At 36.3% G+C, this 71,161-nt stretch overlaps 7 protein-coding genes across 7 annotated transcripts in view; 1 reads left to right on the top strand and 6 right to left on the bottom strand.

The window, feature by feature from the left end:
- Positions 1-3,529, bottom strand: part of LOC133309336 (protein SIEVE ELEMENT OCCLUSION B-like) — a 3,654-nt gene extending 125 nt beyond the window's left edge. The window contains exons 1-7 of the mRNA XM_061510098.1: positions 3,314-3,529; positions 2,993-3,091; positions 2,204-2,652; positions 2,009-2,118; positions 1,522-1,664; positions 668-1,147; positions 1-567 (exon numbers count right to left, since the gene is read on the bottom strand). The exon at positions 1-567 is cut by the window's left edge and continues 125 nt beyond it. Coding sequence (XP_061366082.1) covers positions 1-567; positions 668-1,147; positions 1,522-1,664; positions 2,009-2,118; positions 2,204-2,652; positions 2,993-3,091; positions 3,314-3,529 — 2,064 coding nt within the window. The remainder of the gene's footprint in view (positions 568-667; positions 1,148-1,521; positions 1,665-2,008; positions 2,119-2,203; positions 2,653-2,992; positions 3,092-3,313) is intronic.
- Positions 3,530-15,660: 12,131 nt separating this feature from the next.
- Positions 15,661-18,479, top strand: LOC133309331 (protein-L-isoaspartate O-methyltransferase 1-like). The gene is made up of 4 exons (XM_061510093.1): positions 15,661-15,927; positions 16,053-16,323; positions 17,204-17,368; positions 17,962-18,479. Exons 1-4 carry the CDS (start codon positions 15,691-15,693, stop codon positions 18,210-18,212), a joined length of 924 nt encoding a protein of 307 aa, XP_061366077.1. The 5' UTR covers positions 15,661-15,690; the 3' UTR covers positions 18,213-18,479.
- Positions 18,480-20,834: 2,355 nt separating this feature from the next.
- LOC133309329 (28 kDa ribonucleoprotein, chloroplastic-like) lies at positions 20,835-23,844 on the bottom strand. Its single transcript, XM_061510091.1, has 4 exons — positions 23,271-23,844; positions 23,058-23,159; positions 21,720-22,019; positions 20,835-21,431 (listed from the first exon to the last, which is right to left on the bottom strand). The coding sequence occupies exons 1-4, from the start codon at positions 23,739-23,741 to the stop codon at positions 21,369-21,371; spliced, it is 936 nt and encodes a 311-aa protein (XP_061366075.1). The 5' UTR covers positions 23,742-23,844; the 3' UTR covers positions 20,835-21,368.
- A 3,937-nt stretch (positions 23,845-27,781) lies between these two features.
- On the bottom strand, positions 27,782-30,115 carry LOC133309335 (uncharacterized). The gene is made up of 5 exons (XM_061510097.1): positions 30,076-30,115; positions 29,001-29,974; positions 28,760-28,885; positions 28,292-28,641; positions 27,782-28,208 (listed from the first exon to the last, which is right to left on the bottom strand). Exons 1-5 carry the CDS (start codon positions 30,113-30,115, stop codon positions 27,782-27,784), a joined length of 1,917 nt encoding a protein of 638 aa, XP_061366081.1.
- Positions 30,116-31,994: 1,879 nt separating this feature from the next.
- LOC133309334 (probable galactinol--sucrose galactosyltransferase 2) lies at positions 31,995-35,857 on the bottom strand. The gene is made up of 14 exons (XM_061510096.1): positions 35,679-35,857; positions 35,223-35,482; positions 34,867-34,957; positions 34,684-34,732; positions 34,509-34,600; positions 34,306-34,413; positions 34,106-34,213; positions 33,609-34,019; positions 33,379-33,520; positions 33,179-33,246; positions 32,967-33,101; positions 32,628-32,854; positions 32,425-32,513; positions 31,995-32,333 (listed from the first exon to the last, which is right to left on the bottom strand). The coding sequence occupies exons 1-14, from the start codon at positions 35,855-35,857 to the stop codon at positions 31,995-31,997; spliced, it is 2,298 nt and encodes a 765-aa protein (XP_061366080.1).
- Positions 35,858-63,620: 27,763 nt separating this feature from the next.
- On the bottom strand, positions 63,621-64,274 carry LOC133309333 (3'-5' exonuclease-like). Its single transcript, XM_061510095.1, has one exon. The coding sequence runs from the start codon at positions 64,272-64,274 to the stop codon at positions 63,621-63,623; it is 654 nt and encodes a 217-aa protein (XP_061366079.1).
- Positions 64,275-64,280: 6 nt separating this feature from the next.
- Positions 64,281-67,077, bottom strand: LOC133309332 (probable galactinol--sucrose galactosyltransferase 2; the record flags this gene model as incomplete). Its single annotated transcript, XM_061510094.1, has 9 exons — positions 66,899-67,077; positions 66,034-66,299; positions 65,822-65,912; positions 65,586-65,726; positions 65,380-65,487; positions 65,126-65,332; positions 64,838-65,034; positions 64,643-64,731; positions 64,281-64,553 (listed from the first exon to the last, which is right to left on the bottom strand). Coding segments are annotated over exons 1-9 (1,551 nt in total), but the record flags the coding sequence as incomplete, so codon positions are not given.
- Between the last annotated feature and the right edge of the window lie 4,084 nt (positions 67,078-71,161).

Raw genomic sequence — 71,161 nt, 5'->3', positions numbered from 1 at the left:
TTCAGCACACACAACCTTTTGGGGTATGCCACCAGTGCTGCCAGGAAGGATGAGGCTATTACAATGATGTGTGGTGTGAAGTTGATCAAGGTAATCTTTAAGTGCTGGCACCAAACCAACTTCGTCAATCTTATGCTTCCACTTATCAAAGTCTTTCAAACTTGTTAGAGCAGTATCACCCTTGGCTCTAGCCATTTCAGATGGACCTCTACAGAATATTGCCCATCCTCGATCACTACCATCAAAGCTAAGCACAGTCATGACTTCACTCATAATCTGGTCATTTTCAACAGTCTTTCCATGCTGTAACTTTGAGTACAACATGCTCTCCAACCGTGCCCAAAAGAACCAAATGGGTGTCACATTAGACCAATAGTAACTAAACTTTCTTGTGGCGAATGTATTTATCATTCTCTGCATACGTTCTTTGGCATTGCTCTTTCCCACGTAAACCATCTCTAATTGGAACTTACCAGCTTTTGCAACATTCATTGCAGTGGTTGTGAATGTTTCAATCCATTCAAGATCTTCACCTCCATACAGGCATATGAATTTTCCTTCTGTTATCTATAACAAAAAACAAAGAGAAACTTTGTGTCAATATATAATAAAATTAATTGTAAAAGTGAGGTTAATTAAGTTGGAAACATAGAAATTATCTTATTACCCATTCCAAAACTGTAGGATCAATGCCATCAACAAGCAGCTCAAGGCTCCAAATCTCTTGCTTCCACAAAGATTCTTCTTTCTCACGTGTGAAAGGGAATGCCAAATTTCCCCAAATCCATATCATATGAAGAGCATTTGGAGAGGACAGTCTTCCTTGTGGATCAAGGGCTACAACAATAGCTCTCTTTGAGAAATTCCACACTTCTCTGATATACTTAATCACTGATGGTTCAATGATGAAAGGATCACGCACACTGTACCATGCCATCATTGATTGCAAATACTCAAACTTATGCTTATTCATATCATTCCAAGTTGCTTTGTCTACAACTGGCATCCACACCATCTCATAGTGCATCTCACCCCTCGATCGTGAATCTTTGTACAAATTGTCAAGTATCATTAATTCTTCTTGTGAAAGATCAAGATCTGATATGAGGAGTAGCACATGTTTCCTCCTTAGAACCTCGACACTAACCTGCTTGTCAATAAGAGTTAGTCTTTCAAACCATGGTTTGGAATAAGATATATTTACAAAGGACTATATATATATACAAAAAAAATATTTTTACAGCCACTTCAGATAAGGTTATCTACAGTTACCATTTATAACTATGTTCTCCCGGGAGAACATAGTTATAACATTAAAGTTACTTTTTTTTCTCTCTCCACGTCAGCAAACAAGTTCTGAAAAGTAATTGAGGAGAGAGAAAAAAAAAAAAACAACTTTAATGTTAGAACTATGTTCTCCCGAAAGAACATATTAAAAATGGTAGCTGTAGATAATCTTATCTAAAGTGGCTGTAGAAATGTTTACCCCTATATATATGTTACTTGAATATAAAAACAAACCTTTGATTTAGTAGTTCCATCCACAAGTGGAGGAAGATCATCCTTTGCATATATCAATGCCCTGAGAATTTTCATGTTGTCTACATGGACTGACTCGAAAAGACGAATCAGATTATGGAAGGCCTCTACATGCCTCTTGTCATCTGCACCAAGTTAAGGATGCAATTGTCAAAACACTTTTTGAAACTCTCAACCGAGACAAAACCCTTTAAATTAGTCCAATAAAAGGTCTTATATTTAGCATAAAATCCTGCAAGAAAAATCTTGAATTCAGGTTATAGATATCCTAAAAAAAAAATTATACTCCCCATCAAACTTCAACTAGGAAGGTCAGGCGTGGGGCAATCTTTGTACGCAATCTCACCGTTATATATTTGTAAAGAGACTTGCATCCCAGATTCGAACTCATGATATTTCAATTACAACGGATCGTACTCACCCTCTAGGTTACATATATTCTAATTATAATTGTCAATAGTGTGCTCACCTATATACTGGTAACAAAGAGCAAGTTGGTTCTTGAGGTGCTCATGTATACTACTGACTTTGTGTGCTAGACTAGATAATTCCCATGCCTCTGTGGCTGATGAAATTGACCTGCATTTATTTAAATAAGGGTCACTACTATTTCAAAAAATGATTGAGGTAATTCAAGTTATCCAAAAGGGAGCGATATGCTTACTCATTTCTCATGCCTATGAGACTGGCAATTTGTGAGGCACAAGCCACAATACTTCGGATGACCCAATAGGCAGCAATAGGAATATGAGCACTGGCAACGGACATAGGAGGTGTGTGCTCTGAAATATAATCGGATGGTAGCTCCTTGAATTCAACAATGCACATGGTTACATCTAGTGCTGCCTTTATAAGCTTGTTTAGTGCTTCAAATTGGGGTTTCAGATTTGTAGAATTCTCTACAATGTCAGGCAGTTGCTTAAGGAGTGCCACAGATTTTGCAAGTGTGTTTGCAGCACTCAACTGAGCAACAAGCCAAAACTCTCCAAAAATAACAGCAAAGGCTGCTAAGGTTAGCACAACTTTTGCATGCCATGCATAGCTAGATAGGTAATTCAGCAACACCATTGTTGATGCATGTGCATCTCCACCTCCCGAGCACTTGCATGATAGCTACCAATATATAGTCATGAACTACTCTTTAATAACTTTTCTAGATCGTTTTATTTTAGACTTTAGATACAGAAAAATTTGATCAAAATGAACAGGGAATACCTAACATGTATTTATATTTTGTGTATGATATAACACTGCCGTCAGCATCAAATATAAGTATATTCTATGCAAAAGTAAAATAATGAAAAGAATCACTCTTCTACTTTTTTTTTCTCTTTTTTTTTTTAACAGCCACATATTTGGTAATTAATTATATGTAGGCAACACTTTTTATCCTTGACAACAGCAATAAATAGTAACTTCCATAAAAGTTAAGAGATTTTCATATAAAAAGAACCTCGCACGAAATTTTGTTTATGATAAAAGCCAGCGTGTCAAGCGTGTCAAATTCAGCCAAAGCTGCAGCGATCTCCAATGTATCTTGTTCTTGTTTTACCTGCCAAATGGAACACATAGCGTAATAGTACACAATATATATATATATATATATATATATATATATATATATATATATTTAAATAACTAGCTAAACATGCAGCATCTGGCCACCTATATATACCTCGAGGCTTCACATGTCCAACACAAGATTAAATAAGCAAATGACATCATATATATGCATGTAAATTAGCAAAGCAAAAAGTACGTATAAATGTCTTACATGATGACCCTCAATACTTCGGGCAATGGCTTGAATCAAGATTTCGTCCACGATTTTGATAATGGGATTGACATCAATTTCACGACCATCAGGGGCATGAGTGGCCTGAACTTGCTTCATCATGGCACTGTCATCAGATGTGGAGAACATGCGTCGCTCCTTCCTTTGTTGCATCTTACTAGGGGTAGCTGATAGTGGGCGAGGGTTAGTTGCCATGTTACTCATCAAATGGCTTAAGATATCGAAATGGAACACACAACACAATGTTTGGTTTGAGTTATACGTGATTGTACTCGTAACTCAAGTAGAACTTATATAATGAGAGGAAGAGGAATAAAGCTTTATTGAATAAGTACCTTGCTTGTAGGAGGGTATAAAAAAAGCTAAAGCAATTATCCAGTGACCAAAATGTGACTGTTCATCGAATTTTTTATCCAAATGTCAGGTGAACATTGTTATTTTCCAATATACCACGCAGACAAGTTTGCTACAATGCTCAGCGAACTCGGTTTGCTGAAGTGGCACATTTCTGGTGGACAACATGTTGACCACTCCAGGTAGCGAACTTCGTTGCAATTAATGCACCTGCACGCTTCACCTGCCACACCACATGGCAGACATGCAACGAAGTTCGCTGCAGTGGGCAGCGAACTATGTGTATCGACTAGGAGGCCACGTGGCAGACATGCACCAAGTTCGCTGGGTGGCAGCGAATTTCGTGCAACGACTCCAATTCCCCAGCCTATATAAATGTAACACCCGACCGCTTCAAGAATCAATGACTATCCCCACATACTAACACGAGACTTTTCAGTGTGCTTTTTCCTCACTCGCACACTTCTTGGGAAAACTTCCTTGAACACCTCGTGTATACCCGGTTTGTTAACATGCCATCGTATTAAGCCACGCTTAATTAAAAATGCGGAATATCTTTTTCTTTTTAATTATGACGTCATTATCATTACCAAGTTGAATTACTTAATTCATTTTCAAAACATTGTCTGTATGTAAATTGCAAATAGACATCTAACTGGAATACCTCAATATATAAGTTAACAGTGAGTATCTAAAAATCACAGGACTACAACACGCAGCCCAGATAATTGTTGGGATAAATTTTAAATGTCCGTTTTTTAGCAGTTTTGGTTTTTTAGTTTCTTGTGTCAGTTAGAATATTAATGAGTCAGTTATATCAGTTAGAATATTAATGAGTCAGTTATGTCAGTTATAAAGTAATGAGGGTGTTATGTGTGGAGTTATGTTGGTCAGTTTTATAGCTTATAAATAGCCTTTGATAGTTTGTATGAAATGTAGATCAAGAGAAAAAGAAAAAGAGCAAGAAAGCAAGAATAGAAAAGAAAAGTTTTTTTTGTAGATACACAAGTATGGTTGTCTCTTGCATCTGTGTGGATATTCAATTCTAACAAATTGGTATCAGAGCTTGGGCTATGGAGGAAAAGAACGAGATGGAAGTGCCACTCTTTTATGGAGATAAAGATGAAGCATTGGTCTTCTTACTTTGTCTAAAAGAATATTTTCGGAGAGAAAAAACATTTGAAGAGGACAAATGGCATGAAGCTTTAAGTAGATTCAGAGGAAGCGCAATCAAATGGTTCCGTACATGGGACTGCCGCGATTTTAATAACATGTGAAGAATTTTCAAATAGCCTTTATAGCGAAATATCTACCTGGACGGTTTGATCTGATTGATGAAGAAGAAGATGAAATCATCAATGATGATGATGAAGATGAGGAGAATCATGCGGATGAAGAAGAGACCGAGATGGCGGAGTCCGAGGTTGCCAACGGCAACGTATCCGCGGTGGAGATTGACGTGTCAGAACGCGTAAGAGACGACTCGGAGAAGAAGATGATGGAGATGACTACAGCCGAAGGAGCCGAGATAGAAGAGGAGGAGAACGAAGGAGCTGAGATAGAAGATGAGGAGAACGAAGGAGCCAAGATCGAAGCAGAGAAGGACGAGAATGACGAGTCCATTGTCGAGGTAGAAGACTTCGTGGAACCTGAGTGTCTGGAGACAGAGTCGAAAATTGGAAAGGAGATTGAGAAGCCGAGGTGCTTGATGGAGACCGGCATGGAGGAGACCGCAAATCCGAGTTATGTGTTGATAACTGGGATGGGGGAGATCCCGGCTAAATCACCGAGTTCATGTTTTGGAGAAGAGCTCGACCTCGGCGTGATGAGGTTGATGTCGGAGACCGGCATAGGCGCGGTTCGGGTTGGAAGTCAGAAGTCGGAGACTGCATTGAATTTATGGTGGGAGTGGAAGATGTCGACACCACCGAAAAGAGACCATTTCCCTGGAGGACGGTGGTCTGAGATTCCATTGATGAGGCGCATGGAAGCTGTTCTCGATGAAGAAGAACCCGGCGATGAAGAAACTGAGAGTGAAAAAATGGAAGGTGCATTTGAAGAAAAAGATGTGGTCTTTAAGAGAAAAAGAGGTTTTATTGACAATACCAATGATGCAGAAATTGGGATTGGACGAGGAAATAAAATTGTGAAAGCAACTGATGAAGTGGCGAATGAAACTGAGAAGAATTTGGGTGACGAGAAACTTGCAGTTGAAGAAGATATAGCGAATGGAAACAAGGAAAGTCCTGCTAATGAAACTGAAAATATCAAATTGAAGAAGCCACCTGTTAAAATAAAATATGTTCAGAAAAATAATTGCAGGGGAGATATTTTTTTTGAGTTAATTAAGTTGGAAGGTGTTAGATGTTTTTTGTCAGTGATCAAGATTGAAGAAAACAGGCGCGATCAGAAAGTTGAAGAAAAGCATAAGCAACGCGAAGAAAGAAAGAAGAATTTAAAATTTATGGGGGAGTTTTGTTGGGATAAATTTTAAATGTCCGTTTTTTAGCAGTTTTAGTTTCTTGTGTCAGTTAGAATATTAATGAGTCAGTTATGTCAGTTAGAATATTAATGAGTCAGTTATGTCAGTTAGAATATTAATGAGTCAGTTATGTCAGTTATAAAGTAATGAGAGTGTTATGTGTGGAGTTATGTTGGTCAGTTTTATAGCTTATAAATAGCCTTTGATAGTTTGTATGAAATGTAGATCAAGAGAAAAAGAAAAAGAGCAAGAAAGCAAGAATAGAAAAGAAAAGTTTTTTTTGTAGATACACAAGTATGGTTGTCTCTTGCATCTGTGTGGATATTCAATTCTAACAACAATATCCTGATACATTATTACAACTCGCATTTAAACTAAGATAAAGTTTAACAATGTAGCATGGACAATCCTCATGCTCACCAAATAAGGCAACAAAGCCCACAAAGAGTCTCATCTCAATAATCATATAATGACAGAAAACATAAACAACATCCAATATTCAGTCATGTCAGCATACAACATATATAAATCAACTAAGCTCCGGCCTCCTGCCGCCAGAGGCATCAGCCCCCAAGTTACCTGAACCTGAAATAAGCGCCCCAAACGTGGGGTGAGATCTCTAAACAGAAATCTCATTAAGACAATGGGTCCTCAAGGATCTTCCACCCCAAGCTCACTTACATGTGCAATATAAGTTCTAAAAGCAGTAATTCAATATCAGTTCCAAAACCAGTGCAATGCAACAGATAATCATGTCATGTGTGTCATAACTATTCTACTGATCAGAGAAGTGCAGAAATACGTCTATTACCCACACAGTACACGCTCATGCTGTACCCGCCCACAGGACGACCCTATGGCTTCCTGTCTAGGCGAAACACCACATACATATCATAAGCATTTTGCACTTAACAGCTCAATAGCATTTCAATAAACAATACATGAAAACACATCATGCATATAAACCATCCCCCCATGGGACATGATGGAACAAACAATTGCTAAATCGAGGACACGAAAGCTTACCTTGCAAGCTAACTATCCAAGCCAAGAGTTCACACAAGCTCAAGGCCCACAAACAGCACAATCACAATCTGTTTATACAGGAAATAATCATCAATAACCATTTACCAAGGTTACATTAAGTGATTAAGGCTTTCCATCTCATTTTAAGTCATTACATGTTGTTTCTGCAGGAGGTATTCGAATACTCCTTGATGAGTATTCGAATACTCCAGCTCTCCAGAAAGTATTCGATTACTTTCACTAAAATATTTGAATACCACAAGGTATGCGAATACCAACACCCCAAGTATCTGAATACCACAGTATCCGAATACCAAAACTCACTGTATTCGAATACTCTCCAGTATTCGAATACTTCTTCAAATGTATCCGAATACTTTTCTTCCCAGAAAAGTATCCCAATACTCCAACAAGGAGTATTCGATTACCAGAGGACAAGTATTCGAATACTACACGAAAAGTATTCGAATACTTTTCCATCAGAATGCATAAATTCGAACAGACTTCTGCATAATCCCACTTTTAAGGGTCAAAACGTGATTTGGAGTCCAATGACTCCATAAACAGATATTCATAAGCATGTTAAGAACTCAGAAACACACTTCTTTACTTAAATGATCCAAGTTTTACTTTTTAACTGATTAAACAAGCTTAAATCATCAAAATGACAAAGAGGTTATCATGGTATACCTCCAAGCTCCAAAACTCCGAAAATGAGACACACTAGGGGTCATCTACACAGCACCAAGGTTCTGCTTCACAAGAACCACAAAAATACAACAAAAGCTTGGACCTTTCACTCCAAAGGTGGCTCCTTGAAGCTTCCCAAAGACAAGGAAACGACTCTCACCAAAGAGGACCACCAACTCAGCCCACAAACAGTGAGCTCAACCTTCCCACACACAAGCTAGAGGCTGCAATTACTCAGAATAAGGTGGCTCTCAACTTCCCAAGGTTTACTCTCAATATCTATAGTGATTCAATGAAGAAACAAGGAAGAGAAGGCCATTTGGCTCACAAGGTGAAGGGAGACCAGCAATGGAACAGTGTCAAAGGATGATCAGCCTCCGAAGGTCACGTAGGAATAGAAAATGCCTAGGGTTTTGAGCCTAAAAGTTGTATTTATAACCAGCTTAAGCGCACAGTATTAGAACTAATAGCTATGCTTAGTATTTTAATCCCAAACTTGAGATTCAGAATCTACTCATTTTTCTAAGATTTTTCATATTTTTATTTTATTTTTCGCAGCACCTTTCCGATACGCGCTTTTACATAGCCAGTATCAGTTCTGGCACCAGTTCTCATTATTTTGACTTAAAACTTGAAATCACAGTCCTACATATTATTCTAGGAATATTCATACACTTATTATAATTTTCTGAGATACTTCGCCAGTACACATTTATACCGAGTAGCAGAACCAGTATCTGTACTTTTCGTCAGAAAAACGACTTTCAACATTATTATTCACTTACCAATATTATTTAAGCCTTCTTATAATTATTAGGGTCAATTATGGAATTATTTCCTAATTTCACATAATTAATTAATTTCATTAATTAATGGTACGGGTTCTTACACTTCCTAGGAGGTCATCCATCCTAGAATTGCTCCAAGTCAAGCACGCTTAATTGTGAAGTTCTTCCATTTCGGATTATCAAAAAGTAGATGCATCTTGTTAGTATAGGTAGTACCAATTAATTCTTATAAGCTATCCCAAAATGTGCAGTCTCATACCTACACAGTCTTTGGAATCCCTCTCTTTCGGGTGTCAATTCAATTCATTCATGCATATAACCCCCCGCTGGAAGCCTGTCAGGAGCCACTCCTTGTCCCTGCCTCTTTGCACCGGCGATCACTCACCGCCCTCGTCAGCGCTCGAGATGTTAAAACAAACCCCCTCCCTCCCCCCATTTTCCCCATCCCAACGGTACAGTATCCTCCCCTGCATAAACCCAATGCATGTCATTACCAATACCATTTGAAATAAAATAAAAACCAGCGTAAATAACCTAACCTGCTACAAGTGGTGGGTCATGTGTTCCGACAATGCCCGGTAATGGAATCGGTTGACACAATGCACAAGACAACTCCCTTTCGAAATCACCATCAATGTCTGTATCCGATGAGTCACTATTACGAACAAGACCTTCGTCAACATCTTCCTCGGAACTATCAGTTTGCCACGCGGGATCATACATGTCATGAGCAGGAATCACATCTGAAGGCATTGTTAGTGGGGGTGATGGTGGTGGAGGTGACACATGCATATCTTCCGGTTTGACTAGCGGCTTTCTGTTAATATCTATGGAGTAACTGCAAGGGACGGAATGTTGAGTGCTTGCCTCTCCATCAGTGTTTAGTTCCGCATGCAATTCGATGTATGAGGACTCTCCATGCTATTGAAATGTGTCAACTACTAATGCTATATCTTCATCCTTCACAACCTCCACAGGAACCCACTGCACCGGTTTACCGGAGGTGCATTTAGCAATCAGTCGATAGAGGGATTGGCCCTGTTGTAATCTCTACTTCTTGTATATTATTTTCTTCAGGTCATTATATTTGCAATGGGGGCTCATGCGGAACATTTTCGTATCTCCTTCAAACACTTGACCATTCGGTCCAAAATATCTCCTCCCATTGTAATATAAAATGGCGATTAAATCATTGCTACTCTCACTCATTATATCGTGAAATATGAAGTACAAATTACAAAGAACAAACTGAAAAAAAATTGGGGTTCTTTGAAAAAAAACGCACTAGAATAACAAATTAAAGGTGGGAGGGGCTATAAATAGCACTAAGTTCGCTATATAGGCCATCGAACTGTAACTATCGGCAGGTAGTTCGCTGTCGTATGAAACGAACTAGCAGGGAGCTGCCACGTGGCACCAAGTTCCTGTAGGGTAGAGCGAACTTGGTCAGATGTTGTCACTTGGCACCTAGTTCGCTAGGTACTGAAGCGAACTTGCTCGTGTGGCATATGGGAAAATAACACTGTTCGTGTGACATTTGGATAAAAAAACTTAGTGAACAGTGACATTTTTGTCACTGTTCCGCGATTATCCTGTTTAGGATAAGGATTCACATGGCTTAGCTATGATGGCCCCTCCATGTAATAATCTACTTCACCCCGTAGAGCTATATAGACACACAAAGTGAAAAGTTTATTTATTTTGTAATCCATAATGACGTTAGCATAAACATAGGATTAAGCTATAAAAAAGTGAGATCTGGCGCTTTCTACATCAGCTTAACTCACTAGACTTACCTCATATGTTGTGAATACTAAGGTAAAATTGAATACTCAAAATTAACTCATCTCACCTTTTTTTATTTTTAAGTTATTCATGGTTTTATTGTTTATCTAATTAATCCGATTCAATCACAGCATGACCACAAAGGTGATATAACTCTTTTTAACAAATTTTCAACATAATTATATACCCATGACTTGAATTACAAATTACCGATTAAGTTGGAATAACCCCTATTTAATTTACTATGCATGGAGGTCATATTTAGCGCTATTTCTTGATACACATTCCCCTCCCTCCACATATACATATATATTAGTATTTTAATATGGTGATACAAAAAATATATTTTAAATATCTCTACTATCAAACTAAAATTGAAAATATTACTAATTCCTAAATTTTTTTAAGAAGATTTTAATTATAGGACTGAAAATCATAAAAGAAAAGTATAAGTTGGCTGGAAATCAGATTTTGGTTGATATATTGGATCCATATATTGAAAGTATCTAAGGAATAAATTGAGATTTAATACGTAATAATTAAATTTTGATTATTTCTTTTTTATGAAATTAAAAGCATGAGGAGAGGTTCCAATCAGATGGTACCTACCTACCAAGGATAAGTTCTATTTTCCAAATTACAGTTGAGTTAAATCAAAAGGAAAAAGAGAAGTTGAGGGGTTTAAACTTTAAAGGATTTTGATCCCATGTGAAGCATGCCAGCGAAATAGCATGCAGATAGTAAGTGGACAGAACATCTGTCCCTTTCAAAGGTTTTACTAAATGGACAGAACATCCTAAAAAGAATCACACAAAAAAACTAACATTCAAAATTTGTAACTCTTAAATAAAGGGATTTGTTTTTTTACGAGTCAATGTCTCTTATGTTATATGAAATAAATTTTATCTCCTATACACACATAAAAATATACGAGGCATATGTTTTCTTTTTCACTCTCTTCTCTTCATATGGCCCCACATTTCACACATTTTTATGTATATGTAAGAAATAATTTTATCTTCTACAATATAAGAAAGATCAAATCCTTCTTTAATTGATCCTGAACCAATCTCTCATTGTTTGGCAAGCAACTACTGTTTTATTCAATTTTTGTTATTATAACAATATTATTTACATGTTACTTATATTTTTTTTAATTTTATACCATATTTTTAGGTTATATATATATATATACATATAGGAGATAGATCATTTGACTCCAGAGTAAGATTTATAAGTCTTACTCCTCATCCTAGCCGTTGATTTTCGTCCATCCAACGGTTATAGTTTAGGAAGTTATATTTATTAATTAATTATTAATTACACTATAAATGACAACCATTGATTTCTGTCCATCAACGACTGAGATGGGGAGTAAGACTTAAAAGTCTTACTCTGGAGTCAAAAGAACTCTCCCCCCATATATATATAGAAAAAAGTTTTTCTCCGGTCACTGGAGATAAAGTTATCTCCAGTGAGCTCAAAACGACGTCGTTTTGGGGTTATAAGATTAAAATATTATAATGATAAAGACTAATATAACCCTACAATATATTATAATTACAAAAACACTTTGATTTCCATCCCAAAGCGACGTCGTTTTGAATTCACTGGAGATAATTTTATCTCCGGTGACTGGAGAAATTCTTTACCTATATATATATATATATATATATATATATATATATATATATATATATAAGTATTTCTACATCTACCCCTTTTTAACTAAATTTGATCAGTAAGAAATAGTTATAACAATAAAATTGTTTTTTTCTCTCTCCTTAGACATTGTCGGCTAATGTGGCAAAGAGATAATACAATTTTTATGTCTTACTGGTCAGACTTAGTTAAAAAGGGATAGCTATAGACAACCTTATCTAAAGTGGTAATTGTAACTATGTCTTACTAGTCAGACTTAGTTAAAAAGAGGTAGTTGTAGATAATGTTATATAAAGTGGCTATAGAAATACTTTTTTCATATATCTCTCAACATTTTTTTCTATTTTTGAATATAAAAAAATATAAAAAATCATATAAAAAATATGATGTATAGAGATCGTTTATCAAAATATAAAATTAATATTGAATTGTATAGATAAGAGCAGAAAGATAAAAAAAAGGTCTTAATTTTCATATTGATATTGGGGCCAATGCTTTATAACTGTTTTTTTTTTTTTGGTTAGTTAATGTAGTTTTCTCAATTTTGTCACATCTAGCTATAAATTGCGTACTGTGAAATTTTTTCAGTCCCCCTTCCAACAACTATTATTCTATCACATATTACATGTTGTATTTTCTAGTTATAATCGAGTAGACTTTGTCACCATTTTTATTTTGAGGTTCAGATTTAATTTTTGATAAACAAAACTACAAACATAAAATAAGGGTAGTATTGACAAATTAGTTTTATTACTAACAATGTTAAAAGTGGACTTGGATGGAAAAAAATTACAGAAGGTAATTGATAAGAAAATAATATAGGGATATAAGTGATAAAAAATAAATTACAGGTGAATTTATGAATTTTTCAGTAATTTTTTTATCATAATGATCACTTATTCACCTCCTTTCCCCCCCCAAAAAAATCATATTAGTATTTAATTGTGAGTATGTATTATTTTCGTCTATTTGAAATTTATAATAAAAATATATTTATTATTTCGCGCACTCTTAAAATTTTTTTTGCCTCTGTCAATGGAAGTCCAAGTTGAAGTGGAAGTGGAACATCATCCAAAAGTCACCATGCATCCACTTCAAGAAGAATGAAGGTAACTAGTTCTTCATCACTCAATCAACACACTTATCAAATCTGGCGCAAGCTGAACTCACCAGACTTGATTTGGCTGTCTTTAACTTGTTTACAATATCTATGTGTTGATCATCAAAATAAATTCGCCTAGAATGTAAGATGCAACGAGTATCCTATTCATAATTAATTAAATTAATTTATAAAATTATTAAATAATAATGTAATAAAGAAAAAATTATAAAATATAATTACCTCTTGATATGCAACTGATCACATTCTCAACAATTATCAATTTATCTGGTAAACTACTAGGGACCCATGTAGCCCATGCCGGATTAATAGTATTCTGGACTGGGGCAATGAACCTATTTGAAGTGGCTCCACATTCTCAACAATTATATGAAGCCATTCAAAACGAAGGAAGGCAAGAAAACTTTAGTTGAAGGCTTTGTGAGAATGAATAAAAAGCGATGGAGCAATACAAAATTTGTAGCAGCATGCACTACGTACATTCAGTCACAAAATGATTTTTTGCACCAATGCAAGGTGACATGCCGTTGTTGTTCACGAACACACAAAGACAATCTATATAATGCAGAGCTAAATACTGCTCAAGAATATATGTGCTTAAGGTGACAATTTTCAACACAATATGAAAAATATGTATTCGGCTCAACTCATTTTCAAATTCGTGAAATGTTTGTGTTAGTAAAAATTGACATGAAAAAATTTGTGTCATGTTGTGTGTCAATTCGCTAACACAATACTGATCCGCATTAATTTTCTTATAAGTTATTCATGTTATATCATGTTGTCTCGTATCGTGCCAACCCACATAATAATCTCACATATTCAGGTTGACAAATTATTCATTCGTGTCGAGTCGTATGTGTGATTTAGGGGGGAGATGCCAACTCGAGGAAATCGACCATGGGTTATCTAATGACTTTTGCAGGAGGTGCAGTCTCCTGACAATCAAAACTACAAACATATGTGGCACTTTCGACGACCGAGGCCGATCGTACATAGTCGCCACTAAATCTTGCAAGGAAATGATGTGGATGAAGAAGTTTCTTCACGAACTCGGCCATACACAAGACAAATACAAGCTGAAGTGTGATAACCAAAGCGCTATTCATCTAGCAAAGAACTCGACCTATCATTCCCGCACTAATCATATTGATGTGAGATATCGCTGGATCCAGGATGTGGTAGAGGATTGACAGCTTGAACTCGTCAAAGTGCATACTGACCTGAACTGGTCCAACATGATGACTGAGCCAATACTAGCAAGAAAATTTGAAGACTGCTATGATGGTGCCAGGCTACTGAACTCAACGCATTAAAGTCGAAAGGGGAAGATTTGTTGGGATGTGTGTGTTTCTTGTGTTAATGTTGGTGGCTGAGCATGCACCTCATTTATGGGTGCATGGCTCAACGTGTGCACGCTTAATCATTGATAAATATTCTAGAGGAAGGTGTAGGGTTTCTTCTAACCTTATATAAACACATAAAAACCTTTGTACTAGGTTAACTAAGATTTTGGGAGTTTATCCTCTAAAGAAAAGTTTGTGTGTGAAACCTCTTTAGAGAATAGGCTTGTAACCACCATTATTGGTGAAGCTTGAGTGTATCTTTAGTGCGACTAGGAAAGTTTGATCTCTTGTAATCCTAATATCATATAGTGGAAGATTTTTTGAACTAGTGTCTCGTGGTTTATACTCGTTTGTTTTAAGAGAAGTTTTTCAAGTTAAAATTTGTTATGTTTCTCTCCGTCTCTCTTTTTTGCATTTTTCTTGTTATTGTAATTTTGTCAACTTGGTGACTTCAAGCCGACCTCAAAGTGTCGACCTCTTCGAATTGCTTTCATGTTGATTGAGGGACCCTATCCCAACACATGCAAGTTTCGAATTTTTTTTTAGTGTGATTGGCTGGTTTGATTTTCAAAAGATGGAAGAAAGGAATATGGTAATAATGAATATTCCTATTTTTGCTTTAAAGAATGTCTCCTGGTATTATTAATTATTTATATACAAAATATTAGAATAAAAATTTCATAAGCCTTCTAAATTAAAATTATGTACAAGAACTTTTTCTTATAAATTCGCTTGTCTAAATCATTATGATCTGTCATCTTTGGGACCACCACTTTTGCATTATTTCTGACTTTATTCCATGTTTGTCACACTTGGCTAGCTAGTTAAAAAAAAAATTCTTTTTTGTTTTTTTTTGTTTCAGTTTTCTTTCTTCTTAAGTTTCCTGTAAAAGATACTGATTCTTTTTGTTTGACATTAGGAAGCAGGCTTCATCTTCAGTGGTGGGTTACAACTAAGCCCAATCCATGCAAACGAGAAGCCCATGTAGGGCCCGGGCCTGAACGACGAGTTGACACGTGTGGGCTGTATATGACGAGTGTGCATGAGAGCGTGTGAATGGAAAAGTGTGGAAAGAAAGAAAGAAAGATCGAGAAAAAGTAGAAATGAGTACGTGCAACTACAGCAACAACTACTACTACCCTCCTTACCCTGCTTTGGCGTATGATTACCGCTACTGTTGTGCATATGCAACACGCACACATTCTGTGTCTCTAAGCTTTTTGCATCACCGTCCTCTTTCTCTTTCATCACCTCACTCTTCCGTATCCATCATCACCAACCTCTCCCTTTTCCAAAACCCTAATTTCCTCACGGGAAACACTCTCTTCCTTAGGATGCAGGTAATTAATTAATTAAGTAATCAATCATGTCCTCTGTATTATTTTCTTTATTTCAAAAAACAAAAAAAAAATTATTTATTTATTGAATCGAAAATGAATTTAATTTTTACGAAAATAAAATACAGAGATTTTGCTCTGGGAGTGCGATGAGTAAGAACAGAGCAATGGTGGAAAGATTGCAGCGTTATGGAGTAATCAAATCAAGTAAGGTAGCGGAAGTAATGGAGAGTGTTGATAGGGCTTTGTTTGTACCCAATGGAGCGGAACCTTATGATGACACCCCCATGGCTATAGGGTACAATGCTACTATATCCGCACCGCATATGCATGCCACGTGCCTTCAGTTGCTGGAGGATCATTTGCAGCCTGGGATGCATGCTCTTGACATTGGCTCTGGTATATACTCTCCTTAAACCTGTTTCGTAATTAATTCTTGTTTTTCTAATTTATTCAAACACATTCAAGAGGAATGGAAGTTGCTTGCTAGTTAGAGAATAAAAGGGTTTTTTTTTTAGGTATTCCATTACTATTTGTGTGAATTTGATTTGTTGTTGTTAGAGATAATGAGATATACTGAAAAAGCATTGATGTATCTTCACCTAATAGCTTAAGGGAGCGTGGGATGCACATGGCACTATCTTGTGCTGAAAATTAACTTTTTCATAGGACATAGTATTACCAAGTGGTTTAGACTCGAGAGTTCCATCCTTGCAGTTTCCATTCTTCTACTAAAAAGTTGAATTCCAGGGCGTGTTAGGGATAAAATATAAAATCATTCATGTATCTTTACCCTAACTGCTTTAGCTTTTTCAGTTGTTCATGAGGCATAGATATGCTTGGTAAAATTATGAAGTTACTGTCCTAAGTTGATGAGACTGACTGATTATTGAGATAGATGGTAAAACTTGTACAAGTTGATGGCAGCAATAAGGGTGAGTAGAAAAGACTAGATATTATTGCGTGAACACCATATTGAATAGAATGTGGATGAAGAGTAGCCTCTAGCACAACCTTCTTCCTTGGAGGAGTTATATAGGCATAGCTATGTAATTTGAAGATGCTATGATGTAAAACCGTGACTGTGTTTGTTGAAATGCAATTTGGTTTCTACTGTTGATTTGCATAATCCCAGTTCAAGGTGGAGGTTTTGTTTGTTTTAAGATCTGCTATATGGAATGACTGATGTTCTATTTGGCAGCAGTTTTTTTTTCCGCTATTTCTCATTATTCTCTTACAGTCGGTGTTCACAATTTCCATATTTTGGGACTCTTTTCAGGAACAGGGTATCTAACTGCGTGCTTTGCCTTGATGGTTGGACCCCAAGGCCGTGCTGTTGGTGTGGAACATATTCCTGAATTGGTTTCTTTTTCAATAGAGAATATTCAGAAAAGTGCTGCAGCTACACTATTGAAAGATGGTTCCCTTTCTGTTCATGCTGGTGGTATGGTTTCTGAAATCTCTGTGAATCTGAAAGATTGAAGATTTTCATTTTAGCATGGCGGTTAAATCTAGTCCTTGTTTTGGGTATAGGGGATGAAGACATAATGCAAAGGGTTTAATAATTATAAATTATATTGATTCCATGGAATAAACAGAGAAAAAATATAACCTAATTGTCAGGGTTTGTGAATTTTTTGAGGTCATCGAGTCCACTAAAACTGAAATTAGAGTTGCTCCAAAAAATTTGTTCTTGTTAAGGTTTTCCGTGATTTGAGTGTAAAATTATATACATGAGAATTGAAACATCTACTAGATCCCCTATAGCTGTATGATTATGTTAAATTTTCTTCTATTTGAAATTTTGAATTAGTGGATTGATAATTTCAAATAGGACTAAGTTATTTTACCTATTTTTTTTCATGCTTACCTTATTTATCACTATCCAACACGGTTAGATCAGAATTTCAAGAGGAGAGAGAAATAATAAAGGTTAATTGAAATTCTGATCTAATGATATTGAAAAGTGGTAGGCATGAAAAAAAAGTAAGTAAAATAACCTATCTCAGTATTTGACTATTGGTTGTGTTGACATAGATGGAAGGCAAGGTTGGCCAGAATTCGCTCCTTATGATGCCATTCACGTTGGAGCAGCAGCACCAGAAATTCCCAAACCACTTATTGACCAGTTGAAGCCTGGAGGTAGAATGGTGATTCCTGTTGGAAACATATTTCAAGATTTAAAGGTGGTGGATAAGAATTCTGATGGTTCTATCAGTGTACGGACTGAGACCTCCGTTCGTTATGTTCCCCTTACTAGTCGAGAAGCTCAACTGCGAGGATACTAAAGTGAAGCCGAAATCCTGATTTTTGGTGGGCTAATGCTTCAGATGTCAGCGGTTGGAACTTGGATGTATTATGTATACATATGCCGTTAGAATTTGTATAGTTGAATTTACCTGAATTTTGGAAGGTTAACGCTACAGATATCACTGGTTTGAACTTGGATGTACTCCCATGCTATTAGAATTTGTATAGTAAAAGGTTCATGTTCTTGTAACAGGATGGATTCATAATAATTTTGATATTAAATGTCTGCGACTGTTTTCTGTTTTTGTGTTTTGTTTTTTTTTAGTAAAGATTTTTTATAAAATATTAACATTAATTTAGTTTCAGATATATGGAAAATTTTACTTTAGTCTTTTCACCATATCTTGTTTAGCAGTCTTACATGGGACGTTAAATATTTCAGTGATTTCGGTTATTGTCACGACGGCTTGCCCTTTTTCTAAACTCTCGTAGTAACAACAGCCACACAGCTCCTCTGAAAAATGAAACCCTTGTATGTCAAAATCTACGCCATCTATAAAGAAACCAAAATCTACAGTCATTGCTTAAATTAACAATAATCGCACATATTACACATACATCGAGTCACTGCCTAAATCCCACTTGCTTATATAGTCACCCCCAGTAAGGCAGTAACCACAATCCCTAACCTCGATCAATGCCACTGTCTAATCGCTAAAGCCACCTTCAATAACTAGGCCCGACACCTAAATGCCCCGTTCATTATTGCCAAAGCCCAAAACCAAAGGGAACACAGTCTCGTTCGTCACCTACAACCCAGAATCCTCTCCTAGAGTCCTCAAAGCTGCAATAACACACCCATCTACTTGCAACATCACAAGCTCACTCAACTCAGAACCAACTTTTTCAACTAAGTAAAAATCATCTCAACCCAAAATTTTAAGATGATGGGAGAAGACCTTTTTAATGATTTATAGTATCTAACACATCTCCTCACATAAAAGCTGTTTGAGCTTGAAACATGAATATTGTATAGGTAACCTTAAGGTTTTGAGAGAGCATTTTTAATGATTTATATTATTTTCTAACAAATAAAAAAAAGCACATGATTCAGACACCCGAGTCAAAAGTTATGATCTTCTGAATTTTTATTGTAAAATTTCCAGAGTTTTCTTTTACATGCCGACTTGATCCTACATATCGACCTATATCATATTATTTATTTTAAATAACATAAATAAATTATTATTTTAATGATTTTGAATAATAAAATAATATTATTATTTAATTATTATTTTTAATTATCGAAGGGCTAATAGGCTTAAATAGGCTAACAAACCTGAGCCAAACCTTTTATTTTTTAAAATATAGGTCAGACCAAATTTATAATTTAGACCTACATAGGCTAACAGATCAATTATATAAAAAAAACACCTATAAATTTATAGGCCCGACATGTAAAAGAAAATTTTAGAAATTTTACAATAAAACTTCGAAATGTCATACTTTTGATCTAGGTATCCAAATCAGGTGTGTTTTTTTTATTCTACATAACATTTCGAGAACAATGCGTTGGCAAATACTTTTAGGGGATTTGGTCACCATATACTCGAGTACAGTACCAAATATTAAAAAAGGGTAGATTGATGTTATGTTTGCAGAAAATGTCATGACACTTGATTTATTTTAGTATATTGGTCACGTACTCAAGTATGAAGGCCAGTCAATTATTAAAGAAGGGTAGAAAGTAACAAAAGATGTAAAAAAAAAAAAAGTAACAAAAGGATCAACGTGGTGTCATTTTCTATGTTTTAGGGATTAAATTGATTTCTATCTTTCATAGACCAAATTGACATCAAAAATTTTAGAGACTAAAATAATAATTTTCTCGTCTTATTAAACGACTAATGACGAAAACTACTTTAATTTTTTTTTTTTATAAAAAAAGAAAAATCAATGTTTTAAAAGGAATAATAAAATTACCTTTTCTAAAATTCTCTGACTCAAACTCATAAATAGAACCTAATCCAAAAGATTAACTCATAGATAGAAGAACTCGATAGGCTTTGGGGCAGCTTAGTAACCCTCAAAACTAGTTTATAAATATAAGATTAATTAGTAACATCAGTTTAGTATAGTTTATATTTAGTTTTAATTTTTTAACTTTATTAAAAAAATCTCATTTAAAATCAAATATTGCTCAATGATTTTTTTTATATACGTAACCAAATAAAAAATTAATTAGGGTTAGAAACAAAACATGAAAAGAAAAATTTTAATTTAAATATTAAGAGAAAGCGAAGGGATAATTTAAAAATACATTTTTTTTGTACAAATTTAAAAATATTTTTCATATAAGAACCAAATAAGGATGAGCAATATGCAAGGATAAAAAATTCAATTTAAAATTCTTTCCCCTAAAACTACTCTCTTTTTTTTAACAGTGAAAACTACTCTTTCTAACAATTCAGAATAACATTGAAATAGTTTTTAGGGGCTTACTATTTTTTTTGAAAAATAAAAACAATTATTTTGAAATATGTCACTTTTTTTAATTTGTTAAAAAAACCCTATAAAAAACAATAACCTACCATAGATACAACCATGTGATGAGATTACTCACTCAAAAAAAAAAAAAAAAAAAAATACACAAAAATCGATGGGTCTAGAGAAAGAAAAATTACTCTCCAATAACATAAAAGTAGTTTTTTCCAACAATATATCACTGGCTGTTTTCCCTCAAATAAAATATCAATAACTAACATCTAAAAAAAGGAAAAAAATACCAATAACTAACCGAATCATATGCCGGGGTACGGTGGAAATAATATGCAATTTATCCAATTGAATTTTAAGTACCACAAAACAAGCCAGAAATTTTAAATGCAGTATTTTACTACTCAACCTCTACAATAGTTGCAAGAGAAACACCCCCCTCCTTTTCATTTCATAAATAGCAACAAATAGCAAAAAGAAAAATCAGCAAAGAAGACTTTCTTCAAAATCTCGGGAGTCGGAATTACAACTTACTTTTCATCTTGACATCAAATTAACAGTAAAATACGTAAATCTAATCTGAAACTGGCAGCCCAAGAAGGAAATTTTTCACGAAAAATTGACACTATATCCTCAGCAATTAACAAAAGAAAGAACTCCAGCTGCTGACATGGGGGATTACTTGAGGTTGGTACCACTCAAAAGGTACGCCTGGGCCTGTCCTCGGCAACATTCACTCTGATTGCCCTTCCGTCCAAACTCTGCAATAGCAGAACCACCATATCAGATAATCATCCAAAAAAATAAACCACACACAATTATACAAGTAGTCGTTGCCATAATTCAATTTTGGTATATTGTTTTCACCGAGCCCCCACCGCGCACGCACACACTAACAGGAAATTTCAAAAGCAGTACTTTTCAAGCTCAACATTTCCCTCATGAACATGGGGCTCATGACAATCCTATTCCATTCACCTTTCGGCAACTTTAACTATTAATGGATGTACATATACCCATTGGTAGTTTAATAAGTACTTGAGTAATACCTGACCATCAAGAGCAGCAATGGCATCATTCATCTCCGTCTCATCGGACATTGTGACAAAGCCAAAGCCACGGGATCGACCAGTTTCTCTGTCATAGACTACCCGAGCCTTCACAACCTTACCATGTTCACTGAAAATTTGCTCCAGCCGTGCATTATCAACATCCCATGGCAAGTTACCAACATAGACTCTTAAGCCAGTCTCAAAGCTACGAGGTGAACTGAAGTTACGAGGTGGGCGTTCAGGCTGAGACCCTCTTGGGGAAGCCTTATTAACAGTCAAAAGTCTTCCATCTAAATCCTGTCAAATACAAAATGGATAAGATCCAAAAGATCGAAAAAAACACAAATAAAAGCAATTAGTAGAATATATTAATGACAACGCAGATGTGCTTTTGCATGCAAATGACATGGAAGACACATTTGAACTTGTATAAAAGGAAAACAAAGTGTCATACTCAAAAACCCTTTGCACATGCAAAAAAGTTTACACACTAATAAGAAATCTAGGAAGAGCAAACCACCGCATCTCTATAGTATTAGTTCTGCAGTCTGCACTGCTAACAAAAGTGGCAATTACCCAAGCTGGTTAACTGTAGTGTACGAGAAAGCAAGGAAAAAAAAGACTTATCAATATGTCAAGCTTCCTCTTTATCTGTTCAGGACGGAAATTTCTATTTATCCTTTCTGTTGTGGCATGGAGTAAAGGTAGGATTAGAACTAAGAAGCAAGAACACTTCCAAATGGTGACCGTACTGGTGTTGGGCATGTATCCATGTCAAACACTTCTTGGACACTCATTCACCAAGCTTACATCTTACACTTTTTACTTTTATTCTTTATTTTTTTTTTAATTTTGTTGGAATATGGATGAAATACCACAATAATTGTACAAATAATATAATGAGGATAAATGACTAGTTTTGGCTTTTGCTTTTGGAACATTGATGTGTCTATTTTAATTCAGAATTTATGTTATGATGTCAATATTTATTACATATTTGTTCACACCATGTTTCGAGCATTGAGTTTAGGAAGACATCAACTGGTAACACCAAGTTATTAACCATTTTTCTTTTCTCAATTTTCTACAAGACGCTTTCAAGTGCAACATTTTATCATACTTTTATCCCATCTCAATAAAGCCACACAAATAACACAGTACAACAAAATTAAACACACAAAAAAAAGGACTCAACTGTGTAAGTTCCTGTCATCATCAGTTAATTGGCAACCATATAGAACACGCTTCAAACACACACATGGAACTCAACCTTACGTAGTTTTATATGAAAATTCAAATGCAAAACCTAGTACCAAACTAATCATATAAACTTACATAACGGTTGAACTTCTCCACAGCAGTCTCAGCTTCTTCAACGGTACTCATGGTTACAAATCCGAACCCACGACTCTGGTCACTTTCCCTATTATAAATAACCTAACAAAATAACAAGCACCAGCACGCTTTCATTTTAGTTCTAACACAACAACAAAAACACCAATTAAAAATCGAAAGGTTAAAAACAAAAAACAAAAGACATTCATTCACCTCAGCAATCTCAACGGTTCCAGCTTGCTCGAAAAGCATGGCCAGTTTCTGACTATCAACATCGTAAGGCAAGTTCCCAACAAAGAGTTTCGCATCTTCAGGTGGTTCAACAAAACCACCTTCTACTTCTTCACCGGTTTCAGCGTCTTCGCCGCTGGGTTCCCATTCCGAAAGAGCCGCTTCGGTTTCGTTGAAACCTTCTTCTTCTTCTTCTTCGTCTTCGACGGTGACGGTGTTGTCTTCTTCTTGCTGAGCCCAATCAGAGGTCTGGGCCACGAACGTGAGAAGGGGATAACGATGGGTTCTTGAGGTTAGAGAGAGAGAAGGTGAAGCTGAAGGAGTGAGGCACGAAAATTGGAGTTTAAAGGGTTTGGAGGGAGCAGAGAAAAAGAGGTTTTTGGTTTTGGTGTAGAAGAGTGAGGAGTGTGAAGAGAGAAGGCACGATTCGGCCATGGAAGCAGTGATAGACATGTAAGAAAACGAGAGGCGAAGGAGTGAAGTGAAGGGTTTAGAACAAACGTCGAAGACGAAGAATAAAGGATAAGGGATTGAAATGAAAGGAAAGGCCGAAGGGTTTTTCTGCCAAAAATATCACAAACGAAATAAATAAAACAAAAACTTATAAATGGTAGATGATAGTGACCGCAATGTTAATAGAGATGTGGGCTTTTGCTAATGCCTTTTTTTTTTTTTTTCATCTCTGTTTGTTATGTGGGCTTTTAGATTCTCTTTCAACATTCTCCACAAAAATGGTCCTCACTAAGTTGGCCTCCAATTGAGTTACCCTTTTATAATGATTCTATAATGGAAGCAATACAGGATTAAGGGTTTTAGAAGAAGAAGAAGGAAGGGTTGAGAGAAAGCAATTTTCTGAATCTATATCTTCATATTAGGCCCTTGGGCTACTGATATCATCCTCTATTACATCATACGGTTCTTGCTAGCTATGGAAATTAAAATGCAAATTGAAAATATTGGTAATTATTCTAACGGACTGTACTGTAGGTGCTCTAGCCCACAACATAGTCCTTAAGATAGGTTGGGCAGTCCCTCCTTCTCATGGCCCGTATCTCTTGCTAACCAGATCAGATTGGATAAGTGGGCTTGCTACATCACTCCCGCCTCCAAAAATGGGCTTGTCCTCAAGCCCAGCTGAATTGGAACCATGTGCTGTAGCAATTGAGGGATTCGTGTTGGAAATTGGAATAGACGAAGGTTGAAGCACGTGAGGGACAACTGGGTGGAGTTAGTGCGTGCCAACTGGGATCCAACTGAGGATGTGGATGGTGAGGATTTTGCCGACATGTGAGAGGTCATCGTAGCCATTGGATCTGAGTGGGGCTGAGCTTGTTGAGGAAGCTTCGTGACTTTTAAGGGATTTGGGAAGTTCAAAGCTGCCAGACTCTTAGTGGTGTCATTAACTCCCTTTCCATCTCTCTCTACCCTCGTACTCTGGTCTGCTCCCATTACTCTCGTATTCTTCTTTTTGCTTTTCAGTTGTCCTACGAACTCCGGTGAAGAGTCCAACTCGTGCCTTTGCCTAGTCTGTTGTGGGGAAACCACTGTAGATCTGAGAACCTCGTCTGATACGTCCCCCTTTTCTTGTGGAAAAATGGTGTCTTTATCCTCCCAGGGGAGTCTTCCAGCGCTAGTCCCTCCCATTGCACCAAAACTTGCGGAACCAACTGACTTTTCCTCCAGATCTGACGTGACCCGACTATAGCACAAGGGTGTGTTGGACAAGTGGCTTCAATACTCAAGAGGGGGTGAATTGAGTTTTACAAAATCTTTTCGCAAAGTACCTCCTTTGATATTTTAAAGACTATTTCTTCAATAAAATGATTTAATAAGAAAAAATCTAAGTGTAAGAGCAAGTGTAGTAAACAACAAAGTAAGCAAGCGAGTATGTAAAGACAATCTAAAATGCAATTTCAATACTTAAATAAAGAGATTAAGGTTAGAGAAATTGCAAACTAGATGTATCCTGGTTCGATCACCACCACCGTGACCTACATCCAGACTGAAGCCACTCGATCAATTCTTTTCACTAACTATCAAGCTTGAGGGTGCTTGACAAACCACTACAACTTTTCAAGACGTTGGGCTCTTGATGCCTTACAATTTTTCACTCCAAATTTTCTTAGGAATTTGGTGACCTTTCAAATGTATAGGGTTCACTCCCCTAACTATTCAAGAATTCAAAGGAAGGTGTTTAATAATGGCTAAGTACTCTCAAAGTACAAATAACACAAGTTGAAGAACAATGGTATATGACACTCTTCACAAGAATAAAGCTCAAATAGAGTTTATGATCAACAAGACAAGAATAATGCAAATAGGATGAGAATTAATGAGTAATAATGATCAAGAAGTGTGTCTCATCAATGGGAACATTAGTCTCTATTTATAGAGGGGCCCCATGGCCTTTTTCCTACTCATTTTCGCAAACTAGCCGTTTTATAGCCGTTATTTTTGTCTTCTGTACAGTAGGTAATGGATTACCAGTGAGTGGGTAATCGATTACCAACCTGTTGAAGGTTGGTTTTCGCCCTAAAATGGTTTTATCTTGATTCACATTATTTTCAAATATTGTTTAAACATTTTATGAACATTGAAAACTATGTTTTCATGTTAAGAATGTATTTGAATGTCAAACGATGATTTTATGCATGTATTTGAAAAATACTTTGAGCTTCGTTCTTGTAACGAATCAATTTACAAATAATCCTAAGTCCTACAGTATATTACTTTGAGTTTAGACTTAGAGACTTCTCTTGAAGCTTGAGTCTTGATCTTGTTTAGACTTCTTTTTGATGGTTGCACCTTGAAGCTTTCTTTCCATGCTTGTTTGTTATCATCGAAATCGTTGGACCTTTATATTCTTTTCGTAAAGGCATTGGTTCCGTAGGGTGGTGAACCGGAAGTGTGTCCTTGGTGTCAGCGGGTAAAGTCCATGACGAAACGGCCGTAACAATGAAACGTGGAAGACTGGGTGAGTCCGAGTGATTTCTGGAAGTTTCAAACGGTAGGCCACTGGTTCTATGCGTTCCTCAACCTTAAAGGGGCCATAAAAGCGCAAGGCGAGCTTCTGTGAGGACCGATGAGCAACTGAGATCTATCGGTAGGGTTGGAGACGCACCTGAACCATATCACCCACGGTAAACTCCCAATCTTTTCTTTTTTGTGTCTGCTTGAGCTTTCATCGTTTGTTGAGCCCTGAATAACTTTGATTTTAATGTACTCATGAGGGTTGTCTGCGTTGAAAGAGTGTTGTCCACTGCTTCATTGAAAGAGCCTCCCAAACAGTAGGCCAATAGATTTGGTGGTTTTCTCCCAAACATCGCTTGATAAGGTGTTATCCCTGTCGACGAGTGGAATGAGGTGTTGTAATGATACTCTGCGAAACTCAGAAATTTGGACCAAGTCTTTGGGTGTTCATGAGCAAAAGCTCGAAGGTAATTTTCGAAGCATCTATTAACGTGCTCGGTCTGTCCATCTGACTGTGGATGATAGCTGGAACTAAAGTTAAGCTTTGTGCCTTGCAGTTTAAAAATTGATCGCCAGAAATCACTCAGAAAAATTGGGTCACGATCTGAGACAATCGATTCAAGAATACCATGGAGCTTGCCAACAAAGTCCCAGAAGAGTTGGGCAACCTGCGTCGCCGAGTAGCTTGTTGGTAATGGAACAAAATGGGCAGCTTTAGAAAAACGGTCAACAACCACCAACACTGCAGAACACCCAGACGACTGTGGCAAATGGGTGATGAAGTCCATAGTAATGTGTGCCCACAGGGTCGTTGGGATTTGTAAGGGCTGTAATAAGCCAAAAGGTAGGTGATTTGGTGCCTTCAGTTTTTGGCATATTTCACATTTCTGTATATAATCTTTGACATCTGATCGTAACCCTTTCCAGGTAAAATTCCTTTGAATGCGATGAACGGTGGCTTGGACGCCAGAATGACCCCCTTGAACAGATGTATGAGCATCGTGTAGAATATGGGCTCGTAGTGAAGAACCCTCAGGGACGAAGATGCGATCTCAACACATTAGGATTCCATTGCGCAACCTCCATTCATTTACATTACTGGGTTTATTTCTGAGCTCTTGTATTATTTGTTTAGAATAGGAGTCTAACATGTACTCAGACTGTAATAACTTGGTATAATGGAACTCTGGCCCAGAGATGGCCATTATTTGGGGGGTAGGGGTGTGGTTACCTGCATCAGGTAGCTAGCCGCGAGAGGCTGTCGACCACAATATTGGTTTTTCCTGTTTAGTATGTGATCGTGTAGTTAAAACCCAATAATTTGGATAGGAATTGCTGTTGCTCAGGAGTTTGGACAACTTGGTTCATCATGTTGTGTAAACTCTTGTGATCAGTCCGAATAAGGAAAGAGGCACCTAAAAGATACTAGCGCCATTTGGCAACAACAGATGTGATGGCAAACATCTCACGGACATACACGGACTGGCGCTGCATTGCCGGAGATAACTTCCGACTGTAAAACGCTAAGGGTCATTCCCTCTGCAATAAAACCGCCCAATTCCTACTCCTGAGGCATCCGTCTCCACCACGAAGGATTCTGAGAAATTTGGCAAAGCTAAAATGGGAGCTGTCATCAGAAGTTGTTTAAGATGCTCAAAGGCCTTGGAAGCTTCAGTAGTCCACACAAATCCAGATTGTGATAAAAGATCCGTTAATGGGGCTGCCAGGGAGGCATACCGCTCAATAAATTTACAGTAATAGCCTGAGATGCCTAGGAAAGATCGTACTTGAGTCACATTACTTGGGACAGGCCATTCACTAATCGCCTTAAGTTTTTCAGGATCTGGTGAGACCCCATAGCCAGTGATGACATTACCCAAATAAGGGATCTCGCTTTGAACAAAAGAGCATTTTTCACGCTTGGCGAACAAGGTGTGAGCTCGCAGCATGCTTAACATAGCTTCCAAATGTGTGAAATGTTGCTCAATTGAAGGACTATACACTAAAATATCATAAAAAAAATGACCACAAACCTTCGTAAAAAGGCTAAGAAAATAGTATTCATAGTAGCCTGGAAGGTAGAAAGGGCGTTGGAGAGGCCGAAAGGCATAACCACAAACTCAAAGTGCTCATGGTGAGTGCGAAAAGCGGTCTTGGCAATATCATCAGTATGCATCTTAATTTGATGGTACCCAGATCGCAAGTCCAATTTAGAAAAGATAATGGCACCATGTAGTTCATCAAGTAATTCATCGATTGTTGGAATTAGAAATTTATCTTGGACTGTGATCGCATTAAGGGCACGGTAGTCCACACAGAAGCGCCAAGTGCCATCTTTCTTTTTAACCAATAAAACGGGTGAGCTAAAGGATGAATGACTAGGCTGTATAATTCCATCACGTAACATATCTGACACTAAACGTTCAATTTCATTTTTTGGTAGTGGGGGTAACGATAAGGTCTCACTTGGACAGGTGTGGAGTTGGGAAAAAGGTGTGAACGGTGGTTATAGGCTCTGTCTGGGGTAAGGATGAAGGTCCAGTGAATACATTTGAGAAACTATCCAATAATTTCTCCAATTCTGGGATAGCACGCGGAAGATGAGGTGTTTGGTCAGAGGTAGGTGACTAAGATGTAAAAACACATCAAGCAAGAAGAAATCGAATCATCCAGCATGAATTTGTGTAACTGAGAACAGCTGATGTGGCTGGGATTAACAGTTGCATCCCCATGTAAAAGGACCTGCCAATCATTAATAACAAAAGACATGGTTAGTGCAGAATAATCTGTTTCAACAGGTCCCAATGTAGACAGCCATTGCACTCCAAGAACAATATTTGCACCCTGTAATTCCAGCACATATAAATCAATGGAAAAGTGATGAGTTTGGATGTCCACAATTACGGCTTTGCATGATCCAGAACACAAGAGGGCATCACCATTGCCCACCCTCACTTTGAAAGGAGTAATAGCATGTAAAGTCAGGTGTAAGTGTGAGGCCATCCTTAGAGTAATAAAGTTGTGGGTGCTACCACCATCCACAAAAATCTGTACTGATTGGCCCACAATTTTACCTACCATTCTAAAAGAATTAGCAGAATGGTGACCAAATAAAGCATTGAAACTAATCTCATGAGCAGGTGTAGTAGATAATGCATCTGTTTCCTGTGGGTCAGGATCAGGAGGTGGTTCTACATCACAATCGGGTGGTTCTTCCTCAGTTCCATCTAAATATAAAAGTGTAGCACGACCCTTACAATGGTGGCCTGGTACAAACCGCTCATCACAGTTGTAGCATAAGTTCTTTTCCCTTCTAACTAGCATTTCAGCTGGGGACAATCGTTTGATCAGTATACTTGGGAGTGGAAGTGGGGTTCTCGGTTGGGGTGTGGAAGGGATTGTGGTTAATGGGGTAGCTGCTATAGGTTGTGGTGTGGTGTTGTTGGGGCGAGGGTTCCAAGTTTTGGTACTACGAGATTCAATGAACTGTTCCTCATAGATTTTGGCATAAGCAAAGGCAGAAAAGACATCTAATGGACGATGTACCAAAACTGCACGTCGGATATGGGATTTTAGGCCAGATATGAACAAACTTTTGCGCATGAGTGGTGTGAGGTCTGGGATTCTGCGGGCCAAGAGCTCAAACGCAGATTGGAATTCCACTACAGAATGCAATTGCTGAAGTTTAGCTAATGAACCCAGTGGATCTTCAAATTCTGAAGGGGCATATTCAAATTAAAAGACACCAGATCTAATCTATCCTGATCAGGAACTTTGTGATAACGGAAATACCTCTCTATAGCGAATAACCAGGAACTTGGATCTCCAGATCCAAATCGTGGAAAGTCAATCTTCATAGAGCGATTCATTGGAGGCGTGCGAGTCGGTCCCGCTCCTAGATACCGGATTGAGGCGCTGTACCCAAATTTGTGATCTGAGTTTGTAATGTCTGTAACAGAGCGTACATGTCATGGATATAATGGTTCATCCCTTCAAAGCGTTGATTCTGGTCATCAATGCGTTGGTTCTGCGCCAGTTCAAAGGATTCCAAACGCAGATCTATTGTGCACTCAAGTGTACTCAACTGTTGGTCATGGATTGTACCTGGTTGGTAATGTCACGGAGTCTGGTATTTTCTGCCATGACTCAATGAAAGCACCAATGTAATGGAAGCAATACAGAATTAAGGGTTTTAGAAGAAGAATAAGGAAGGGTTGAGAGAAAAAGAAGAGAGAAAGTAATTTTCTGAATCTATATCTTCATATTAGGCCCTTGGGCTACTTATATGATCCTCTGTTACATCATACGGTTTTTGCTAGCTATGGAAATTAAAATGCAAATTGAAAATATTGATAACTATTCTAATGGGTTGTAGGTGCTCTAGCCCACAACATAGTCCTTAAGATAGGTTGGGCAATCCCTCCTTCTCATGGCCCGTATCTCCTTGCTAACCAGATCAGATTGGATAAGTGGGCCTGCTACAGATTCAATGGAGCTAATGTTACAAGGTTTTCTTGCTTTTTTGAAAAAATAGAAGTTACAAAAAAAAATCCAAATTCTTCTTTTTCTTTTTCTTTTTCTTTTTTGGTTTTTTAAAAAAATTGTTTGTTGTCTAGTTTTCAGCCTTGTTGCTTACCTGAAATTTATGTCTCAACAATCAACATAGAATGTTATACAATCAGTTTTTACCCAAAAACAAACTAATCCCTTCTCAAAATCTTGTGACGGCGTTAACCTCTTCTTTTTCTTTACAACTCTTTTTTTTTTGTGTGTGGTTATTTTTTGTTCCCTTGGACGAGATGAGAATTACAATACCCATAATTTATGCTTGAGTATGGATACCTCTCACATATTGATAAACGAAAGGCACGAAAGAAAGAAAGAAAATATAGTAATCATAATTTGATTTATGTGAGTGGTGTGTTTGGTAAAGGAAATTTTCTGCCTGAGAATCATGATTATTAACAATATGTTGGAAAGGTGAATTTTCAAGAAATATGACCAAAATACTATTTGGTAAGCAAAAATATTACTGAGAATATTGACTTAAGTTTAATGATTATATATTTAGTTGATTATTAAATATTATTAGGAATGTCAAATTTTTCCAACATTCGGATTCTAAGAATACCAGTGGTATTCTTAGATGTCATTTTGATATACAATTTATTTATAAATCAGAATTCTGCGAAAATCAAATCCTCAAAAAAAAATTTCAAATGAATAAATAGAATTCTCAATATTAATTTTTCGGAATCCAAAAATAATATGTAACAAACGCCACCGAAGTTACTTTTTTAGTGCAACTAACCTAAGATTTGTTTGGTAGGAAATAGTTATATCAAGTTAACTAGAAAATTAGTTGTGTCATGTTATATACACAACTAATATGGACCCCACCATTTTCTTTTTTCTTTTTTCCTTTTTTTAAAAGTGATAGAGTCTATATTGATTGTGTCTATAATATCACACAATCAAAAGATACAACTATTTTCCATCTGCTTAATCATAAGAAATAGTACCTTTTTCTTATTTTTTTAATAAAATTATAAAAATAATGGTTTTTTAAAATAGGTGAACGTTTTTTTTATTCTTGTAGACAGCTTTTTATAACATCGGAGATCGAAAGTAAAGTAATTAGATATTCGATTTAGACACAAATCACGGTGTACTGTATTCCTATTACAGATTACTGTAGTTTCACCGCAATCGCGCACTGCTTGCGCAGGACATGATTCAAAGACGAATAGCGGAGAGCACGCTAAGGCCCTCGGAGGATGTAACATCAAAATCTTGATAAAAAACTTCTACTCCCCTCAATTTGCAATCACCTTGAAGCTCAAGCGTCAGAAGCCCATTGCTAGCATGGTATGTGAAGTCCACCTCTGCTTTTTCCACTAGACAATAGCTCGGTTTTGTGTTGGAATACGCTCCAAAACGACCACATCCTCGTACTTGGATCTTTACCACACATCCACTTTGGTTTCGATAGCTCCCAAGAGCTTCAGTTGCTCCTCCTGAGTTGAACATATCAACCAATCCAATTGGAGCAAATTCTAGTCTTGGACCAAAAACCTTAACAAGCAGCACAACATACGAAACTACTTAGTAAAATGATGTCACCAAAATCTTAAAAGGAACAACTCACTGCACAACTTCAACTTACCCTAATGGGAGAAATAGTGAAGACCTCACATTTTAGAACTCCTAAGGAAACTTCAATTGTTCTTCCCTTGGGAAGTTTAGAAAGCTTCCCTGCAAATGTCAAATTTCTATAAATATTATACTTGACAACTTGGTTGTACAGAGAAATTAATTGAGCCACCACAGAATGGAATTGCTGTCAAGACTTAAAAAGAGTTGATTCACCTGAATTGAAGGCATAAACTGCAGAGTCTCCATTCCAATCCTCATCAGCAACTTCCTGAAGTGAATCAACATCTGCTGCACTAATTGAACCTGTAATGGTTAAACATTCCAACGTTGGGTCTAAAAGGGATATAGCACCTGGTGTGGGAGGCCATTTTCCTGCTTTTTGGCAATTGAATATACCAACTATCCCAGATAGCTTGTTCAAGTTCCAAATTTTGAGTAAACTACAAGAGCCAAATCAGAACACGTACACAATGAGTGCAATATGTGTATTATATAACATTGTTTATGCAGTGGCACAAGTTGTATAACATAATAATATATTAATATACATACCTCTTCCCATCCATAACTGGGTCATCGAATAAACAGTCACGAGTAGGACGACCAGCATGTTTTGCTCTCAGAATGGACCCATCAGGCAGTACAAGCTTTCTGATGATATTAACATCACACTGGCCAGGCTCGTCACTGCAAATCAAACGGGTAAATAGGTTTTTGCTATTATCCATTTATGTTCGATTTTGATCAATAGTAACGTTGCTGACCTAACATATACTGGACAACCACCCAATGCTCTTGCTGCTGCATGAAACTCTGCTGTGTAATGTGTGCTCTGTAATGAAGAAAAATGACTACTTATTGGGAGGGAAAAAAGAACTTGAAAAATGAATCAGTATTCATGGATGAAAACCTTGAGCTATGTATATACACATGTTATAAGAGAAAGAGAGAATAATCTTATTACGTGAAACATGTCCCAATCAGGAATGACTATCTCCCCTAGCAAAAGACTGTTGAATGCTACAGCAGCTACATGAAGAGTCTGAAATGTTGGTTCATTTGGCATAAAATCCTCAGAAGCTCTAGCAGAAGCACTTCTCTTCGAACTGAAAGCACCATATATACTCAATCAGTAAGATGTTGGGTTTACTCATTCTTTCCCTCTAATTGAATAAGAGCTTTCATATGACAAACCAGAATATGTAATCGTTGTTCGTACTCATTGAGCAAATAATGTTATTGCCTCCAAAGTTCTTCATAACAGATTCTTCAAGAGCTTCTTGAATACATTTAGTCAGTATAACCCTCCCTCCATAACCAGAACCAAGGGTATCTAGTAAGCACTGAACATCTACCTTCACTCCATCAACACCACAACGTGCAAGGTACCCATGAAGATCATTATAAAACTCGTCGATTTTCAAGGGATCAATTAATCCCACTCCCACTTTTTCCAACATTTGAACAACGCCACAAACAACATGGCTTAGGTTGCCAGGGGTGTAAACTATGGGTTCAATCTTGGGGTTGTATTTTCTCATTTCATCAGATAAAGGATCTAGTCCTCCCCAGTAGCCAAGTAAAGCATGCCAAGCATATACATATCTGCATTGTGACAGTAACTAGCATAAACCAATCTTACAATTCACAATAATAATTGGTTAAAATGAGTGCTTGCTATAAAACTTCACTTTAGCCCATATTTCTGTTTGATGGTTCTGATAAACTGATGCAGATCACCACATCCCTTTCCCTTGAACTTAGCATTTTCCTTTAGATTTTGTAGTCTGGCTCCGAGTCTACACATTAGCAAGTGGGATGAAAAGTGATTGTGTGCAGACCTTTGTATCATTAGAAACAAAGTATTACAAGACAAAAATTTAATACTCACTCTACTTTTTCAATTGGTAGTTCACCGTTTTCTAGTGTTGCCTGTGTTGTGTTTTGCCATCCATCGTCAATGCATACCCATTTTGGGAGGCATCCTTCTTCTGAGAACCTGTATTACAAACAAAAAATGAATGAGGTATCTATAACAGGTTTCAACGGATCAAATTATGGTAAACTTGAGTTTTCCCTTTATGTCTGCTGCACCTTTTAAGACCTTCATCAATTCCTTGTGCACTGACATTGGTGTAAAATGCATCCCAGGTGTTCCATCCAAACCAGTCTATATGTGCTGGCAACTGTAATTAATGCAGATTTGAAATCATTACACTATTTAGATGACATTAATATATCATATATGGAATAAGATCTACTGCCTTACCTCCTTGTTATCTATGTGCCTAAATGTTCCTTTATGCTTCTCCAATATCCTATATGGATGAATGGTTTAACAGGTAAGTTCTCTAGCTATGTACGTTTAATCAAAAGAATACCAAAATATTTGTTTCGAATGCCTAATTAAGAATATGTTCTACCAAACTTTTATGTAGCTTTTCTGACTTACTTCATGGAATTTCTTATGAGCTTAAATGGGTTGTCCCCTGAATTTACATAAACTGCTTCCATTACCTTCGTGGTTTCAACATTGGGATCACCTGAGGCAATTAAAAGGTCATAATATATAGCTAGAATTAAACAAAACTTGAAGTAGTAAAACATGCGGGAAATAAGAGAAAAGAAAGAGCAATATAGTACGGGACAAGATCCGTTTACAAACCTTTTTTTGCAATTAAAAAAAGGTAGGACTGGTCGTACACTGTGTGATTAATGTAGGACCAGTCCTACATAGTGTAGTTTGTAAACAAAAAAGTTTGTAAATATAAACTGCCTCATGTACTACCTATTCTATTTCTAACTAACCACTTTCAGCACAGAACTCAAGCTCATCTACTATTGTCCCTTGCAAACTAGTCCTGAACGGTCCATCCAAGCCGGGCAACAAGAGAATATAGAAAGTTCCCTCAGTTGTTGGCTCACTGAAATTTTCATTGATGATGGTCCCATCCTTTGCCTCAAGGAGAAGCATTTGAGTTTCCGTTGGTACGTCACGGCCTGATTCTCCATAACCTGGTATCATCCACCATATTTTGAATCTGAACAAACATGTTAACCTGAACCCCCTGCAGCAGAGTTTCCATTTCAAAAGCGTTTAGCACTGAAATCTAGCATTATCTTGGTCTAACTAGTACAAAATCAGCCACTAGCTTAGTTTTTAATCTCATCTCATGCATGTTACCATGTAACTAGTTGAATGAATATTAATCATATTCATACTTGTCAAAATAGAATAATTAATGAACATAAAGGGGTACCCACTTGAGAATTCCAAGGCAGAAGGTATGAAGACTACTTGAAGTTTGTGAACATGCACCAAGAAAAGCTCCTTCACTGCTTATGGGTGTGATGGTAACGTTACTCGGTACGCTAGTCAAAACAGCCTTGCCACGCACCGTGATGCAACCATCTCTGATGCTAGGGACAGAACTAATGGTCATTTTTAGGCTAATTCACTTACAATCAATGAAGTTTAAGTGTATGCCAACCGATGAACGATGAGCCTATATATAGATTCTGGGTACGTACTTAAAAGAAAAAACGTACTTGAGTTTAAATATAATAGCAATGATATTTTGTATAAATTAATTTTACAAAGTTGAGTACAAAAAGAATGCATACATATATATTAGCGGTAAAAAAGAATAATTTTGAAAGTAATTACATATACTTATTACGTGGAACCAAATTATTTGCGAGTTATATATTTTTTTGTTTATCAAACTATCTTCATCTAAGGTGTGAGAGAGGTACGCTATGCACTAAGATAGAAGATTCTTTTAAAAAAAAAAAGAACTAATTGCAGAGAATCGTTATCCATTATTAGATACATTCGACCGCTCATATGCAAAATAGCATTTTCCTTAAAAATAAAGTGCAATTTAACCGCACCGAACCGGTGTATCATATTGAGTAGGGGTGTAAATGAACTAGGTTAGTTTAGGCTTTGACTTAAATAGGTCAAGCCTGTATAAAAAAATATTGGGTATGGTCTGGCCTATTAGTCTGTATAAGCTTCATATTACAAGTCTGGCCTGACTTATATTCAAAAAATAAAAAAGCCTTGACTTAGGCCTGTTAATCTGTTTAAGCCTATTAAACATTCAACAATTAAATGAATAACTAAAATAATATTATTTTATTATTCAAAATTATCAAATATTAATTTTATTTATTATATTTTAAATAAATAATATGATATAGGTCGCCTTGTAAGCTTTTAGGCTCGACATGTACAAAAAAAAGTCTATAACCTGTTTTCTAAATAGATATTTTTAAAAGTCTAGGTCTATTCTATTTTACTACTTATAATAGGCCCAAGCCTAACTTATTATATGCTAAACCATAGACTCATGTAGACCGACATAACCCATTTACCGCCGTGATATGCTTATTATGCCATGCTCCGGGCTTTAAGAAGCCTAGGTAACGACGATGGTTAACATGAAGTGTCAGAATTTGGCAAAGTATGACATTTATTAACATGTGCCACCATGCATCGTGCCTTAAAATACACGTGTTAACAGGAACCGCAAAGGATTCATGAAGACAAAATATCCTAAACTCGACCGATCCCATTGAAAAGAGGGAACAAAAAGATATGAAAAGAAAAGAAAGAAGAGGATATGAAACAGATAATGGCAGGTCCCGATGCAATTTAAAAAGATATTGTGCTTCTGGATTCAACGACGAGGAGAACGCATTCACTCGGTGGGTTATAAGTCTATGTGGCCAACCCGGATAGAACAATGATATTGTGAAAAACCTATTCTCAAACCGCTTGGGTTTCTTAATACTACTGTAGACTCTAGTGTGTATTTAAGCAACCATATTTTTCAGCTGTTAAATTTTGTGCAACATGTTGAATGTTTTTTTGTTAAGTCCAAGAAGACGGTCGTATGGTATACGTTCAGAAATACTTTAAATATAAGTATTTAGATTGACTTATAATCAACACTCTAATCATTGTGCAAGCAATAAGTTTATAGCCAAGACGTGAGTGTGTGTATAGTGTTGACAGCAATAGTAAATAGGTCAAAAAGTGTATACTTGAGGTTTTTAACCTCTTATTTATAAGGGTTACGTCTTGGGCTTGTGTAGATCTCCTAATTGTATTATGATTCAACTTTCTTTCTGTTGGAATAATGACTCTATCTTGCTTTGTTGTTTAATATTGTTAGGATAATTGGATATTTATCCTTTAGTAGATTCTTAGGTAGCTAGTTAGGATACGATATATATCCCTAATATTGTTAAGATAATTGGATATTCATCGTTCATCAATTATTGTTAAACTGGAATAATAACTCACTAATTAAACTGAATAATCCCATTCTAGTTTATTCGTGTTTGGTGGTCAACATGTTAAACTTATATATTGAGAGATTCAATAGCAGACTCAGGAATTTAGATGACAGGATGAAAATTTATATTACTATTATGGAAAGATAATGCCAATTTTGATGGAATGATCACGTTAAGGATGCAAAAATGCTTGCTAGGAAGAACATAATAAAATTACAAAATTATTCTAGATATAAAAAAACTAAGACATGTTGGTATGTTTTCATTTCCAAAACTATGTATAACTAGAAAACTAAGACATGAAATCATTCAAATTAATATTTATGACAAATTATTTGTTACTACGCACAAGTCACAAGAAACAATCATTTTCTTTCCGTTTCATTATACTGATGGACAACCACATATTAATAGCACTAATAATTTTTTTTCCAGATTTTAAGGAGGATGGGAGCCCACCCTAACCCAACATGTAGGAACGATTAAAAGGAACGATTATTTGATATTTGATCACAATCCCTGTGGAGACGATACTTTTCTTATCACTGTATTAGTTGTGCGATCGGTATACTTGCTGGGTAGCATCACGTTTTTGGCGCCGTTGCCAGGGATTGGCGTTTCGTATATCATATAATCTTGATCTTTAAGATTGAATTTTGTGAATATTTTTATTTTTATTTTTATTTTATTTTATTATTTTGGTGTTATTTGAAAAGTACTACTAATCTCTTTCCTGAGTTGTATGCGAGGTAAAACTGAAGAATTTCTGTTTGATTCTGAGATTGCAAAAACTGAAAGAAGAAATAGAAAACTTGCTCGGAAAAAGCTTCAGTTCAAAGAAATTGATACTCTGTCTGAAGAGACTCAGGAGACATCAGTTGAATCATCAATCATGGCAGCAAATAATGATGAAGAAAATCCAGTGATGGATACTATTCTTACTCCAGCTTTTAATAGGCTTAACTCAAGCATTGTTCATCCAGTAATTGGTAACAATAATTGGGAGCTTAAGTCTTCCACTATTCAATTGGTGGAGCGAGCCCAGTTTGGAGGAGGAGAGAATGAAGATCCTCACAGATTCATAAACAGATTCCTTATGATATGTGACTCAGCCAAACATCTTCAGGTATCCAATGATGCAATCTGGTTGAGGTTGTTCCCTTTTGTTGTTAAGGGAAAGGTTCTTATTGGTTGGAAAGGCAGCCTGCACATAGCATTCTTACATGGGATGATTTGTCCCAAAAGTTCTTTGCTGAGTTCTTTTCTATGGAGAGGTATAATCAGATGGTGAATGGTATTACCAATTTCACTCAGTTAGAGGGTGAGACTATGTGTGCAGCTTGGAACAGATTCAAGGATTTAATGAGGAGGTGTCCTCATTATAACTTGACTGCTGGAAATCAAGTGAGAATCTTTTTCAACGGTTGTACACCTGACATTCGGATAGTGCTAAATGGTGCAGCAGGTGGTACTATTAAGTCCTTGAGAGCAAATGAGACTCTTGAGCTGATTGAGAGAATGGTCGCCAATGGAAATGAAGGTTTGACATCTAAACCTAAGAGAGGTATTCTTCAGCTGGAAGGAAATGATGTTGTGCTGGCTGAAAATAAGTTATTATCTCAGTAAATGGCAAATTTGACTTCAAGGCTTGATAAGATGCAGATTTCTGGTGTTCAGGCTAAAGTTGCTGCTGTTGTGTGTGAATATTGCCAGGACAATCATGAGTCTAATGAATGTCCTTCTCTGATGTCTTCTGATCGTCCTCAACAAATGCTGGTGAATGGCATTTGGTATGATCAAAGATCTCCGCCGCAAAATGTTCCAAGAAATCAGAATTTTTCTGATGGAGGTAGTAATTTTCAAAGGAGGACTCAGGGAACTGGTCTTGACTTCAAATCTAACAATTATTTGCAGCCTCCACTATAATAACCCTTACTAGTAATAGTGGATTTAATATCGAAGAATAATTAGAAGTAAAAGAAATAAAGTCACCTTTGGTGAAAAATGAGTTAAAATGACAGTTAAAGAGTAAAAATGCGGGTAAATAAAGTTACCCGAAAGTAAAAGTAAAATTATAAATATGAGCAAAAAAATATTCTAGTCCATTAGGTAAAGTTTGGTAATGAATGGAGGTGTGTAGATAGATAAATCTTTACCCAGTTAAAATAAGTTAACTTTAAAAAAAAAACCGTAACCCCTTTAAATTTCTCTTTCCTACGCGTTTTCCTTCGTTCTTTTCCGTCGTCCAGTGGCCGCTCTCACTTGGAAAGGGGCTTAGGGTTTTGCTTTGGTTTTCTTTGATTTCTCTTGCAATATCCAACCAAATCTCATAACCCACTACATGAAATCTATGGTAAACTACCCAATGAAGCTATTCCAACCATCAATGTGAGCTATTGTTGAGTGTGTGAAGAGTTATTCTCTTTTCCCTAATTCGTACACTATTCATCAAGGAGGCAAAAGGAAGCTTTTGAAGGAGATTCTCTTGATGGAAGTCTTCTAGGTCTTGAATAAGTGATTAGAGGTAATTAAACTCTAATCCTATGATTATTTTATTGTGAAAATGGTGTTAAAAAGCATGGGTATGGTTGGGTAGAAAATAAAGTAGTATAAACTTGAAGGTGATTATGGCTTGGTTGTGTATAGGAAGTGTAGTAAAAAAAAAGCAAGCATGTTGCATGTGTAAATAAAAGAAAAAAAAAATCCCCTTGTGTTTGGTCCCTTGTTGTTCGGCAATGAGAGGGTTTATAGAGGATGATGTGCAAAATTGTTAGTTATGTATTTGGAAGGTGAGGTGTTGTAAAGAGTAGAAAAAATGATGAATTAGCAAAGATGTAAGTTGGAAAAAAAATCCTACAAATACTTGCTCTATGCTTCGAACTATAGGATGTTTAGGGGTATATATTTGTTACATTTTAATATACCAATGGATGAGTTAAGAAGTGAAATGCTTTGACAAATGGTTGAAAAATACCTTGAGTCCCTAAGGGTATGCCCGCGACTTTTAAAGAAAAATAGCATGATTTATATGGAAAATTCTTAAGTAAATGCTCGATTAAATTAAAGAACGCCAACGGGTGTATAGAGGTCTAGACTTGTGTATTGGCATAGAATTGGCAAAAATATAAAGAAAGGAAAATAAGCGATAAAATGTATGCTTATGAAATAATCATGGTATACAATCATTTTATTGATGCATTGTAAATTATTCTCTAGGTGTGCCTAGGGATTGAGAAGGATCGGAAATATCTTGAAGCGATAAAAGTAACTTGTTCCACAAGTAAGCGTATTGGTAAAGCTTCAAGAGGTAAACTCTATGTTTAAGGAGTCTTTTCCTACTTGAGTGCTCCACCATAGTTAGTGGACTACGGTTAGACTCTATGATTGTATTGATACTCTGTATAGGTGCATTCATATAGAGTTATTTGATGATATGATATGAAATGATATGATATGATATGAAATGATCTGATATGACATGATATGATATGACTGGTTCTGATATAAATTATGTATTGACTTCTGGTACACTGATGTCTTCTTAGGACTTTCCTGAGATTGACTATGTACACCTCTGAGATACTCTGGTTCCGCTTGGGGTCATCCCTTGGGAACACGTGCGTTGAATTCCGCTTGGGGTCATCCCTTGGGAATTACAGCGCACACCTCTGTTATGATATGGTTATATGTTCTGTTCTGTTATGATATCTGTTATATGTTGTACTGGTATACTCTGTATCTGACTTTCATGCAGGAGTGAGCCAGGGGTATGGAGAATTCTCTATAAACCTGGAGCTTACTGAGATTTGAAATCTTACCCCTTGTTGGGGCAACATTTTCAGGTGCACAGACTTCCGGTGAGCCTTCGTTAGGCAGGGACACGGCACAGGGCTGAGACGTTTGACGGATCAGTATTTTGAGTAGCTGTAGGCTACTAATCTTTTTGGAGTGTACCTATGTATTTCGTATTTCCGTAGTGATGGATCATTATGTTAGATCCTGTATTTTGTATATGGCCTGTATATGTCTTGTACATGTCATTCAGTTGATGCATGTACCTTTTGTATTCAGGAATGTTGATATGACTATGTAGTATTCAGTTATGTTTCTGTATTGGACTGCATGCTGTTAGATTAGTGGCACGGAGCCAAATTCTGCATGCGCCCATGGATGGGTATCTGATTATATTGCATGACTGGTACTTCTGAATATGAATATTATTGAAACTGTCTATCAGGAACTCTTGGGAGTGGGATTGGAAAATCTCCAGTTGTCCGATTTACAGAGGTTACTCTGTCCGATTTTTGGTTATACTTTGTATGAAGCTAAGAAGAAAAAGAAAAAGTTAGCCCGTATTTCCGTAAGATAAGTCTTCCGCTGTATCTGTTTATATCATATGTATGTTAATTGAACCGGCTCGAGACAGGGATGTTACATTTATGGTATCAGAGCAGTTTCTCTAGGAGAGCCTGTGAAATATTGCTAGAACTGTTCGGGTTGATATATTCTTGAGTTTCTTGGAGTACTATGATATGCATGTCTGATCACCGAGTGTGAGCGTAGCTAACTCATTCCTTTGTGTGAAATATGCAGAATTATGGTTCGCCCAAGAAGGACTTCTGATCCTCCTATTGACCCGACCGATCCAATATTAGCAGATTTGGCTAGACCCCGAATAAACCAGCGGGGAAATACTTCACAGCCAGATCCAATGATAACGGCCTTAACTGAGATGCAACAAAATATGGCTGCAGCTAGGCAGCGAGAGCTAGAAGTGATGATGAAAGCAAATCAAGATCTGTTAGAGACTAATAGGTTGGCCAATCAAGAAATGATGGCAGCAAGCAGAATGGCGAATATTGAAATAATGAGATTACTCTTGGTTGAGGTGAGGGCGGGTGGGCAAGGTCCACAGCCACAACCTTTGCAACAGCCACAACCACAGCCACAGCCTGAGCCACAACCACAACAGCTTGTTCCTCCTCCTCATAATTCCATTGTTGTGGAGGGTGAAGGAAATAATGATATGAATGAAGAATCTAGTCACAGGGGTGGTGTGGCACAACCAGCCACTAATAGAGAGCAAAGAGAAAGAATGCTTAATGCCTTCCGAAAACATGCACCACCAAATTATAAAGGAGGCATTGATCCTATTGCTGCAATTAAGTGGTTAGAAGAATTGGATCGCATTTTTACTGTCATGGAGTGTGATGATCAACAGAAATTGTTGTATGCTTCTTATATGTTGCAGAATGATGCAGCTGATTGGTGGAGAAATACCCGTCAGCCCTTGGAATGTCAGGGTTATGCTATTACCTGGCCTTTATTTGAAAGGCAATTCTTGCTGAAATACTTTCCGGCTGAAGCCCGGATAAGGAAGAAGGGTGAATTTGAAGAACTAAAGCAGGGTTAGATGTCTATTGATGAATACTTGAATAAGTTCAATAAGCTGGCCAAATACTCTCATTTCCAGAGAGCTCCACCTACAGAGGATGACTTGATTTTTAAATTTCATAGAGGATTACATGATAACATCTCTGAAAAACTTGCAGGTGACTCATTTGATACTTTTGCTGCACTTGTTAAAAAGTGTAAGAATATTCAAGAATATTACAGAAGGAAGCACAAGGACCAATCAGCTTCTAATTCTGGTCCTAAAAGTAATACAGGAAATTCTAAGGGAAAAGGTTTGCAGGTGAAGCAGTCTGATGGTAAGTTCAAGAAAATAGGGAATTCAAAGCAGGGGAATTTTAAATCTGTTCCTCAATGTGCTATCTGTGGAAGAGCCCATGCAGGGGTCTGCAGGAAAGAAAAGGGCTTTGTTATAAGTGTGGTCAACCCGGGCATTTTATTAAAGACTGCCCCTTTAGTGGGGGACATGTTTCTGCAATTCAGGCTACCCCGACCCCTATGATGATTGAGGAGCCATCTCTACCTCTCCCACCTCCTACTGCCCGAGTGTATGCAGTGACTCAGCCAGAGGCTGAGAAATCCTCTACTTTGGTGCGAGGTATGATTTCTATTAAAGATGAACTGTTTAGTGTATTATTTGATTCTGGTGCCACACATTCTTTTATTGCTGATTATGTAGCCGACACATTTGGTCTGCCTTTGACAATAATGAAAACTCCTATGCGTATTGTTACGGCTGTGGGGAATATTTTTAATGAAAAGTATATTTGTGAAGATGTGAAATTCAAGTATGAAGGCAAGGAGTATTCTGCCGATTTTATTGTTTTGCATCTTGCATCTGTAAATCTGATTTTGGGAATGGACTGGTTGTCTAAATACTGTGTGAAGATTGACTGCTACAGTAAAACCATTTCTGCTTCATCTCATGATGAAGAAGGGAAGTCTCCTTACTTATCTGTACTTCGGGTTATAAAAGCCTTAAAGGAAGGAGATTCTGGGTTTATTATGTTAGGAGGTCTGGTAGGCGCCATTAAGGAGCCCATTTCTGGTATTCCGATTGTTTCTGAATTTGAGGATGTCTTTCCGGATGAAATTCCGCACTTTCCTCCAGAGAGGGAAATTGAATTTGCAGTTGACTTATTGCCTGGTGTGGGACCTATCTCTCTTGCCCCATACCGGATGTCACCTCTGGAATTATCTGAATTGAAGAAGCAGATTGAAGACTTATCCAGAAAAAATTTTATTAGGCCGAGTGTGTCTCCTTGGGGAGCCCCGGTGATCTTTGTTAAGAAGAAGGATGGGTCTATGAGATTATGTACAGACTACCGGCAGTTGAACAAGGTTACTGTTAAGAATAAGTATCCTTTGCCGCGGATAGATGATTTGTTGGATCAGTTGCGGGGTGCGACTGTATTTTCTAAGATTGATTTCCGGTCCGGGTATCATCAGATCCGGGTAAAGCCGGATGACGTTCCGAAGACAGCTTTCAGGTCCCGATATGGGCACTATGAGTATCTGGTTATTCCATTTGGGCTTTAAATGCACCAGCCGTTTTCATGGGTTATATGAATCGGATCTTTAAAGACTATCTGGATCAGTTTGTGGTGGTCTTTATAGATGACATACTGATATATTCAAAGAGTAAAGAAGAGCATTCTGAGCATCTAAAGGTTGTTTTGCAGATTCTGAGAGAGCATCAGTTGTATGCTAAACCGTCAAAATGTGAATTCTGGCTTTCTGAGATACAATTTCTGGGCCATGTCATCTCATATGAAGGAGTGGCAGTGGACCCAAGCAAGATTGAAGTAGTGGTAGAATGGGAACGTCCTAAAAATGTTACAGAGATCAGGAGTTTTCTTGGTTTGGCTGGATATTATAGGTGTTTTATTGAGGGATTCTCACGGATGATATTACCTTTGACACGGTTAACCCGTAAAGGGAACCCATTTGTGTGGACCCAAGAATGTGAAGTGAGCTTACAAGAGTTAAAAAGGAAGTTGACTACAGCTCCGGTATTGATATTGCCGGATCCTACCAGTAAATTTGTGGTGTATTGTGATGCTTCTAAGTTTAGGTTAGGCTGTGTGTTAATGCAGTTTCGTCAGGTGGTCGCTTATGCTTCTCGGCGGTTGAAATCGCATGAGGAGAATTATCCGACACACGATCTGGAGTTGGCAGCCGTAGTGTTCGCATTGAAAATCTGGCGACACTTTCTATATGGGGCCGATTTTACTGTCTACAGTGACCACAAAAGTTTAAAATATCTGTTTGATCAGAAGGAGCTGAATATGAGGCAACGCCGATGGGTGGAATTTCTGAAGGATTATGATTTTGAGTTGCAATATCACCCTGTAAAGCCAATGTAGTAGCTGATGCTTTAAGCAGAAAGGCGCTTGGTATGGCCAATTTGATGATTTCCGAGTATAATTTGATTGAGAAATTCAGGGATCTCCACATTCCTGTGAATACAGCAGATAGTCCGCATTTATTGACTACTACGGTAGTCCAGAATTCATTAGTTGAGCGGATTAAAGAAGCTCAATTGCTTGATGAAGAAATTCAGTCTATGAAAGAACAGGACTTTGTGTCCACTGATAGGTTTGGTCTTAAGTTTTACAAGGATCAGATCATTGTTCCAAAAGGTCAGATGGTAGATGAGGTATTGACTGAGGGTCACATGGGTAAGTACACTATCCATCCTGGTGCTACCAAGATGTACCAAGACTTGAAACAAAATTTCTGGTGGTCGGGAATGAAGAAAGACATTGCTCTATTTGTGAGTAAGTGTTTGACATGTCAGAAAGTTAAGATTGAACATCAGAGACCTTCTGGATTACTGCAGCCCTCGGATATTCCGGAATGGAAATGGGTCAGTATTTCTATGGATTTTGTAGTGGCATTACCGAGAACTCAGGCTGGTTTTGATTCTATCTGGGTAGTTGTTGACAGATTGACAAAGTCTGCACATTTCATACCAGTTAAAACGAGTTTCTCCACAGAGCAGTTGGCTCAGACATATGTAAGAGAGATTGTGAAACTTCATGGTGTTCCTGAAAGTATCATTAGTGATCGGGACCCTAAATTTACTTCTAGACTTTGGGATGCAGTGCAACAGGCCTTCGGTACACAGCTGAGGCTGAGCACAGCTTATCATCCCCAGACTGATGGTCAGACTGAGAGGACTATTCAGACCCTGGAGGACATGTTGAGGGCTTGTGCCTTAGAGCAGGGAAATGCATGGGATAAATATCTTCCTCTGGTGGAATTTTCCTACAATAATAGTTATCATGCCAGTTTGGGCATGGCTCCTTATGAAGCTTTGTATGGCCGTAGGTGCAGGGCGCCTACTTGTTGGTCAGAAATTGGTGAGAGGCAGTTATTTGGGCCTGATATGGTCCAAGAGACTACCGATCAAATTATGATGATTAAGGATCGATTGAAGAAAGCACAGAGTCGCCAAAAGAGTTATTATGATGCAAAGCATCGACCCCTTGAATTTTCAGAGGGGGATCATGTATTTATCCGTTTGTCTCCGACTACGGGTGTTGGGCGTGCTCTAGGAGTGAGGAAGTTGAGTCCTAGGTTCATTGGGCCCTACCAGATTATGAAGAGGGTCAGACCTGTGGCTTACCAGCTTGCCTTACCTCCACATCTGTCAAATTTGCATAGTGTTTTTCACATTAGTCAACTTCGAAAATACGTGCCGGATGAATCCCACATTGTACAGCCGGACAATATCGAAGTAAGAAAAGACTTGAAGTTTGTTGTGGGACCGTTGAAGGTTCTAGCACGTGATGAAAAAATGTTGAGGAACAGGATTATTCCCATGATCAAGGTACAATGGGAAGGATTAACTCCTGAGGACGCTACTTGGGAGCGGGAGAATGAGATTCTCCAGCAGTACTTTGAGTTTGACGTCAGGTATATGTTACATTTGATATTTGATTTTGTGGGCAAAATCCTTAAAATGTGAGGTGAATATAATAACCCTTACTAGTAATAGTGGATTTAATATCGAAGAATAATTAGAAGTAAAAGAAATAAAGTCACCTTTGGTGAAAAATGAGTTAAAATGACAGTTAAAGAGTAAAAATGCGGGTAAATAAAGTTACCCAAAAGTAAAAGTAAAATTATAAATATGAGCATAAAAATATTCTAGTCCATTAGGTAAAGTTTGGTAATGAATGAAGGTGTGTAGATAGATAAATCTTTACCCAGTTAAAATAAGTTAACTTTAAAAAAAAACCGTAACCCCTTTAAATTTCTCTTTTCTACGCGTTTTCCTTCGTTCTTTTCCGTCGTCCAGTGGTTGCTCTCACTTGGAAAGGGGCTTAGGGTTTTGCTTTGGTTTTCTTTGATTTCTCTTGCAATATCCAACCAAATCTCATAACCCACTACATGAAATCTATGGTAAACTATCCAATGAAGCTATTCCAACCATCAATGTGAGCTATTGTTGAGTGTGTGAAGAGTTATTCTCCTTTCCCTAATTCGTACACTATTCATCAAGGAGGCAAAAGGAAGCTTTTGAAGGAGATTCTCTTGATGGAAGTCTTCTAGATTTTGAATAAGTGATTAGAGGTAATTAAACTCTAATCCTATGATTATTTTATTGTGAAAATGGTGTTAAAAAGCATGGGTATGGTTGGGTAGAAAATAAAGTAGTATAAACTTGAAGGTGATGATGGCTTGGTTGTGTATAGGAAGTGTAGTAAAAAAAAAAACAAGCATGTTGCATATGTAAATAAAAGAAAAAAAAAGTCCCCTTGTGTTTCGTCCCTTGTTGTTCGGCCATGAGAGGGTTTATAGAGGATGATGTGCAAAATTGTTAGTTATGTATTTGGAAGGTGAGGTGTTGTAAAGAGTAGAAAAAATGATGAATTAGCAAAGATGTAAGTTGGAAAAAAATCCTACAAATACTTGCTCTATGCTTCGAACTATAGGATGTTTAGGGGTATATATTTGTTACATTTTATTTTAATAAAATGTGTTGCATTTTAATATACCAATGGATGAGCTAAGAAGTGAAATGCTTTGACAAATGGTTGAAAAATACCTTGAGTCCCTAAGGGTATGCCCGCGACTTTTAAAGAAAAATAGTATGATTTATGTGGAAAATTCTTAAGTAAATGCTTGATTAAATTAAAGAACGCCAACAGGTGTATAGAGGTCTATACTTGTGTATTGGCATAGAATTGACAAAAATATAAAGAAAGGAAAATAAGCGATAAAATGTATGCTTATGAAATAATCATGGTATAGCATCATTTTATTGATGCATTATAAATTATTCTCTAGGTGTGCCTAGGGATTGAGAAGGATCGGAAATATCTTGAAGCGATAAAAGTAACTTGTTCCACAAGTAAGCGTATTGGTAAAGCTTCAAGAGGTAAGCTCTATGTTTAAGGAGTCTTTTCCTACTTGAGTGCTCCACCATAGTTAGTGGACTATGGTTGGACTCTATGATTGTATTGATACTCTGTATAGGTGCATTCATATAGAGTTATTTGATGATATGATATGAAATGATATGATATGATATGAAATGATCTGATATGACATGATATGATATGACTGGTTCTGATATAAATTATGTATTGACTTCTGGTACACTGATGTCTTCTTAGGACTTTCCTGAGATTGACTATGTACACCTCTGAGATACTCTGGTTCCGCTTGGGGTCATCCATTGGGAACACGTGCGTTGAATTCCGCTTGGGGTCATCCCTTGGGAATTACAGCGCACACCTCTGTTATGATATGGTTATATGTTCTGTTCTGTTATGATATCTGTTATATGTTGTACTGGTATACTCTGTATCTGACTTTCATGCAGGAGTGTGCCAGGGGTATGGAGAATTCTCTATAAACCTGGAGCTTACTGAGATTTGAAATCTTACCCCTCGTTGGGGCAACATTTTCAGGTGCACAGACTTCCGGTGAGCCTTCGTTAGGCAGGGACACGACACGGGGCTGAGACGTTTGACGAATCAGTATTTTGAGTAGCTGTAGGCTACTAATCTTTTTGGAGTGTACCTATGTATTTCGTATTTCCGTAGTGATGGATCATTATGTTAGATCCTGTATTTTGTATATGGCCTGTATATGTCTTGTACATGTCATTCAGTTGATGCATGTACCTTTTGTATTCAGGCATGTTGATATGACTATGTAGTATTCAGTTATGTTTCTGTATTGGACTGCATGCTGTTAGATTAGTGGCACGAAGCCAAATTCTGCATGCGCCCATGGATGGGTATCTGATTATATTGCATGACTGGTACTTCTGAATATGAATATTATTGAAACTGTCTATCAGGAACTCTTGGGAGTGGGATTGGAAAATCCCCAGTTGTCCGATTTACAGAGGTTACTCTGTCCGATTTTTGGTTATACTTTGTATGAAGCTAAGAAGAAAAAGAAAAAGTTAGCCCTTATTTCCGTAAGATAAGTCTTCCTCTGTATCTGTTTATATCATATGTATGTTAATTGAACCGGCTCGAGACGGGGATGTTACATCCACCAATCCAACCCAAGGAACCTTCTGATTTGGAGAAGCTAGTAGGACAAATGGCTCAACATTCTAATGCTTTCATGGAGGAGACTAGAGCTAATACCAAGAACACAAATGCATATATCAGAAATTTGGAGAATCAAATTAGCCAACTAGCTAAACAAATTGCTGATAGAACTCCAGGTACATTCCCTAGTAATACAATTACTAATCCAAAGGAAGATTGTATTGCCATCACAACTAGAAGTGGTAAACTGGTGGTAGCTCCAGAAAAGCCAAATATAGATGTGGAGGATGGCGAGAAGCTTAATGAGGTTGAGGAGCCAAAAAAAGGAGTTGAAATTCCTTCTAAGGTTGTGAAGCTTCTTAAGAAAGGTGAAGAAAAAGAGCAACCAATTGTTGTTGAAAAGAAGAAATTTGAGCTGAGTGATGAATATCTTGAGAAAATGGCACCTTATCCTGGAAGGTTCAAGCCAGAACTTAAAAAGCAACAGTATGGCAGATTTCTTGATATCTTCAAGAATTTGCATATCAACATTCCCTTTGCTGAAGCTCTGGCTAGTATGCCTAATTATGCTAAATTTATGAAGGATCTTTTGTCAAGGAAGCACAAGTTGCAAGAGTGCCAAACTGTAGCACTTACTGAGGAGTGCAGTGCTATTATTATAAAGAAATTTTCTCCTAAGCTTCGTGATCCAGGAAGTTTCAACATTCGTATTGAAATTGGTAACACTAAAATTGGCAGGGCATTATGCGATCTTGAAGCTAGCATTAATTTGATGTCTCTTTCTGTTTGTAAGTCCTTGGGGATCACTGAGTTGAAGCCCACTTTGGTATCTCTTCAACTTGCTGATAGATCTTTAAGGAAGCCCAGTGGTATAATTGAAGATGTTCTTGTGAAAGTGGATAAGTTCATCTTTCCTGCTGATTTTGTGGTGCTTGATATGGAGGTGGAAAATGAAATGCCTCTTATCTTGGGTAGACCTTTCTTAGCCACAGCTCGTGCAATGATTGATGTAGAGCAAGGAAAGCATGTGTTGAGAATAAATGAAGAAACAATTACTGTCAATGTTTTTGATTGTATGAAAAGGCCATTTGAAAATGGTGATTGTTTCAGACTTGATGTCTTACAGGAGGTGGTTCATGAAGAGAAAACTCTTATTCAAGAGCTTGAAGAGGACTTGAAAAATCGTGATCATGTTCATTTTGAAAATGAGATTGCTGATGTCTTTGAGGTTCTTGAAAAGAAAGATTCTGATAAAGAGGTTGGTGCTCCAAGAGTTGAATTGAAAGAGTTACCTGATACTTTAAAGTATATTTTCTTGGGCGATGAGGAGACTTACCCTGTAATTATCAATAAGGGGTTATCTTCCGATGATGAAAGAAAACTAAAAGAGGTTCTCTTAGAGCACAAGACTGCTTTGGGGTGGTCCATTTCTGATCTCAAAGGTATAAGTCCTTCTTTTTGAACCTATAAGATTCTCATGGAGAATGACATTAAACCTGTGAGGCAACCTCAAAGAAGGCTCAATCCTATGATGAAAGAGGTAGTAAGAAAAAAAGTGGTGAAACTCCTTGATGCAAGTATGATTTACCCAATTTCTGATGTTGCTTGGGTAAGCCTTGTACAAAGTGTTCCAAAGAAGGTTGGTGTGACTGTAGTTAAAAATGACAAGAATAAGCTTATTCCTACCAGAACTATAACTGGTTGGAGAATGTGTGTTGACTACAGGAGGCTGGATGAGGTTACAAGGAATGATCACTTCCCTCTTCCTTTTGTTGATCATGGATGATAGTGACGACTCGGACGAGTGATATCTCCTTACTGTCGGAGATTTATTGCATGTATATTTTTTAGTTTACTTTTGTCTTTTGCTATTTTTAGTGGTGACCTTTAGGTTGATGTTAAGGTCACTTAGACTATATTTTGGGTTGTATATGTCCTCATACTTTGATATTGTGCTGCTCTTACTATTATCCATCCTATGCTGTTTGTTCCATTGTGCAGTTGTGATAAGTCTTGGGTTTAGTTATTGCTGGGGACAACAATTTTCTAAATCTGGGAATGAGGAAGCATGGTCATGCAGGATAGTTGCAGGAGTGGAAATGCACTTTATATCAAGAGAGATATTTTAACCCGTTTTTTATTTTTCTTAGTATTTTGATTGGTTTTGCTCATATAAAAAAAAAGTTGAGAAATTCTTGAAAAATATTTTTTGAGCAAGTCCCATGTTTAGATATGCTTTCCCTAGTTAATTTGACTGATTTCATCATAGAAAGCATGTATTGTACGAACTTCTAGCATGATATTGCATAGGCATGAGTAGAATTCATGATTGCTCGTTTGTCTGAATTTTATGCTTGAATGATTAATGATGCCTGAGGTTTCTTTTGAGAGTCTAGCTTGATACCATAGCTGGTGAGGTCTTGTGCTTAAACACTTATTTTTATTCTTGAGAGACCTCATTGTGATAGCACTCTAGAACTTGCTCTGTTTCTCTGTGATACATGCATTGATTGAAATGATTAAGGCGATTTTATTCTTGTTAGCCATGGCCAAATTGCCCACCTGTTTGATTTTTCCATTGTCAACCCCTTTGAGCCTGAGCCTGAGCCAATTTGTTCATGATTTATGCTGATTGTTTAGCCATATTCCTATTTTCTTACCTTTGTTGAGATTGAAATGCTTGACAAGAAAAGAAATTCAATCGAGGTAAGCTCCAGAGGTAAGCTCCACTGAAGTTAAGTAATCTCTCTATCTAAAAAAAAAAAAACAAAAACAAAATATATATATCTCAAGATAGAGAGAAAATGTATATAGCAATGTGAAAAAGGTGAAAAATAAAAGGGATGGATTCCTGATCTTAAAGAATAGTGGAGCTTAAATTTGTTTGAGATTTGATTATTTTTCAAGTGTATATCAGTATTTCAATTTCAACTCACAATTTTAGCTACTTCCCATAAATTTCTACCCCTAAGCCAGGCCAAGTTATATCCATGTGAAGTCCTTTTGATCAATTGTGCATGTGCTAATGTTCCTCATCTTCAGGAACTTGAGAATATGATCAAGCTTATAGTAGTGTTATTGCTGTGGTGGATTAAGTGATTGTTATTCCCCCAAACACTTGAGTGTTGAGTGTTATATGTTTATTTTGGAGAGCGGTGTTCAAGTTAGATTCTGACATTTTCATGAGAATAGAAGACATTGTTAGGAGCTCTTTGCATTGTTTCAGTCATGCTTAGCATAGTGATCTATCGATTATCTGTGTGATGTTGTGCTAGATGGTTGTTTTTGGTTCTTCTATGTTTGAATCTTGTCTGTTGCTAGGGACAACAACATTTAAATCTGGGAATGATTTGATGTGCCTCTGGCAAATGTAGTTTTCCAAGCTAAAAATGAAAAAGGATTAAGTCATAAAAGAGCAGTTTATATACATATTTGCTTATTATATTGACTTTTCCATTTCAATGATATTTCTCACCTATTTGTCATGTTTATATAGGGAGAAAGAAGGAGAAAACAAAAATTTTAAAGACGGTTGGCGCGAATCTGCACGAGAATTGGTCCTGAGCTGCATCAGATTTTTCTGGACCATTCTCCAGAGAAATGGCGCGACTTGGCGCCATAGTGGCGCCAGATGGGTTGTTGGGCCATCTTCCAGGGATGTGGCGCGGTTCTACGCCACAGTGGCGCGATCCCACACCAGTTTGCGAGGAAAACATCGTGTTCTGAAAGGGGCAAATTTGGAAGAAACGAATGAGGGATATAAAAAGGAAGCTGCGAGGTTTTATAAAAAAACTTTTCGACGACAGAGAAAAACCAAGGATTTTAGAAGGAGGAGAGGAACGGAGGATTGTTATTCGTCTTCTTTTTGTAATTACATTCTTTCATCTTTATCTTCATTAATTTTATGTCAGCCATGGTTATGGTTGGCTAGTACTCTTTATTGTAGTTAGGGTCACAAACCCTATGTGAACCCTTGTTACAACAGATTGGTTTATAATTGCTCTTTTATATATTTATATTATCTCTACTCTGTGCGTAATTTCTATCTTCTTTGTTAGAATTGATCAATCTAATAGTTGATGATAGTTTGAGGGTAAGAATCCTAGATAGGAATATTGGGGTTTTTGATCTTGAAAGAGAGTAGGATAACAATTTGTATGCGTGCTAGGAATAGACGTATATAACATTGCATATGTTTAATTTATCGTGCTCATTGCTTAATTTCATGAGAAACATCGCAAGGAATTGGGGTTTCAATTGGGGTTAAAGGGTTAACCTTGCAAGGGATTGAAGGTTAACTATTTAATAATTTTTAGATGATAAATTATCTGAGTATTTATTTAAATGAGTATTTTAAATCAATCCAGAGTAAATGGTGGGATCATATGGTGAGTGCACTCTAGCTACAATGCCTTCTCATATTTTATAAAATCAATCTCTGTTTTATTTTTCACAACAAAAACTCCAAAAATACGTTTTTATCTTAGTTCTTATTATTACTCAAATCCACAATATTTTGTCACATTTATTTGAACTCTTCCCGTCTTAAAAGGAACGATTATTTGATATTTGATCACAATGCCTGTGGAGACGATACTTTTCTTATCACTGTATTACTTGTGCGATTGGTATACTTGCCGGGTAGCATCACCTGTGTTTCTTTAAGTATTTTTCTTTTCATCATTTTCTTGTTTCCCATGTGCGAGCGTTTGTGTGTTTAGCACACTGAGTGGCTTCTGATCCCCTTCGTTCCCTTCCTTCCTTTGGGGTAGTTAAAACTTCTATTGTTTGCTTAGATGGAGTAAGATGGTTTCATGGTTAGGGAACTAGGATTTTATAACATATATATATGGAATGTTTGACATAAGCAACTTTTGGCCGAAGTATGCTGACCAAAAAGTGGCAAGAGAAGCCACTTTGATTAATAGATTATCCCCAAGGCCGCGATATTGGTTCTTTGGGATTGATCGCTCGAAGAGGAGAAACAACTTCTTTTTCTTTGGGTTACCACGACGAAGGGACTAGGAGACTATCTATTTCTTTTATATGTGGGGAAGGACACGCCTCTACGTTGGTCCAGGGCACAACTAAACGTGACCTCGGGCCAGGAGAGGTTAAATCTTCAGGCTGAAACTCAGCCTCGTCATCGACTCGCGCTGCCATGGTGGCCCACAGGGGGTCAGCTGCTCCTTTGGCAGTGAAGAGAGAGAGAGTGCAGAAGTTGGGAACCCTCATTTAGGTGACCTAACACCAGTTGTTATGTCATCCTCTTTAGAAATTTCAGTTCTAGGCTCCCGTCTAATTGGGGATGGCCCATCTAATTGAGATCACAGAGGAGTCTTCTAGCTCGTCTGATTCTAACTTTAATTCATTAGAGCTTAGCCTGGATCCAAAGGGCTCGGGCACATCTAGTAATTGTGCTGACTCCGAGTTTTCTTCTTCTAGGTTGTTGATGGTGGAACCATTAGCCGAACTTCAGGATGAGTACTCATGACAGCTTTGGAAATTGCTGAGCTTTCTATAGGTAATACTGCTGGGGTGGATCTTATCCCTGCGACTGACGACGAGCGGGTGTGTGTGGGACCAAATGAGGACTAGCCCCACTTTTTATTCTTCTACCAAGATTTATTAACCAAGGTGGGAATTCAATTTCCTTTTTTCGAGTTCTAGATTGTTGTGTTGAAGCACCTCTGCATCTCTCCAACTCAGCTCCACCCCAATTCTTGGGCATTTGTTCGAGGTTTCGAGCTGATGTGTTCTTATCTCGACATTCCATGCATTGTGGCCTTCTTTTTTTACTTGTTCAAGGTGTATACGTCTCGAACGTGGTCTAAGGTTAAGGAGATGAAGATTTGGGGTACCATCCGTGGTGTGGCCTTTCTTAAGATCTTCCGCGTGTTTACGCAATCCTTCAAAAAGTTTAAAGATCAATTTTTCAAAGTAGCAATTCATCCGAACTTCCAACCCTAGTTTGTGGCTAGGGTGAATGAAGATGGGAGGTCATTAACTAGGTTTCCCCTTTATTGGTCCCAAAGATATTAACTCAGGGAGCCCAAATATTATTGAACCTTTGAATCATCGCTCACCAATACAGAGTGAATAGATTTCAACTCGTTGATGAAATATGTAGAAGATCATACTATTTTTGACTTGAGCCGGATTGTGAACAAATTTAGAACTGATTTGGATGCTGGGTTTGGTATGTAGCCTCGACATAAACTGTGCTTATGGGATTTCCTAATTTTCGTGTTTCATGATTTTATTTCTTTTGTAACATATATGACCGACCTTGCAAACTTAAAGTTCATCTCGAAGGACTCCGACAATGGGAAGTCGAAAACGACTGACCCGCCTGAGGAGAAGCAAAAGAAGTAGAGGCTTTTTGTTCAAGGGAACGACTTGTCTGTCAAGGTCGTAATTGCTCTACCTATTCCCCTACCTCCGCTTTCTAATCAGAAGTTTGGGGATGATGTATTCCTTGAACCCAGAGAACTTTGAAAGAAAGGACTTTCAACCAGGCTTCGTGCCATGGTGAGTTGACCTCCCCATCTTATAGAGAGCTCCCCACTCAAAACTAATGTGCTGGCCGTTCGGGACTGAATGAAAGAAGAGGCCTTGAAATCAGCTCTTTGATCCAGACATTTCGTAAGCTTCTCCTGAGCTATGAGTTATCCAATTCTTCAGGCTCTGGCCTTTCCCTCAAAGTAAACGAGCTTTCTATAACTCTTAGCTCCCTTGACAAAGAAAAAACTAAATTGGAGGCAAAAATTAAGGACCTCATCGGAAAACTCGCCAAAGCCGAGGATGACTTGAAGTCTTCCATTGCCTCATATGAGGCCGCTTTGAAGGAATATGATAATCAACTTAAGTAACTTCAGGTTGATTTTGAAGAAGCTAAGGCTTATGCTGAGAAGGTGACTGATGATTGTTTCACTAACAGTATTGATCAAGCCTATGTTCTTAATCCAGGCCTAATTAAAGAAAGGATGGGCATTAGTTATTACATGAAGAATGACTCATGGTTCCTGGAACTCCTGAAGCGGAGGAGACCTCTTCAGAAGTCGAGGTTGTTACTCTTGGAGAGGATATATCTACTCATATTCCCTTTATACCTAAAACCATCCTAGGGTTGTCAATAGAGAATAGGGCATAAAGTACTCAGGGTTTTAACCATAGAGTTGTTGGATATAGGTTCGGTTGCTAGAGGGAGAGAGGAAAGACACTCAGCCAGACAATGGGGAAAGGTAGAGAGTGAAATGGGTCAGGTGGAGATAGAGTTGTTCGGTGGAAAAGTTTGCAGCGAGACAGGCGAGGTGGCTGGAAATGGGTGTTTTTAGGAAAAAAGGTCTCGAGTATGATGGTTTCAATATGTTTTGTTGGGTTAGATGGTGGGTTTATGACGAGCATGGTTCAAGATGAGTGAGATTCAACCAGCAACGAGGAAGCTCACAATGGTTTAATGGTTAGGTCTGTGATTCAGTTATGAAAGGTTGAAGGTAATGAATATGGGTTTCCCTTCTTTTTCAGGTGTAGAGAGTCTAACCTTGTAGGGAGTGGTCATGTCATAGAGAATAGCCTAGTAAAAAATTATAGGGTACCAACGCAAATGCATTTAATGATTGCAATGCATCGTCTAAAACAACTCTGCTATGGTAGATACAATAATTTGATCAACAATATTTCTTTTTTGTGCCAATAGGGAGACACTAATAGTATGCAGAATGGATTGAAGCATAGAGAGAAGAAAAGAAGAGAGAAGAAACATTCTAACCGTTGTCAGATTCAAAAGAAAGCAATTGAGGACATCGTGTATAGCAGCTGGACTTATATTGGGTCAAAAAAATAAGTGGGCCATTGCTAAAGAATACTACATAATCCTCTCTATTAGTAACAATCTAGATAGGCCCAAATATTGTGATTCTTTTTTTTTGTTGTTTTTTTACTGCAAATATTTTATATTATTGGGCTGAGAGATTTTATGTACAAACCATTCACAATGAATCATGGTAGAATAAATCTTCCATAAAAAATGAACCCAACTAATATGAAGTACATGTGTTTTCTCAATGCGGCCCAACTAACACTTTCAAGTAATCAACCTTATTCGAAATTGAACATGCAGATTCCAACTAACACATTTTAAACATTTCTGGTTGGGCCTCAAACTTAATCACTTTGGGTGTACCTATCTTAACTTCCTTACTAAAAATATACAGACTAATTTAGTTTGGCATAATGTAAGTTCGGATTACTCTTATGTGCCTCACTTAAACTTTCACCAGATCAATTGCTGATTAAGTCCACAAATATAAAGTAGTCTCCCATTCTAACATTTATTCCCATATTCCCCTCTAATATCAAATGTTGACAAATATCAGACTATCACTCAGAGTAGAAAAAAAAAAGCATACCTAGTATTGCTCCACCACTATGCTGCCCCAAACTTAAGAGGTTTGTCCATATTCCCATTATCACCAAGCACTCCAAAATTGCTTATTTAGACTTGTTAAACCAATCCACTTTAATATTGCTCAGTCAACACTCTTATCTTATCAAAATTCCATATTCCTCTTCCTTTTTTCATGGGAAACAATATGACTTGGTCTTTAACAAAACAAAAGATAGAGACCTATATAGTGCCTATAAAAGAAAAATCTACTATTAACAAATGAGAATTACATAGAAAATTCAAACCTCACGTATCAGCAATTTCACTAACTAAATAACTTAAACTCTATATGCAACAAGTGCACTAACTAACTAGCTAAAATCCTAATTATTGTTTCATCCAGTATCTAATAAAGAAATGAAAGTCTTCTCTTTATCCACATGCCTGCTCCAGTAATGCTTTAACCATCTAATCTTGCTTGGAAATAATTTGATTCTTATCTTGAAATTTAGAACAATCTACCATGTATCCAATCATTTGAACAATTTCTTTTATGAGTGGGCTATGTCTTCTGTGTTGATATAAGGAGCCGCAATTTAGATTCTTCTTATGCAATCCTAATGAGTCAAATTGCTTTACCCCAAAAACTTAGCTGGTTTAGACTCTATATGTTCGAAGTTGCCTTTTTCTAAGTTGGTATTTTCACTATTTAAAAACACACGGTCAACAACTAATTGGTCAAAGACAGATATAGGTGAACAATTATCGATGTCTTTATTTATAAAATTCATAGCATTCAAGACCTTAAATGTCATCTTTTCCTCATAGACCCTCATAGTCAATTATCCCATTTTAACATCAATTATAGCATCATCGGTAGCTAAGAATGACCTATCCAATATAATAGACACATCCTTATCAGCTTCAAAATCAAATATTATGAAATCTGCTAGAAAAATAAAGCTATAAACTTTCATTAATATGTTCTCTATTTTTCCATCAGGGTCAATATTCCTATCTCCTATTACACGTGAAATTGTAAAAGAACCTGGATTTTCTAGCTTAAGAGGCAAATTGTTGTAGAGATAGTGCTCCTATAGCTATTTTTGGAGTCTTTGAGGAAAAAAGAGCTATCTTACCCTTGATATTGGTTGAGGAGGTTCACTATTCTGCATGTTGGTGTTTGGTTTTAGCACTTGCTTTTTCAGTTCAGCAGAATTCTCTTTCTCCTTGTCTTTTTCTTGAGGTATAGTATAGTTGGTCAATGGTTGAGCTGAAAGGGTGTCTTCCTCTTGCTTACATTCTTTCTCCTTTAACCTCCTCAAGGTAGATGAGCTTATAACAGGCTTTGGCTGATCCATCTCTCTGTCACTCCTCAATTGGGGGTCTTACTAGCTTCATTTCCCTCCCTTCTTGGTATTTCAATATCACTTGGAAGTGCTCCCAAGGGTTTATTGCTAATAGCTAAAACTAGTTGCCCTATTTGAGTCTCTATGTTTTTCAGCATTGCTCTATGGCTTGGGAAGAGGCTGCATGGTTGTGTAGCATTTGATCAGTCTTTACCGTATAGTCTTTCATCCATTGCTCAATGGGCGGATGAACTTCAACAATGCCTAGTTCTTGCTGTTCAGCAAAAGGAGGTTGCATAAAGCCATATGGGAAAGGCACATCTGGCTCAAATGACTGCTATCATCCTTGAAAAGGCTGCTAGTGTTGGTAATTTTGGCTTTGACTTTGAGCAAAATTACCTCCTTGGTTATGCCATATATGTTAATCAAATTGGTTGTGGTTGTTGTAATTTTGGTTGGAGCCTCCCACATGAAGGACATATGTTGGGTTATTAGGGCATTCTTCCAAAGTATGAGGTCCATAGCACAAGGAGCAGACTAGTGTTGTAGCATAAACTGGTGTAGGTGCTAGCTGCCTTTCTTTCACCACCACCTTGGCAAGATTTTCGATTGTTTCAATTAAGGCAGCAAGTCGAGCTGCCAATGAAGTTGTCTCATTGACCTTATGGATAAAACTTGCATCATAAATTCCATTCTCCCATGCCATGCCATTGTGTTTCCCTTTTGGAGTGTTTATTAATCAAACTTTTTCTTTTCTTCAACTTTCGCATAACTCTATTAATGTCACTGCTATTGTCTCAAATTTCAAAGTTCTTAAGTGCAAAATTTATAAAGAAAATTTGAGTTCAACAGAAATTAAAAAAAATGAAAAAGAAAGAGAACAAATTCAAGAACTAAAAGGTAGAATTTCAAAATAAGAAACTAAATCAAACACCATTCCTCGACGACGACACCATTTTGTTAGGATCAAATTTTTGTATATACAAAAAATTAAAATTGTGCCAAGGCCTAGTGCTAACAAACACTATTGCAGTATAGGAATCAAAAGATTAGAATCGTTCCTCAAAGAACAATGGTTTTAATTTCTTCTATCACTTCTATCCGAATTTCTTGAATTGAAAGGAAATCAAATTTTTATACTGCAAAATTAAATTAAATAAAATTGCAATCAGATTTTACTTAACAACATTATCTATAACTTGCGTTCAACAATTAACAACAGTAATAAGGCACTGGAATTTTAAAATCAGGAGTTTCCTCTGTTTAATTCGCATCCCTACACTTACATATGTGCTATAGCACTTTTCTTGCAGAAATCAACATCTGTAGCATTTTTCTTAATTTTCCCAAATTAAGATTTTCAAACTTAATTAACCCTATCCTTAAGTGTTAAAACCAGATTTGAAATTAGCAAATCCCTGCCTTTGACTTTTTGTATATAGATGTAGGTAAGCTTGGTAAGAGTAAAATCTGTGATACAATCACAAACCAATGAAGTAGGAAACAGAGAGGAAAATCTCTTGTAAGAACAAAGACCAGGTAGTACTACTATTATCTTACTATTAATTATGGACATTAAATATGGTTTTTAATTCGCTTGAAAGTATGTTATTAATCTTTAGAGATAAAAGATTAAAACTTTATAACTAATCAAACCGCGTTTTTGGGCTCTGCCTTTGACATTTTGCTTCAAAGTTCAAAGTCATTTTCATTCATGGTTACTAATAAAGTCACACATCTCAAGTTTAGAGTCACCTTCTATCCTTTTCATTCTTTCTGCCTCGTCTCACCTTTTTTTCCTCCAAAAATAATTCCCCATCTGCTAAACAAACATCTTGGCCTCCAAAGTTCACATTTTTTTAAATTGCGAGTTACTTTGGTTTTTCCTCATACCTTAATTTTTTATTTATGATTTTGCACTCTACTCTTTCTGAGTTTGTGTCCAGATTTTGTCCCTAAAATTCTGTAAGGTGCTTGATTTAGGATATTCTTTGGCTCCAAGAAAGAAGATATCATAACTAAACTATGGCTTTTAAGGTTTCTCTCATTCTGGTTCTCTTTGAGATATGCTCCTGTGCTGTGATTCCTGTGAATCTGTTTCTGGGAATCACAATAGTCCCTTCCCAAATAACTTGCCTATATGCGAGACATGTTAAAACGAGTATGGGGTAGGGTGGGTCAACGCGCATCTCACTTTTTAAAATATATATATATGGAGATTAATTTTCTTATTTTAAATAAAAATATTTTTTCATGATACATATACAATATATTATTAGGGTCTACAAAAAGTGAGAAAGCAAAAAAATTAAGATGAGACCGACCTTTTAATTGTGAGTGTAATATGAGAAAATTTTCTCATGTAAAATAAAAAAATTATTTCTCGATATATATGTGGGAAATGATCTGTTTATAATTTTTTTTATAAATTTTTGTAATTTTCACTATGTACTCGCGGAAGTACATAGAATAACCTAGTGTACTTCCGGGAGTACATAATATAGTTTGTAAATAAAAAATTTATAAATATAATCATCTAATATATATATATATATATATATATATATATATATATATATATATATATATATATATAAATATAAAAAATGAAATTATTAATTAATCTTAAGATATAATTTGTATTGTTATGTTAAATGAAATTATTGGCTTAAATTATTTTTTTGTCTTTCTTTTTTAAAACTTGAGAAATTTTAGATGGTAGAGATTAGAAATAAAAAATTTGTATTTACTTTTTTAATATTTTATTTTTTAGGCGGATTAACCCACTGTCTTTAAATAAAGTGGGTTGATATTTTCAACCCACTTACCAATAGCGAGTCAACCCGTCCCATCTATTTTTGACAGGTTGAAGACAGGGTTGGACGGACGGATCCATTTTGCCTACTCTAAGCTATTTTATTTAATTAGATAATACAATATAATATAATATGATATTATAATAATTATTACTACTGCTTTCCATTACACGGACACACAAATTTTTTTGAAATTTACGTGTTGGACACATGTCCGACACGGACACGCTCCGACACGTGGTCAACATTTGGGGACACGCAGTTAACTCTCCGACACGTTCCGACACGCGGTCAATATTTAGGGACACGCTCAGACACGTTTTTTTATTTTTTTATTTATTTTTTATTTTTTATTTTTTTAAATCTTAATTTTATTTTGTTAACTAAGTATAAAAGAAATAATTTATAAATTAATTTTTTTCTGTTATAAAATTTGATATTAAAAATTAACAAACTACGAAAAATTATTTATATTTATATTTATGTTATGAAATTTAAATATTTAATTGGTTATATGACTTATTATGAGTTCTTATATGTATTAAATATAAATCATATTATATATATTAAAAAATTTATTTAATATCAAAATGTGTCCCAACGTGTGCAAATATGACATTTTTTAAAATTAACGTGTCGGCGTGTCGTATCGTACCGTATTCCGTGTCCGTGCATCATTACTTGTTGCTCATTTAAATGTTTAGACCGGGTAAGGCCTTAACCTATTTAAAGGGTTTGTTGTAGAATAGCTCTTTAAATAATTTTTTTTAATCCTAACAGGCATGCCAAACCTTTAAAAACGGCCATGTTAAAAGCCAAGTTCATGTCTATTATTTCAGATACATGCCAAAAACATTAAATGCAAAATTTGACCCTGCTTTTATCCCCAAAAAGAGCATAATGAAAGAAGCTATTTATGGTATGTATTAAGATCCGTTTTTTCTGCACTTAAATAATTTTTTTGGTAGTAGACACAAAAAAAGTAGGATCCATTCGTTTAAAGAAAAAAAAATCAGGATCCATCAACATATCTTGATTTTTTATGTGTAGACAGAAGTTTTTTTTTTTTTTTTTTAACAGCAACAACAAAACTATAATAAAAATATGTTAAAAAGACATGGAATTGTACTTTTTTTAAGGGTGAATGAAATAAATATTAAAAAAATTAGCAAAACAACTAACCAAATGACAAATAACAAATAATTAAGCCAAAGTCACAAATCCACTATGCCCATTAGCACCAAAAGGATATAATAGAAAAGAAACACAAAAGTGTTATATCGGTATTTGTCCATATACGTATAAGAATTCAATATTATAGGCACCACAAAGTCAATTTAGTTGTCCAACTTGATAGCTATTCAAATGCTACGACATAAAAACAATAGAGGCCGCAAGCAGAGAAAGAAAAATTAATCAGATAGATTTGGAATAATCTCTTTATTTTCAATAAGGAGCTTTTTACCAATCTTGAAAGAAGCATAGGCATCGATGCATGCATATTCAACTTGTTCTTTGGTTAACTCCTTTAGTTGCCATTCGCTGGTACAAACATCCTTGGATTTCTTCATATCAAGACCCACCAGCTCCTTTGCCAAGTATTTCAATCCTCTAGAAGAAAATCGGCCAGGCCATTGTGTTACTGCCAAGGTAGATACATCAATACCATTTTTGCACTCCAACCCATATTCATTCTTCAGCTTTTTAATATCGTTCATAACCCCAACCCCAACAAATTTGAAGTCATAGTCCATCAAAAAGCTCCTGAGAGACTCTGGAATATCATCATCCATATGCGACAGCTGAAAGATTAGGCACTTGTCCTCAACACAAAGTTGCAGTATTGCAGTTTTCATCTTATTGCTACGCATCCATTCAGTATCCATCCCAATTACCAATTGGTTTCCAGCATGTGTTGATAAAATTAGTTGAATCCACTCATCTGTTATTTTGGCTTTGCCGGTAACTGTTGTTTCAATTTTTATCCCATCGAAGAGCACCAAATACTTAGAAGTTGGTGAGTCGAACATAACGGTAGAGTTGGTATCATTTGCAGCCATGGCCATATATACAAGTTCTATGTTCTTTGAATCAGCTTCACCATCAAATTTGATTGTCAATAATCCATCTTCAGAATTATAGAAGAACTCCTCCTCCTTCTTGTCCACCATACAATGTTTCGGTCTAACGTTAGAATAGGCTCCAAAACGGCCACATCCTCTGCATCTGATTTTGATTATGCACTGTGCAGCATCCATGGTGCAGTCCATGGCTTCTACTGCTTCTCCTGAATTGTACATGTCAAGCAATCCTATTGGTGCAATTTGGAAGTCATGACCAAACACCTGTTCAGACATACATTAACATTTTTGCATGTTAGGCTTGTTAAAGATGACTTTTCATAAAATGAAGATTGCAAAGTTTGGATACTGACCCTGATTGGAGATACTGTATATATTTCACATTGGAGAGTCTCCAGGGACACTTCAAGTTTTCCTCTTCTTGGTAGCTTGGAAAGCAAGCCTGCAGTATTGAACGGTGGGAAGTGTGTTGGTAATTCTAGAGAAATGGTTTTGTTAGGTTCTAAAAGGCTTGCACAGAATATATGTGATGAAGTTGAAGTTTGAACCTGCATTGAAGGCATACACTACACATTCTTCATTCCAATTTTCACCTGCAATCTCTTGAAGAAATTCTACATCTAGGGAACTAACTTTCCCTGAAATGGTTATGCGCCTAGGTTCGGCTTCCAATGATTTAAGTCCTTGGAAATTAAAGACACCTACGACCCCAGTCAGCATATTTAAGTTCCAAATTTTCAGCAGACTGCATAGATTCAATAATAACATGACTGTTTAGTGAAGAATGAAAACTATTCTGGCCATTTTTAGAGACAGATAGCAACATTTTAACTTACCTTTTACCATCCATTAGGTGATTTTCAAATAAACAATCTCGAGTAGGAAGGTCAGCATATCTTGCTCTCAACACTGATCCATCAGGCAGTGCTAGCTTCTTGAGGATCTTATCACTGTAATGTATCAAATTTGATAAATGTGTTGTTTTGTTTTTCAAAGGGAAGCCAATGAGACCAAGAATTCTACGAAAGATATGAGTACGATGACTAAGAAATGGAAGAAAAAATATGGTCTAAATTGAAAAGAGACTTACTGGGTTCCTTCAAATATTGGTGCACTTTCTTTGAGAAATTCATTGAGTGTCTCTTGCCATTCACCATCAATTATGATAGACTTTGGTGAAAAACCTCTATTTAATAGACTGTTTAATAAAAGCCAAAATCGTTAATGAATTTTTTTTTTCTTTCAAAATTTGCAGGCTAAAACGTAGGTGAAGTTATCTGACAAGGTAGTATGTACCTTTGAAGGCCCTCTCTTGTTCCTTGTGGACTCACTTCAGTGTAAATGGCATCCCAAGTGCACCATCCAAACCAATTAAGATGCAATGAGATCTTCTTGTTTTCAACATGACAGAAAGTTCCTTTGTGTTCCTCCAATATCCTATGTTATTAAAAATAAAAAGAGAATGTAAAATGCCCTGACTTCTAAAATGGAAGCAGGTAAAGAACAAAGGACATTCTTGAAAAAAAAATAACTTGATAGAATCCCAGATTAACTCAAATGGATTGTCCCCTGAATTAACAATTACTGCTTCTATTGATTGGGAAGTTTGGACGTCTGCATCTCCTGGGAGCATTTAAAAGTTATTACTATTAAACAGTTGGGCTGAGGGTGATAACGTATAATCTTTTTTTTCTTTCTTTTACACATAAAGTAAAACAAAAAAGAGAAAGAAGTGTGAACTAACCACTTTCAATGCAGAATTGGAGCTCATTTGATGAAGTTCCCTGCAAAGTTGAGCGAAACTGTCCATCCAAAACAGGCAAGAAGAGAATGTAGAAAGTGTTCTCTGTCGTTGGGTCCTCAGAATACATTTCATTCCGAAGGGAAGACTCTTCTCTTGCTTCCAGGAGCAGCAATTGAGTTTCCACTGGAATATCACTTGCAGATTTTCCTACCCGTGGTATCATCCACCATGTTTTGACTCTTAACAGAGACAACAACCTATATCCTCTGCGTTTTTTTTTTTTTTAATAAAATAAGTTTATGTGAACGGCTCTCATTGAATTCGATGCAGCCGTTTTATGTTGCTTGTTGATCAAGCAAAAGAAAATAAATAAATTGAATAGAAATTAGGTGTGAAAAACTATTATTAAAATTTATGAATATTTATGAACAAACAGACCCACAAAATTTTCAGAAGATAATGTGACCAACATATATATTCATATACGTTTTATAGAGTAAATATACTTTTGGTGCTTAATAAAAAAATACGGTACACGCTTTAGTTCTTTACAAAAATAAATTAGTCAGTTAGTCCCTGACAAATTCAAAACGGACCCATTTAGTTGAAATCATGGTCCTTCACAAATTCAAAAAATTATTAGTCCTTCAAAAAGACTAAAATGGGTCCACTTTAAATTTGTCAGGGACTAATTGACTAATTTATTTTTGTAAGGAACTAAAGTGGAGATCGTGTTTTTTGTAAGGGACCAAAAAATGTTTACTATTTTATATATGTATTTGGAATGAACTAGAGAAAGCAAAGAAATAGTATTGGTAATGAGATTGGTGATGATCTATGGAGAAGAAAGAGAATAGAGACTCACCGGAGAATGCCAAGAGTAAATACATTACGGGAGCTTGGAATGGTGAAAGTTGCACCCAAGAAAGCAGACCATGTACCAACTGGAGAAACCAAAATGTTTCCGGGGACATGGGTCAATACCACCTTGCCCCTCACCATAAGGCAGCCATCCTCCACCGTTGGCACCACCGTGATTGTCATCGTCGAAGCCACAGGCTGAATGAAGTCGAATTGACAAAGCAGATGTAACAATCCTGATGGATTATCAATCCTAATTTATTTTATATTTAAAATTAGTTATGTTGTCATATCTTATCAGTAATCTTTAATTCAAATTAGGATTTGAATTGCAATTGAGATAATCAAATTGTCCTTTGCCACTTATATTTTGATTTCCAAATATAAAAATATTCGCTGCGTCTTTTCTTTTGCAGAAAGAAATATTAAGAATATTTAAGCTTCTTTTTTAATTGGATGGCAAAACTGGAATGATTATTTTATGCTTGTCTCTATCAAACTACCAACATTCGTTTAAATTCGGGGAGCAAAAAACGTTATAGAGCGCTGAGCGGGTGTAAATTCCTGTATTACGTGTTTAACAATAATAACTCGGGGCATGGGTAATGCGAGATATTTTAGTGCCTCTTTGCATAACCTTTTGATATATATATTTTTTCCTGACTTGCTTATTTTAAAATATTTTTTTAAGTTTAAAAGATTTTTTTTAAGTCAAAGTTATTTTTAATTTGAATATAGTACATCAATATCAATAACATCAACAACAACAATAATATCTTTATCCCAAATTAATTGGGGTTGGTGATAGATGAACCTAAATAAAAGATACGAAAGGGTTAAAAAAGATAAAAAAATAAAAATAAAAATAAATAAATAAATAAAATAATATATATATATATATATATATATATATATATATATATATAGAGAAGGATATTGTGACAACCAAGTTGTGTTACTACCAAGTGACTACCAATCAATCTTACCGATTATATTGATCCAACGGTTATATTTATTTTCATCTTTGTATGGTCATGATTCTCCAAATTTAATACTTTATATTTATTTTCACCTTTGTATGGTTATGATTTCCCATATTTAATGCTTTCACTTTAAATATGGGGAATCATGACCATAAAAAGATGGAAATAAATATAACCGTTGGATTAACATAATCGATCTAACGGTGAGATTGATTGGTAGTCACTTGATAGTAACACAACTTGGTTGTCACAATATCCTTCCCCTATATATATATATATATATATATATATATATATATATATATATATATATATATATATATATATATATATATATATATAAGTGATAAAAGAAGGAAAAAAGAAGAGAGGGGGATGAAGAGAAAAAAGGACTAAAAAGAGATCATCTGGAACAGGAATAACAACGGCTCTAACCCTCCACCATGCATATAGATTTTCTCCATTTCGTTTCAAGGCACACCGTCCGCCAATCTATATCCCAATCCATTAAGTCTTGCTTTACTATCTTCTTCCCCAAGTAAGTTTAGGTCTACTTCTACCTTTGTGTTGAGATCTTGGTAACAAACTTTTGTTCTTACGGGAGTATCCAGGGGTCTTCTCATTACGTACCCAAACCACCTCAGTCTATGTTCTCTCATCTTTTCGGCCACCAGTATTACTCCTACCTTTCGTCGAATATCTTTATTTCTTATCTTATCCATTTTTGTATAACCACACATCCACCTTAACATTCTCATATCTGCTACTCTCATTTTATGCTCATGTTGCCTAGTGTATATGCTGGCCAACATTCAACTCCATATAGCATTGCAGGTCTTACTGTTATTCTATAGAATTTTCCTTTTAACTTAAGGGGGATTTTGCGGTCACGCAAAAACTCAGATGCACTACATCATTTCATCCACTCTGCTCTGATTCTATGATTTCCATCATCATCAATCTCTCCACATTTTTGCAAAATGGATCCCAGGTAGCATCTTTCTTGGGTACCTCTTGGCCAAGTAGGTGCACGAGATCTTGGTCTTCATCTCTTGTCAGAGAAAACTCACACTTCAAATACTCAGTCTTACTCCGACTTAATGTGAATCCTCAACGTGAATATAGTACATCAAAAATATTTTTAACTAAATATTTTATTTGAATGTTAAAATTAAAAAATATAATTTTACGTATAAAAGTATCAAAAAGGAAGTGTCAAAACAAATCATCCAAGAAAATTTAGTTATAACAGATGTCGTGATAATGGAGTAGGTGGCGGGGTAGGGGTGGTGGAGTTGGGTGGAGGCAAAATGGCAGTAATAATGGTGGTGGTGGTGAAATTGGGTTGAGGCAAAATGATAGTGATAGCGTTGGAGATGGCGGCACCAAGGACGATATGGTGGTAGTAATAGTGGATTGTGGTGGTGGTGATAATAGTGATAGAGGAGGTTGTGATGACAAGGGTGATAGCGGCAAAGATGAGGCTAATTGGGGTTGGGATATTATTGGTGGAGGCAGTGGCATGAACGGAGGTAGATAATGTTGTCAAAATTGAATTTCTATGTAGAAACAGAAAGGGTAGTAAAAACGTAAATCGTAAAAATGACACGAAACGTTTAGTTTTTACTACTTAAGGTCAAAATTTAATGAATAACTTCATATTTAAAAGATATAATTAACATAACTATATAAGAACATAAGTCTAAAGATACAAAAAGAGAAAATTTATGTTATCAAAAAAAAAAAAAAAAGAGAAAATTTAGTTAAAAAAAACATGGTTTTTTTAAAAATAAAATAAAATAATTGAGTTTAAGTAAGAATGCAACAACTTACGTTTCTACTGTTTTTATGTTTTTACAGGGCTTTTTTACCTGTTTTTATTAAAGATCAATGGATCAATTTTTACTTGCGTTTTAACACTTTTTACGCTACGTTTCCACATTTTTAGACTAGATTTTGACAGCAATAATGGCAGGAAGGTGGCGACGGAAAAGGTGAGATTGAGACAAATTTAAATTTTGAAAAAAAAATCTTCATTGTAAAAGTAGGAAATTTTAGCTACAGATTTTTATTTTTGGAATTTGTTTTTTAAAAAAGTAGACAGCCTTTTACAACGAGAAGGAATTTTTTTCTTTTTTAAAAAAAAAAGAATAACTCTTGGAGAATGACGGTAACAAGTATAAGATAACATTGAGGGGAAAAAAAATTTAAAATATTACTGTTTCAATAAATAATTACGAATACATAACTGTTTCAAAATTATCTACGAATTATTGCACTCATTCACATCCAAATTAGATGTGATTATTTACGCCCAAATTAGGCGTGACTCCCAAGGCATTCACGCTTAAATTAGGCGTGACTCGTCTAGCGTTGACATGTGACACAAAAAATTAATAGTTTAACCGTAAAACTTTATAAGGCCATAACTTTTGACTCGGGTATTCGAATGAGATAATTCTTTTTTTGATTCCACATAATTTTTCGAGATCTACGCAATGACATCTCATTTGATAAATTTTATCTCTCACAAACACAATTCAAATTTGCAACAATGATACTATAAAGATGGTACCAAAGTGGATTAACTAATCTATAAATAAGATGACACCAAATTTCCTATTAAATACAAAAAACAATCAACTCCTATAATATTAAATTCAAAATTCAAATAACCTCCAACAAATTTATTTGAATTGGCGATAATATGTAACCAACTCATAAAATTACAACGCAATCAGCTACTATTAAATACAGAACACAATCAACTCCTATTAAATACAAAATGCAATCAACTTATTGAAAGTTATTTGAATTTTGAATTTAATGTTATAGTACCATTATTGAGCGTGAATGAGTGCAATATATTCGTAATTAGGTTCAAAACGATAACTTATTCGTAATTAATTATTAAAATATATACAAATTTATATAATATTCTACCAAGTGTTTAGAATATTTATTTAATTAACTATAATATTAAATTCAAAATTCAAATAACCTCCAACAAATTTATTTGAATTGGCGACAATATGTAACCAACTCATAAAATTACAACGCAATCAGCTCCTATTAAATACAGAACACAATCAACTCCTATTAAATACAAAATGCAATCAACTTATTGGAGGTTATTTGAATTTTGAATTTAATGTTATAGTACCATTATTGGGCGAGAATGAGTGCAATATATTCGTAATTAGGTTCAAAACGATAACTTATTCGTAATTAATTATTAAAATATATACAAATTTATATAATATTCTACCAAGTGTTTAGAATAT

This window comes from Gastrolobium bilobum, unplaced genomic scaffold (assembly GCF_033153095.1).
Source record: "Gastrolobium bilobum isolate Gb01-03AN ecotype WA unplaced genomic scaffold, APGP_CSIRO_Gbil_v1 utg57893, whole genome shotgun sequence".
NCBI lineage: Eukaryota > Viridiplantae > Streptophyta > Magnoliopsida > Fabales > Fabaceae > Gastrolobium > Gastrolobium bilobum.
The sequence above is the reverse complement of the archived record's forward strand: the minus strand, read 5'-3'. Positions and strand labels throughout refer to the sequence as shown.

Excerpts from the sequence above, each read along its gene's own strand:
- LOC133309331 (XM_061510093.1), top strand. The coding sequence starts at position 15,691 with ATGAGTACGTGCAACTACAGCAACAACTACTACTACCCTCCTTACCCT. Across the intron at positions 15,928-16,052 it reads CTCTCTTCCTTAGGATGCAG|AGATTTTGCTCTGGGAGTGC; the intron begins GTAATTAATTAA and ends AATAAAATACAG. Across the intron at positions 17,369-17,961 it reads CCTTTCTGTTCATGCTGGTG|ATGGAAGGCAAGGTTGGCCA; the intron begins GTATGGTTTCTG and ends GTGTTGACATAG.
- LOC133309329 (XM_061510091.1), bottom strand. The coding sequence starts at position 23,741 with ATGTCTATCACTGCTTCCATGGCCGAATCGTGCCTTCTCTCTTCACAC. Across the intron at positions 23,160-23,270 it reads GAACCGTTGAGATTGCTGAG|GTTATTTATAATAGGGAAAG; the intron begins GTGAATGAATGT and ends TTATTTTGTTAG. Across the intron at positions 21,432-21,719 it reads TTGCTGCTCTTGATGGTCAG|AGTTTGGACGGAAGGGCAAT; the intron begins GTATTACTCAAG and ends CTGCTATTGCAG.
- LOC133309335 (XM_061510097.1), bottom strand. The coding sequence starts at position 30,115 with ATGAAGATTGACTTTCCACGATTTGGATCTGGAGATCCAA. Across the intron at positions 29,975-30,075 it reads ATTTGGATCTGGAGATCCAA|AATTTGAAGATCCACTGGGT; the intron begins GTTCCTGGTTAT and ends ATGCCCCTTCAG. Across the intron at positions 28,209-28,291 it reads TTCTTAGCCTTTTTACGAAG|CATGCTGCGAGCTCACACCT; the intron begins GTTTGTGGTCAT and ends AGCTATGTTAAG.
- LOC133309334 (XM_061510096.1), bottom strand. The coding sequence starts at position 35,857 with ATGACCATTAGTTCTGTCCCTAGCATCAGAGATGGTTGCATCACGGTG. Across the intron at positions 34,601-34,683 it reads GGCACATAGATAACAAGGAG|TTGCCAGCACATATAGACTG; the intron begins GTAAGGCAGTAG and ends CATTAATTACAG. Across the intron at positions 32,334-32,424 it reads TCACTATTTCTCCCATTAGG|GTTTTTGGTCCAAGACTAGA; the intron begins GTAAGTTGAAGT and ends CTGCTTGTTAAG.
- LOC133309333 (XM_061510095.1), bottom strand. The coding sequence starts at position 64,274 with ATGGCCATGGCTGCAAATGATACCAACTCTACCGTTATGTTCGACTCA.